Source organism: Phragmites australis, chromosome 4 (genome assembly GCF_958298935.1).
Source record: "Phragmites australis chromosome 4, lpPhrAust1.1, whole genome shotgun sequence".
Lineage (NCBI taxonomy): Eukaryota > Viridiplantae > Streptophyta > Magnoliopsida > Poales > Poaceae > Phragmites > Phragmites australis.
Window position 1 is genome coordinate 34,494,353 of NC_084924.1, and position 60,948 is coordinate 34,555,300.

General features: G+C 42.9%; 5 protein-coding genes across 9 annotated transcripts; 1 reads left to right on the top strand and 4 right to left on the bottom strand.

Annotated features, from left to right (window-relative positions):
• Positions 1-20,582: 20,582 nt before the first annotated feature.
• On the bottom strand, positions 20,583-23,223 carry LOC133916201 (uncharacterized). Of its 3 annotated transcripts, none has more exons than XM_062359767.1 (9): positions 22,970-23,223; positions 22,646-22,803; positions 22,453-22,557; positions 22,287-22,343; positions 22,114-22,194; positions 21,537-21,571; positions 21,330-21,419; positions 21,044-21,200; positions 20,583-20,807 (listed from the first exon to the last, which is right to left on the bottom strand). In XM_062359767.1, exons 1-9 carry the CDS (start codon positions 23,109-23,111, stop codon positions 20,688-20,690), a joined length of 945 nt encoding a protein of 314 aa, XP_062215751.1. In that variant the 5' UTR covers positions 23,112-23,223; the 3' UTR covers positions 20,583-20,687. The 3 variants fall into 3 exon arrangements, with proteins under 3 accessions (XP_062215751.1, XP_062215752.1, XP_062215750.1); XM_062359768.1 differs by having other exon boundaries at positions 21,338-21,419; positions 22,631-22,803; XM_062359766.1 differs by having other exon boundaries at positions 22,631-22,803; positions 22,970-23,222.
• Positions 23,224-23,933: 710 nt separating this feature from the next.
• LOC133916202 (14 kDa zinc-binding protein-like) lies at positions 23,934-26,416 on the bottom strand. Its single transcript, XM_062359770.1, has 5 exons — positions 26,254-26,416; positions 25,594-25,651; positions 24,566-24,655; positions 24,300-24,417; positions 23,934-24,219 (listed from the first exon to the last, which is right to left on the bottom strand). Exons 1-5 carry the CDS (start codon positions 26,307-26,309, stop codon positions 24,152-24,154), a joined length of 390 nt encoding a protein of 129 aa, XP_062215754.1. The 5' UTR covers positions 26,310-26,416; the 3' UTR covers positions 23,934-24,151.
• A 2,421-nt stretch (positions 26,417-28,837) lies between these two features.
• On the bottom strand, positions 28,838-31,560 carry LOC133916203 (tRNA-specific adenosine deaminase TAD2-like). 2 transcript variants are annotated; one of them, XM_062359772.1, is made up of 9 exons: positions 31,420-31,559; positions 30,924-31,296; positions 30,804-30,841; positions 30,641-30,707; positions 30,382-30,541; positions 30,190-30,289; positions 29,841-29,944; positions 29,342-29,468; positions 28,838-29,242 (listed from the first exon to the last, which is right to left on the bottom strand). In XM_062359772.1, exons 2-8 carry the CDS (start codon positions 30,960-30,962, stop codon positions 29,428-29,430), a joined length of 549 nt encoding a protein of 182 aa, XP_062215756.1. In that variant the 5' UTR covers positions 30,963-31,296; positions 31,420-31,559; the 3' UTR covers positions 28,838-29,242; positions 29,342-29,427. The 2 variants fall into 2 exon arrangements, with proteins under 2 accessions (XP_062215756.1, XP_062215755.1); XM_062359771.1 differs by having other exon boundaries at positions 30,641-30,841; positions 31,420-31,560.
• A 2,885-nt stretch (positions 31,561-34,445) lies between these two features.
• LOC133916204 (uncharacterized) lies at positions 34,446-37,908 on the bottom strand. 2 transcript variants are annotated; one of them, XM_062359774.1, is made up of 2 exons: positions 35,988-37,908; positions 34,446-34,817 (listed from the first exon to the last, which is right to left on the bottom strand). In XM_062359774.1, the coding sequence occupies exon 1, from the start codon at positions 36,819-36,821 to the stop codon at positions 36,021-36,023; it is 801 nt and encodes a 266-aa protein (XP_062215758.1). In that variant the 5' UTR covers positions 36,822-37,908; the 3' UTR covers positions 34,446-34,817; positions 35,988-36,020. The 2 variants fall into 2 exon arrangements, with proteins under 2 accessions (XP_062215758.1, XP_062215757.1); XM_062359773.1 differs by having other exon boundaries at positions 34,447-34,834; positions 35,988-37,907.
• A 21,424-nt stretch (positions 37,909-59,332) lies between these two features.
• LOC133914340 (uncharacterized) lies at positions 59,333-60,506 on the top strand. The gene is made up of 2 exons (XM_062357460.1): positions 59,333-59,451; positions 59,922-60,506. Exon 2 carries the CDS (start codon positions 59,939-59,941, stop codon positions 60,224-60,226), a length of 288 nt encoding a protein of 95 aa, XP_062213444.1. The 5' UTR covers positions 59,333-59,451; positions 59,922-59,938; the 3' UTR covers positions 60,227-60,506.
• Positions 60,507-60,948: the final 442 nt, after the last annotated feature.

The window sequence follows — 60,948 nt, forward strand, 5'->3', positions numbered from 1 at the left end:
GGCTGACTGGATTGAACGAGCGAAGCACTATCTGTACGCGAGAGGGATGACTTTGTCGGCAGATGGCAGTCTAATCTTCAAAAGCGACAGAGAATAGGAAGTGATGCAAAGAATTGCAGATGTCCACACCCAGTCTTCCCAAGGCTCTTTCAAGACAGAAAGGGAGAAAGACCAACTAACCTTGGCATTGGAAACCAAGGAGCTCCCAAGTCACACCAGAGGCAAGGGTGTGATGCCTTGGAAAGAGGGATTCCCAGAAGTCGCCAAAAGTTACAGGAGTTGGAAGAGAAGTAGAGAAGAACTGAAAGAGTTGCTGGCTCTTGTACGACAAGAACTTGTACAAGAGCGTCAAATGATAGACACAAAAACCAAAGCATTTCAGCAATGAAATAGGTAGCAGCAAGGCGAAGAAAATGTTGTAAGCCCTGGTGGTCGTCGAAGCAGTTGCACGTCCATAGGGTTTGCAGAAGAACAATCGGCCCGTTACCCCATGGACGACATCACAAAAAGCAAAGTGTGCAAGCTTATCGTGCCCACCTTGAACATTACCACCACGATGGCTATGGGGCAAGTCGACCAATGCATGGAAGGAGCTCTCTTCAACGATCTTCCGATACCACGGGGATACACCAAGGTCCATGTGGACTCCGTGCGAAGGTCGTACCATAAAATTGACATGGATTACCCTGGAGAGACAGGTTCCAAGAGGCTCGGATCAAACGTGGGTGGCTTCATTCTATGGCCCAAGCGCTACATAGTGTTTGAAGATGAGACAGATGAGTCGTCTGATGCGAAGTCGGACCCACCACACAGAATTTCTCTAACTCCTCCACGGCCGCCGCCACTACCACCGTCACAAAGAAGAGAACCAACTCCTCCACGATCACTGCCACCGCCACCGTCACCCTGAAGAGAGCCAACTCCTCCCTTACGCAAGTCGCCACCAAGGGAGCCAACTCCTCCCCCTCAGAAGTCAGCACCAGTGCCACCAAGAGAGCTAACTCCTCCACCTCCAAAGTCAGCACCACCACCACCAAGAGAGGCAACTCCTCCCCCTCTGAAGTTGACAATAGCTGCACAGTCTAAGAATTTGAGTTCATCTCAGAAGTCAGCTTCATCCCAGAAGCAAAGGGCACCTAAGAAGGTGACAACACCTGAGAAGTTGCCTTATGAACAAACACAAACGAAACTAGAGCGATAGTGGACGCCAGTGTCAAGAAATTATTTTAAAAGCCAGAGCCTGAGAAAAAAAATACCAATTCATGTAGAAACACAGAAGTTTTTCTTGAAGATGGCCAAACCTATTGAGCGTAAGAGTAAATCAGACACGTGCGCATCAAAAGCAAGAAATACTTGAAGAGTCTCCTATCGAACAGATACAACAAGAACAGAATTTAGAAAGATTTCTTCAAGATGCTAAAATGACAAAAGAGCAATTTCTAGACGAGTCCCTAGCACTAAAAGTAGTCGAGATATGGCAATTTAAGTTGGGCAAACTCTTGGTCGCGCCAAACGTGTGGAACAAACTGACATATCAACTTCGAAAATTCCATGCGTGGTACATTAAGGAGTCGCGGGATGATAGAGAAATATTCGAGCCTAGATACAAGGATCGAGATTTCCTCCACTATGATGCCTCTATTTATCTATTATTTGAGGAAATATATCGACTGTATCAGCAAGATGCCCTCAACGTGTCTATCTTGAGTTGTTGGACTCTGTAAGTGTCGTATACGTATAATTCATAGTATACATTCATGTACCATTAGATTGAATGTCTTAACTTATTTCTTATGTAGAATGAAGGTACAAAGATGCAGGATAGAGGACATCGACCATGTGGGATTCATTAACCCACATCATATAAACCCAACAATGATGCAATCCGATCCAAAAGGAACCGAGGACTATGCATTGAAGTGTATTCTAGAGCTACAATTTAAGAAATACATACTTTTGCCCTATCACTTTGGGTATGTGTTTCCCTCCATGAATGTTCTACTCTTTTTGAGAAATACATAGTTATAAATTAGGACCAACTAACCTATGGTGACCTATGTGCAGATTCTCCTTGTCATCCAGCTAGACATTAGCAAGATCGTTGTCTTCGACTCACAAAATAATTCAAAAGAAACCTACCAACCTATCATTGACTTGCTACAAAGGTAAAACCCGACTATTTCGTTATTGCTCTTCTAATATTGATTTGATTGAATCTAAGTCTACTTACGGTAATAATCACATAAATGCAGAGTGTACCTATGATACATCAAGAAGAGTGTTAGACACTGGCCATTCGCAAAAGAATGGATTATCTGACATGACTTTCCTAGTAGGAAGTAGGGTCCAGTCAATAATTTATGTGATTTTTATGTAATGAAATTCATGCACGGATTCAACAGAGATGCGTCATACCAGGTGGTCGATGCTAAGGTATACGACATACATCTTGATGCCTAATTTTCAGGTCCAACACGTGTTCGTAAGGATTGATTTCTTCAATTCATAAAATTGCAGCTCCTCGTGCTATCCAGAGATCGACTCATGGCCATTGAAATCAACACACTTCAAGAACAACTTGTTGAGTTTATCAATGACCAAGTCATCAGTCCAACCGATGAGTTCCATAAATTTGGCTCCTCTCTCTCGTTACCTTCATCCAACAAGAAAAAGCAGAGTTCAGAACCTTCGATTAGCAAGAAACCTTAAATTATTTTTCATTTTTGTAATGAAACCTCTCATGTATGCGGTGTATATATACTGTGACGAGACTTGATGTTTTAGAAATGAAATTTATATGTGTTTGTGTATATATGCTGCAATAAACTTGATGTCTCGTAAATTAAATTTATATGTGTGTCTATAAATATACCATATACTATTGCCAGTAATGGCCAAAATTTGAAAATACCACGGCATTGGCGGCAACCGTCATATTTTGAAAAGGGTGGGAAATCATTATCAGTGTCGGTTGGTAAAAATAAATCAGCACTGATAATATTTTTCAGTACTGGTTCTATACCCGGTACTGATAGTCTGTGACTATTAGTGCTGAGTAATCAGTGTCGGTTCAAAATCCGACACTGATGGCGATTTTGAACCAACACTAATGAGGGTATCTGCAGTAGTGGTTGCTGCTAATTTGCTAATCCTTTTAACTTTTAGTTGTGGGCTGCTTCACAAACCACATTTGTAGCATCGTGTAGTTTGTTAATCTGCAACTATTTGATAATCCAATGGAATTATGTTATCTCTGAGCAACTCATTTTGTACTGCAAGAGGGAAAATCTCTACTTTGCATGTGAATGTATTCTCTACCTCTTGCTCCTGGGAATGATCTTGTTTTTATGTAGTGATAGAGGAGTTGAAGCAATAATACACATGCCAAGTGAAAATAAATGTTTGATAGGAGATGATCATGTGAAAATAGATTTTTGACAGGAGCAATAATACACATGCCACGTGAAAATAGATGCTTGATAGGAGCAATAATAAACAATTTTTTTACAAAACTATTCTCCATCCCTCTAATTGCCGTTTTCATTATTTTTCTCTTCCTTTTGTTGACAGGAGCAAGCAGGAATACTTGGTGGTCTTGTTGAATTGGTGAGTTAGCACTTAGCCAAAACATTGATATTGGATAGCTTTTTTTCCTCATTCAAGTGCTTGTGGAGTTGCTCAGTTTAATTGTGCTACCAGTTAACATAAGCATAATACGCATGTTGTTTTATTTGTATATATCTGGAACATGGCATACACATGTTGTAATGATCAAGGATGCGACTGTGTGATTCATCAATCAAGGATGCCCCTCGGACCGGTGGACATCAAGGATTGAAAGGACCACTCTATTCTGTGATCTCAGCATATGTGAAGTCCTCTATGATGAAAAGTTGTTATCTTGGTTGCTTCTTGATGAGTAATAAATATCTATACTTGTTTGTAGAGAACCCCTTATGTTAGTCCTCTCTGACCACTTATGTTAGTAAAGTGTTGAGTATCTAAAGAGTATGTTCCTTGCATTTAGCTGTTCTCATTGCCTCCTACAACCAATTCCAAAAATAAATATCTATACTTTGTTTGTAGAGAACCCGCCGCCGGCTCCCCTGCTCGATCCGACAACCTGGATTGAGGGAATCCCTCACATCGGTATTCATCCCCTCCTTTTTCCCCTTTCCTAGTGAAAAAAAGGGCACGTCTGTGTATGGATGGATCAAGGGAAAGCTGTTGTTGTATCGAAAATTACCTTTTTATTTGATAAATAAATGAGAAGGCTGCATGACTTAATTTTTTTGCTAAGTTAGTATTAGTATTTGATTAATTCCTTGACCAAATGTTGTTCATCTTCCTCGTAGATGGCTTCTTCAAATGAAACTGGTGGATCCACACCATTCAGAGATCTAACCAATACCATCAACACAATCAATATTGGTGGACACACGATATCCAATGCGCAACAACCTCAACTCTCATATCCAAAAGAACGTAAAAGGCAAAGAGACGGGGATCGATATGAACAAATGTCGATCAAACGGAAAGAAGAATTATTAAAAAAAACATTGTGACACCCGTCAACAAAAGAAAGTTGCAACCATCAACAACGTCGAACGCCATCAATCAGGACAATCTGCACTCAGCGAGCTACGATACACTCCAACTTCAGAAGGTATCGCTTCAACACAAATCACCATATTGCCTGCAAGCATAATCTTTACATGTTCTAATTAAGTACACCAAACTATTTGAAGGAGCCACCGCAAGCAACCATGAAAATATGCCTCCTATCTGAAGTATTGACTAGCTACATAGAAATGATACATACCAGAGGCAACAAGTGAATATGTCATTTGAGGTCCAAGAAAGCATCTTGGCTGGTACTCAGACAACAGTTTCCACTATTCACCTACCAGGTATCGTGATTGTCAAGTGTGTCCACTACGCAATTTAAATTGAAGACTATATGATTTAAGTTCCAATATGAAATAATATACAATTGTTTAAAATTTTGTTGCATTGCTAAGCACGATGTAAGTGACTTCACACCACTTGCTGGAAAGATGGTTGGCCATGAAAGCATCTTGAACTGCAGTCAGTCTCCAACTTGCTCTATCCTAGGTACATTGAACAATAATCTGCAGGTATATTTTGACATTTTGATCCAAAATCAAAAACTGGTGTATCATAATGAAAAAAGTGAACGCATGAGTTTGTATCTTATGTAATACTTCCATACATTATAGCTTGAAGTCCATGACTAAGTAAGTGTTGTAATTTTTTAAGATGCCATGATCATTGGCAATGTTGGTGGATCCATGGCATCCGATGCTCGACCATCACTTATAGATCCCAAAGAATGTAAGAGGCAAAGGGATAGGGACCGATTTGCATAGATGTCTGACAAGCAGAAAGAAAAATGTCGTGAAGCCTATACTGAGCAAGTGCTAATAGCCGAGCAAATCAAAGCAAGGCATGCAGGTGCTAGGGCACGTTATGCCAAAAAGACACCCGAGCAAATGCAGTCTAAGAGAGACCATGAAAATGCATGCCGCACATTGTGACGCAACACTCCGAGAAAGATTTCATTGCAATGGAGAACCCTTTGTGTAACCAATTAGATGTGCTCCTTTCACTTAGCGCATCTACCACTAATGGTGTAACCTCTGGCGATTGTTCCACACCTGGTGTTGAAGGTTTCCCTGTAGAAGTGGAGATCCGAGATATGAATGACTGTCAAAGATCACATAGACAACATGTAACACCTGGAGAAAGACAAACCTTGCTTGCCCATCATAATGCAGCCTTCTTAGCTTGATGAGACACGGGAGCTTATGTTGCATCCAAAGAAAACCCTTGCGTAGAAACACATGACACCAACTGTGTGGACCCTCCAACACAGCCAAGCATTGCGAACAATGGTAATTCCCTCAGTTGTTTATATTTCCTCTTGTATTTCCAATGTGAAACCTACCCTCATGTACATGAACTCATTTTCATTTGATAGAAGACCCCTCTTCAACCTCTCAACCTGCCAACATCACAACATCTCCAACACACCCATTTGTTAATGAAGATGGTAAAGTTCTTAGTTGTATTTGTTAACTTTTCAAATACAATACAAAAGGAACCACTGTTTACCTTAATGTTCCACAGGTGATGATGAAGCCATATTCGAAGAGGATACGAATGAGGAGGACTACATGTTCGCTTGTCGAGGTACTTTTTGCACCGATCGCATCCCTTGTTAGTATCATAAATACTAAGCCTCCTCTAACCTCTTGATGCTAAATCTCTTCAGATGGGGACGATGATGAGGATGACGAATTTGATGAAGCCGACGGTTCCACTATCATGGCCTCAAGTGTCCCCGATCCGTACGACCACATATATAGAACCATACCCCCAAAGCATGCACGTGCTTAAGCCCCAACTGAACTATGAATTCTGTGATGTGAAGAAGTTCGAGTGTGAGCCTAAGGGGTTCTATTGTCGTAACAGAAAGATTAGTCTATCCAATCCAGATACACCATTTGAACTTATGAGGCTATGGTCAAGCGTAGATTTGGACACCTAGCATTTTTGGGACAGCATTAGGTTCTTCAATGGCCATTTCTCATTCACTTCTCTTTATTGTCGCCTTAATAGTGAGGCCACCAACATGGCAAGAAGTGGTATCTACATGTTTCGAGCCCACGGCCAAATGTTCCAATACATACATTCATTTAGAACTAATGGCTTGGACCCCCAGCATCTAGATATGTACTTCTATGATGATGACCCAAGTCTAGAACACCGGTATCGGTGTTGCTGCGAGAAGCAATACCTGCAAGACCAAGAAACCATCGCTAGACTGGTTGGCAAACTTCGTGACAACCCATACTCTCAGTAGTTCAGGAGTATGAGACAGGTTGAAGACCTTGAGAATTACTATGTGACACTAAATCTTGATAGGCTCGACCAGAGGACGTATAACGTACCGCTCACTTCAGAGGTGGCAGCCGTTTGGGTCGAGGGTAGCGAGCAACAAAAAAACTTCGACTGTAGCATTATCCTACATGGGAACAGCAACGAGACATATGTCATCCGGTTGTATCGTGAGTGCTATGACCCCCTGTCATACCCTCTCTTCTTCCTGAGAGGCAAAATTGGTTGGCATCCTGATATCCCAAAGGTTGGCGTATCCATGGATGCGGTTAGGGCGGCTCATGTGGATCGTGGTAACAATAATGAGGATCCAGGTTGATATTCTCATACAATTAATGTTTTTAGAACGGTTTTTGCCTTACATTCATTTATATCTCACACTAACATATGTCGTCCTACGCTTCACATAGATTCAAATAGCAGGTTGTACGTCTATGTGAGGGACTACTACTGCTACAAATTCTAGGTGAGGCCAGGGATATTCAAACTAATATTGTTCGGCAAGCATCTTTTCCAGCAGTTCGTGGTCGATACTTACATCAAGATCGAGAGTTTGCGGCTAGACTACATATGGAATCATTAGAAGGAGATAAGGGCGGACCTTTATCAAGGCTTGGTGGACAGCATTTATGCTAGAGAGAGCAGAGCAGACGCGGTCAGTAAACGAACCGTGTTGGCTACATTATTTACCGGAGGTCCTCGAGATAGGAGGCGTCGGCGCATGGATGCTATGGAATTGGTGCCGAAGTACAGGAAGCTGGATGTCTTCCTCACGATGACCTGCAGCCCTAACTAGGAAGAGATCACACATGAGCTCGAGCATGGCCAGATACCCAAGGTCGCTCAGATCTTATCGTGCGTGTTTTCATGGTGAAGCTTAAGGAACTAAAGAAATAGGTGTTTGAGAAGAACATGCTTAGCAAGGTTCCGGCTTATGTCTATGTTGTGGAGTTCCAGAAGAGGGGATTGTCACATGCCCACTTCCTGCTGATCATGTAGGGCAAGTACAAGCTCGTGTATCTAGAGCAGTATGATTGTATCATCTCTGCCGAGCTCCCGGATAAGCACAAGTACCCAGAGCTATACAAGATGGTTGTCAAGCACATGATACATGGCCCTTGTGGTATGTTGAACACCCAGTGCCCGTGCATAAAGGATCGTGGGTCATGCAAGAACCATTACCCACATCCTTTCAATGCGACTACCATGCAAGGACTCCTACCCGGTGTACAAGAGACATGATGACAGTCACCATGCAACGGTTCAAAAATGTCAGCTAAACAACGGGTGGGTCATCCCATACAACCCTTACCTCTTGTTGTTGTTCTACTTCCACATCAATGTTGAGGTCTACTAGAGCACAAAGGCTATCAAGTATCTGTTCAAGTACATATACAAGGGTCACGACCGAGCATCCATATCTGTGAATGAGGCCGACAACAATGACATTGACGAGATCAAGTAGTACAGGGAGGCAAGGTGGGTTACCCCCCACCCCTTGGAAGCCTTGTGGAGGATATACAACTTTGACCTGAGCAGGAACTCTCCACCTGTGATGCAACTACAACTTCATTTCCCGAACATGCACATGGTTTCGTACCAAGAGGGGTGAGATATATAGGAGGTGCTCGATCGTGATGATGCCGAGAAGTCAATGTTGACAAAGTACTTCGAGGCAAATAGAGCACATGAGCAAGCAAGAGGCATCCTCTATCATGACTTCCTCGAGTGGTTTACTTGGCAAATAGGAAAAAATAGAAAGTTTTGAAATCCGAGGAAACGAGGTGGACAAGTCGATAGAATTGTGAAGGCCCATCCAACCAAGGGGGAACGCTACTACCTCTGGGTTCTCCTGAACCACGTGACGGATGCCACATCCTATGAGGACATGAGGACAGTTGATGGTGAGATCCTACCATCCTTCTGTGATGTTGCGGAGAGAAGGGGTTTGATTGAGGCAAAAAATACGCTGGATGAGTACCTCACGGAGGCTGAGTTGTTCCAGATGTCATTGTCGCTCTAAAGAATCTTTGCAACAATATTGGTATTTTGTGAACCTAGTGACATGTGTGGCCTCTGGAACAAACACCTTGAGACAATGTTGGATGACTATCATCACATTGATCAATGTGCACACGTAGTCGAGCATAAGGTTTTGATAGATGTCAGGAACATGCTGTAGTCGATGGGGAAGGATATAAGATTGTTCCATCTTCCTAAGATCAATGAGGCACTTGACATGGCAAACTGTGTGTTGAGGGAGATATTCGAAGAGTCTATGATCAGTGTGGACCATGAGCACACAACCTTATCTGACTCCCTCAACATCGAGCAGAGGGTCACCTATGATGACATTCTAGTCGTGGTTGACAGCGGCAAAGGAGGCTTGTTCTTCGTTGATGACTCGTGAGGCACGGGGAAGACTTTTCTTTACAAGGCACTGCTTGCAATGGTCTGCGGCCAGGGGAAGATCATCATGGCGACAGCTATGTCTAGTGTTGCCGCTTCTATAATGCCTAGAGGAAGAACTGTGCACTAGCGATTCAAGATACCTCTGAGCATTGACGATGGGGGTTCTTGTAGTTTCACAAACTATAGTGGGACGGCTAAGCTTCTACAGGCAACATCATTGATTATGTGGGATGAAGACTCCATGACTAAAAGGCAGGCGGTGGAGACCCTGGACAAAAGCATGTGCGATATAATGGGCCAGTCAGATGTCTCGTTCGGTGGGAAGACTGTTGTATTTGGTGGTGGCTTTAGATAGGTCCTCCCTTTTGTCTGAAAGGGTCAAGGTCCCAAATAGTTGATTCAACATTGTGTATGTCCTGCGTGTGGGAGCGCATGTGACACCTAAGGCCATGCATAACATGAGGGCTCAGAGCAACCCATAGATTGCGAAATACCTGCTGCGCATCGGTGATGGCACCAAGGAGGCTGATGGTGATGGCAACAAATGACTTCTTGATGATATATGCATGCCGTATAGAGGAAAGGATGCGGACCTCAATAAACTTATGGCTAGTGTGTTTCTGATGCTCGATGCTAACCTAGCTGACCAAAACTACATCACGTCAAGAGCCATCATGTCCACACAAAACGAGTGCATGGATATGATTAATCTGAAGATGATTGGTCATTTCTTGGGGAATGAGATGGTGTACCATAGCTTTGATCGCTTTGAAGATGACCCCCACAACTACTACCCCGGGATTCCTTTACTCTCTAACCCCAAACGGGCTGCCTCCGCATATGCTAAAGCTCAAGGTTAACTTTCCTGTCATACTGCTCAGAAACATTGACCCCGCCAATAGACTTTGCAACATGACAAGGCTTGTGGTTCGGGAGTTCCAAAGAAATGCTATTGACAAAGAGATCGTGCTCGAGCAGCATGCTGGGAAGAGGGTTTTTCTGCCTCTAGTCCCCCTATGCCCCTCTGATGATGAAATATTAGGTCAAGCAAAAGTAGTTTCCCATCAGGCTCAGCTTCGCAATGACAGTCAATAAGGCACAGGGACAAACCATCCCGAACATCAGCGTGTACCTCCTCTAGTCAGTGTTCTCTCATGGCCAACTGTACGTCACGATGTCTAGAGCTACTGCCAGAAGAAACATCAAGATCCTCGTAACCCCGGATGACAACAATAAAAAGAACAAGCGCTCAAAGTAGAGTAGGACTTGCACAAAGAATATCGTCTACAGAGAGGTCCTCGCCCCATAGTCGAGGTATTATTGCTTATATATCGATTTCAGTGCAGTTTTAGTTATTGCATCATTATTGATTTTAGAAACTTATACAATAAATTATTTTTAGCTACAAAATAATCCAAAATTATAAACAAATGTTTTCATGGTCTAAAAATAATTTTCATGAGATCCTATGGTTATTTTATGCATTCTTCAAGTTTCTTAGTGCCATGATTTATTTCTTCTGGGTTGCTATTTATCAATCTTCATCTAAGCGATAATATTTTTTTTGCAGAGTTGAGTCTATCGAAGTATTTGAGGTGGCGTCTAATGGTGACATCTTTATGCAATTTGATACACGGTATAATATAACTTGCATTTCAACATGTCCTTTTTTTGAGATATTGATATGGATTGTGATATATAGGTCTACGCGATAAGCTTATAATTGCACTCGAGCGAGTAAGATGATTTGCCCATGCCGTTGTGGTGCGAAGGAGGAATGTGCTCTAAGCATAAGGGTGGACGTAAAATAAAAAAGGACTCACATAGTCCTCTAGTATTTGTTCAACTTTTTTTTTCAATAGAGAGATTATTTCGTAAACAATGCCTACTTCATTTCATTCGGGTGAAAAAACATCAGTGTAATATTATCGTTTATCTTTTAGACAATATATTGTTTCAAAGAGTTGTGTTATGGTGCTCTCTTTCTATAAAATTTGAGAATCTTAATGCAAAACTAGCTGATGTGGCTATGGGCAATACTTTTGGTTCCCGATGCAAGATAGCTTTCTATCGTAGCTCATATAACACTCAATCAAATGTATTATCTCTAGTAAATTTTTAGCTCCCGTTGCAACGCACAAGTATTTAACTAGTTTATTAATAAAAGGAGATGACCCTCTCACGACCCTTCCACTACAATGGCTGGAAAGAAAAGGAGAAATAGCCTAGAAATTTTCACAGTAAAACAAAACATGATGTCCTTAATCCCCTCTCCACGTAATCTTATGATTACATCCGACGCTTAATCTCCCCTCCCCCTGTTGTGATTCTCACTTAATGTTCCTCTTCTCACCGTACCTCCCTCCTCTCATAACCCATACCCATGCCGATCCCATATACTATCACAGAAATAGTCATTAGTGTCGGCTCAAAAATATCATCAGTGACAATTTTTAAACTGGCACTGATTACTTAGCATTGATAATCAATATTAGTACCGGTTTCTAACAGAGAACCGGCACTGATACTGGAACTAACAATGTCGATTCTTTTTATCAATCGGTACTGATATTAGCATTATCAATGCTGTTTCTTTTTACCAACAGACACCGATACATATTATAGGGTCGAAAAAAAAGCTCGCATTTTAGAAATAAAAATAATATTATAGGGCCACATGTACTTCATCAGTGCCAGTCTGTACCTAACCAGCACTGGTAGGGTGATACAGATGATCTATTCTGTTGTAGTGATATTGATCCCTGAGTCTTAGTGACATAATTTTTTATATAAAATTTGCATTAGATTTAGTGGATCATGTGACATAAGTGTATCTAAGACACGATGAGTACATGGATGCAAGAAGTTAAACGGTGGAGGATTACCATTGCAACGGCGTCGACACAGGTTGGAAGATCGATTTGGAGCTGCCATTCTTGCATTTGAAATCTGGGCACACACGACGTGGCATTTGTCATCTGTAAAGCATGTTATCTTCTGCTTATTGTTCTATTGATTCCGGAAACTTATTAATTAATCTTTAGTCTCACATGATTTTATAGGACATAAATAGTTTGTATTTAAGTTTGTAAAAGAAATAAATAATAAAGAAAAAAATATGTGCACACCTATGTTCATGTTGGAAATATTTGCCACAAATATTAAGTCCAACTTTAATTACGAGGAATACTACACAGGATAAACATGATGCAAACACTAGAACTGGCAAGTCTATTATGTACTTTAGATTCAAAAGATATTTCTCATGATTAAAAGTTACGCGCACAACTTATTGGGTTGACGAGTATGAGCTTCCGCGAGGGCAATCTGGTCGGTGTCGTGGAAGCAGCTCCTCGGACATAGTCGATGTCGAGGAAGTAGTCATCGTCGAAGACTTCGAGGAAGCAGTCGAAGACGAGAACGCAGTAGACGTCACAGTCACCAAGCGGTCACGCTGAGTGCTACCCAAAAATATGATTGTCGCCCAGTGCAGGTCTCTATACGGCACCAGTTTTAGAGATCCCGTTCTCCTCCTCCTTGGTGTACGTCGAGAGAAGAGGATAACAAGGCTTGGCAATAGAACAATTCAGTGTGCTTGCGAGAGAGAAGAGGAATGGAAAAACAATGAGAAGAGAAAATCAGGAAGGCCAACCGGGAGCTCCTGGTCCTCAAATAGCCACCACATGTAGCAGTAACAGCCCATCAAAGAAAAGGTAACTGATGCGGTTTATGGCATGATAAAACCGGCAGTTTCAATCTCATTAAAATGCCATTAACTTGAATGATTATTGACATCTATTACTGTATGATTAATTTTCTGATTAATCACATTAAAATAAAATGAAATGGAAAATAATATTGCACTATTGACTGCCACATACATGTAAATATGGCAAGTCACAAGTCACACCATTTTCATGTGAAATACATGTGCGCGTGTATAGCCAAAGTCCCTCTCTTTCTCTCTCTCGTGTATTTTCATTTTAGACAAAGGAGAGAGCCAACTATTTAAGCATGTCCATTTCTCCTTGGACTAGCAATATGAGATTAAAGTGTGCATGATTTAGAATTTCATGAATGAGCCATAAATTCCAACAATCCCCAACCAATTCCAAAGCAGTTAGCAGAAAAGATTAGATGTTATTGAACTGAAATTTTTTTTATATACCAATGTTTTGGTGTAAGTCTTGTACGAGTTGAACTTGTAACTATACTAACAAGATCCATTTTCTCACGACTGTTGAATGTACTATACCTTAAATTCACAGCCTTTTGCAATTAGATTTCTCCTAAAAATTCAACTGGTACTAGGCTGCCAAAGAGCCAAGTCTTAACAGAGCATTAACTAAGTCATGCTCCCCAATCTTCTCATGAGATTTCTAGAGAATGTCCCCATTTTCATGAACTATGACCGTACAGTTAAGCTTGCATAGGTGTATTCATTATAGGTATCCTCTAGGCTGATACATTTTCCCTCACTGGAAAGTAGAACACATTAAGGCTATAATCCAACCTTTCATACAGCAGAGAGCACATTCTTTAGGTACATAGGTACAAATTTTAATTAATTTTGTACTCTCCAGTTACAGTAATAACTTGTTTTTTCTATTATCTAATTCAAATGATCTCCAATCAATAAGAAATGGGTTAGCATTATACTGTAACTTAAGTGGGTCTCATCCCCATGTCTATAGTTGCAGCAGAAATTGCTTTCCGAGCAAGCCCCATAGAAAAGAGATTTTGTTGATTTTTCTCAGTGCGAATATAATTCACAAAAATTACTCAAGAGTTTTTTAATTTTCTAACAAATTTAAGCCTTCGCTTCACATGTCTCAACAACTTCATGTTATCCTTAGTACTAATAACCTTAATCAATACTGTTTGGTTATCGCAGTACATCAGGATCGCTGGTATTGGTTTCTCAACTAATGGTATGTCCATGAGTAGCTATCGAAGGCACTCAGCCTCAACAGTGGCAGTGTCTAGCGCTACAAGTTCAGCTTCTATGGTTGACCGTGTCAAAATAGTCTGTTTACAAGACCTCCACGAAACTACAGCACCAACCAAAGTAAACACATAGCCACTTGTGCATTTGATCTCACCCGCATTAGAGATCTAATTAGAATTATTATATCCTTCAAACACAGAAGGATAACCAGAATAGTAAATTCCATACGAGGTTGTGTCTCTCAAATAGCGCAACACTCTCTCAATTGCATCCTAGTGATCATCTCCTAGGTCACAACAAAACAAATGTCGGGTCATGTGGCACCAGCAAGATACATAAGGGACCCAATTATTTGTGAATATCTCAATTGATATTTCCTCATGCCTTTATTTTTCCTAAGCTTTACACTAGCATCATAAGGCGTATGAGAAATCTTGTTGTTCTCAAAGCAAAACGGCTCAACAGTTTTTCAGCATAATGGAATTGATTTAATGCAATCCCAACCTCATTTTTGATCAATTTAATATTCAAAATAGCATCTGCCTCTCCTAGATCCTTCATGTCAAAGCATCTAGATAAGAAAGCTTTGACCTCGTCCATAATGGCAATGCTAGTCCCAAATATAAGTATATCATCGACAACAAGCACAAGATGACTTCTTGACCCCCACCAAAATGATAGTATACACACTTGTCCTCCTCGTTTACAACAAAACCAGCAGATGTTAAAGTTTTATCAAATTTTTCATGTCATTGCTTAGGTGCTTGCTTCAGGCCATACAAGGATTTTAATAATTTGCACACTTTATTTTTTTTTTTGTCCTTAATCACATACGTATCTTGTTGCTTCATATAGATTTCTTCCTCCAACTCTCCATTGAGGAAAGTTGCATTTACATCCATTTGGTGAATGTGTAGACCATAGAAAGCCCTAATGGTGGTTAGTCTGGCGATAGGTGAAATAAGTGTTAAAATAATATTTCCCCTCCTTTTGAGTAAAACCCTTGGTCACAAGTCTTGTTTATATTTCTCAATTGTTCCATTAGACATCATTTTATTCTTAAAAATCCACTTACATCTAATGGGTTTACACCCGTAAGGACAAACAATGATCTCCCAAGTCTCATTTGCCATGATGAAATCCATCTCACTATGGACTACCTCTTTCCAATACTCAGCATTGGGTAATTCATAAGCCTCGGAAAAGGTTTTTGGCACATCATCCATGAGGTATACAGTAAAGTCATCACAAAGGTTTTCTCAACCCTTTGTCTCTTGCTCCTGCACGGAGCATTTGTGACTAGATTATTGTCCTCCTCATAAACCTCTTGTATATGTATGTTTTCAATTGGCTCAGAGGGAGGAGAGTCAAAATTATTATTGTTCTCAGGTTGGTTGTTCACAATTTCTAAAGTACTACCAACTGATCTCATAGGAAACGTATCCTCAAAGACTTACACTCCATCATTGTATTAACAATGATCTCAGAAGTTTCATATTTTACAATTAAGAATCTATAGGCAAGGCTGTTCCGAGCATAACCTAGGAAAATGCAATCGACTATTTTTAACCTGAGTTTCCTCTTTTTCTGCTCCGATATGTTGACTTTCACCAAGCACCCCTACGTTCGTAGAAAACTGACATTGGCCCCCCATCCCTCATATGGGGTACTCTCACACATTTTGGTGATTACTCTATTGAGGAAGAAGTTTGCAATCAAGATTGCGTCCCCCCGCCACCACATCTTAGGTATACCAGTACTCTCCAACATGGCATTCACCAAATCTGTTAGTGTTCGGTTTTTCCTCTCAGCTACCCTGTTCGACTAAGGTGAGTAAGGTGGTGTAAATTCATGGATAATCCCATGTTCAGAACAGAAATTAGAAAAATCATTAGAGGTATACTCTCCTCCACGATCATCTCTAAGTCTTTAAATTTTATTCTCTAATTGGTTCTCAACATCTGCCTTATATATTTTGAAGTAGCTCAATGCTTCATCCTTAGATTTTAACAAATACACATAACAATATCGTGTTGCATCATCAATGAAAGTAAGAAAATATATTTTTCCTCCTTTAGTTAAAACTTCATTCATCTCACACAAATTAGAATGAATTAGATCTAATGATGCCATTTTTTTCTCTATTTCTATCCCCTTGAAAGGTTTTCAAGGCTGTTTAGCTTGCACACAAGATTAGCACTTAAAATCGTTTACTATTTTGCATTTTGGAATTAACTCTAACCTGGACATTTCCAGCAACAGTATCAAAACTAATATGACAAAAACGTGAATGCCATACATTGGCTGCACTTTTATTCAAAACAGTAGCAACATTAAGATTATAACAAGAATCCATAGTACTTAGATAGAACAAGCCTTCGCTTCCATAGTCTTTTCCTCTAAATGTCTCAAACTTAGACATTACAAATTTATTCGACTCAAACACTAGCTTAAAACCACTCCTGCACAAGAGAGAACCGCTGATCACATTCTTGTTTATTGCAGGTGTGTGCTAGCTATTCTTCAAGTGGATGGTTTTCCTTGAAGTAAGCTTCAAATCTACCATACCAACACCAAGAACAGAAGCATGCGACATGTTCCCCGTTAGGATGGAGGAATCCCTTGCGACCTGGTAAAAAGTAATAAGGAAATATCAAAACATACTTGAACGTTAGCATCAATATCAACCCACAAGTCGATGGATTGAAATGTAGAACAAACAACAGGAGAATTGACGTACCCTCCTAAAATCGAGACCTCGCATATGGTCACATTAGTGAACTTTTTGTTAAGATCGATGTTCCTTTCCTTGCAGTCATGACAGTCCTTGGCCATATGGCCAGGCTTACCGCACACGTAACAGGTGATGTTCTTCAAGTTCTTTTTCTTTGTTTTCTTATTAAAGCTAGTTGTCTTGTTCACTTTGAGACCCTTGTTCTTGTTATATGTCTTCTTTTGAACTGTTTGCACTGTTCTGGTTGTTCTATTTTGGTGCATCTTTGGCTCTTGCTTTTTCCTCCACGTCAAGAGCAGCGATGAGATCTTCAATAGCAATCTCTTCCCTCTTGTGCTTCAGATTTGTTGCAAAATCCCACAATGCCGCAGGAAGTTTGGCAACAATTGATGCAACCACAAACTTAGGAGGCAGTGCACAGCCGCCAAGTGCGAGATCATGCCAACTAGGAGCTGCATATTATGTGCTTGCGCAACAATAGACCTTGCATCATCCACGCGAAAATTGAAGAACTTCTCGCACCTGTACAGCCAGCGACCTGCTCCAGCCTCTACGTACTTCTGCTACAGGGCATCCCACAACTTTGTGGCTGACGTGATGTTCAAATACACATCGTATAGCTGATCTGCTAGTATGTGAGAAGGCAACCTAGTGCGGTGTTATTTGCACTCTCAAACTGCGTGTCCTCTTCAATCGTAAGCGGGAACACAGTGTGGATCATCCACCATAATCCTAAAGATATGAGCCAAAAATTGGCCAGTGTCTGCCATCTACAGAAGTTCTCACCAGAAAACCTCTCATATTTCATGTCATCAGATGCATCCGCCATTGCTAGTTCACAAAAGAAGTCGCAATCAGGTTTTTGGAATGTTGGAAATATTTGCGACAATATTAAGTCCAGATTTTATTTGGACAAATACTACACAGGATAAATATGATGCAAATACTAGAACTAGCAGGTCTATCATGTACTTCAGATCGAAAAAGATATTTCTCATGATTAGAAGTTGCACACAACTTACTTATTGGGTTGATGAACACGATCTTCCAGGAGGGTGATCTGGTCAGTGTCATGGAAGCAGCTCCTCGGACGTAGTCGTCGTCGAAGACGTCGAGGAAGTAGTCGAAGACGAGAACGCAGTAGACGTCGCAGTCACCGAGCGGTCATGCCAAGCGCTACCCAAAAACTTGATTGCCGCCCTGTGCGGGTCTCTACGCGACACCGGTTTCAGAGATCCCGCTCTCCTGCTCGGTGCATGCTGAGAGAAGAGGATGACAATGCTTGGCAACATAATAGTTCAGTGCGCTTGCGAGAGAGAAGAGGAATGGGGAAAAATGAGAAGACGAAAATCAGAAAGGCCAACCAGGATGCCTTGACTTTTTTTTATTTTAGCCTTTTTAAAACTAATATTTTAATAACAACCCGTCAAAACCTAAATTTTCAGAAACTAGCCCCTTTTACCACGCCAAAGTGTCTGACGTGACTCCTCAACGTAGTCACGTCATATTTATTGATGTGACCAAAGTGGCCACGCTGGTGAAAATCCTGACGCTTTTACATGTGAGTTCGACGTGGCAGCATGAGTCTGGTTGGCGTGACTCGGATGAACAGTATTTTCGCGGATGAACAGTGTTTTCTCTTTTCGCTTTCCCTACTTGAGCAGTGGGATTCTGGTACTCTAAAATTTATGAAACTTTTTCTGTATGTCCTATAATTCATGATGAATCCATTTTAAAAGGATTCACCTCAATACCCCGTCTAGGTTTTAAAATAAAAAAACTCCAAAAATGGTTACTTTTAGAAATTCTAGTAATTTTTAAGGCCTCAAATAAATTCTCAAAAATCTGAGAAAATTCACTAATATTCCTCTCGTGTGGCGTAATAATTTCTAAAATTATTTCCAACCCTAGGTTACTTGGTGAAAAAGTGAGTTCATTTGCAATGCTCCATTTATATGCATTTTTATGATTTCATACTATTTAGCCTTGTAACCGCCCTCTAAATAATTAGCAATTATGTTCGATTTTCCTCAAAATTTTGCCAGCACTTAATGCAACATGTACAGGTCCTATTTGCAAACATGCACATCCAATAGAGTCGTAGAATTTGAATTATTCAATTTCGAATGTTGGTATATGTTACAATTTGTTCTATAACAATAATACTTAGATGACTTGTGGAGCCAAAAAGAATTGTCATTTGCGGTCTAAACCATACCAAATTTATTGTATGGATAGTTCAGAATATGTTTTAGCCGAACCACACACATGATTTTTAGGAAGACTAATAAACTTTAAATAAGTAGACTAAAGAGAAAGAATAAATGAAAAAGAGTAAAGATGGGTATATAAATTACAATAAGTTATTTTATGTAGTTATACCTGCCATCCGAAATGTAGAGGTATCGTATTGTCTTCTTAATACCTTTGACATAAGTTGTTGTAGCAGGTTCAATAGAGACCCCTTGTCCTATTGTGTCTGTATAATGTTAGAACCGGCGGTTTCAATCTCATTAAAATGCCATTAACTTGAATGATTACTGCCATATATTACTGCATGATTAATTTCCTCATTAATCTCATTAAAACATAATAAAATAGAAAATAATATTGCGTAAATATGGCAAATCACAAGTCATACGAAAAATACGCGCGTGTGTATAGCCAAAGTCACTCTCTTTCTCTCTTCCAAGTGTTTTCATTTTAGACAAAAGAAAGAACCAACTATTTAAGCATGCTCAACTATATTTGGACTAGTAATATGGGACTAAAATATGTATATTTCGGAATTTCATGAATAGACCAGAAATATGGAATAAATTGTTTCACACACACACAGGTGTACATCTATTTTCAGATATGTATCACGGAAGTAGAATCCAATTATTTGTAAGCTTACAATGTCACCTAAGATAACATGGACTTACGACTCGCAAACTAAAGCAAGTATTTGCGGGGGCATTACATCGCAGGTAACATCGATGTATCAATCGTAGCCTTCAAAGGGAGATCGGACGAATGGCATTTACTGTTTACATGTTTACACCCATTTGCTAGTTTACACCATAGATTTCTACTAGAAAAGTAGCTGAACATTGCCATCTGCACTGCACAGCAATCTGGCCAAAAAAAAAAAACACATGGTACCAATAACAGAGCCTTGAGTTTTTGGGTGATCAGAAACGGGAGAGGTGCAAAATAGGGCGCTTTTCAAATTATAAACGTGTCCCACACTCTCAATGTACGTTTGAATCCATGTAATTTCGAGCAACAATGACCGAAGGATAGCACATAGTAGTATAACTATTATATCAGCTTCTATTCAATTTTTGCTATATGTTATAGAGTGATATATACTTTTTTTAACTCATCTCATCTCATAAGATATATTGTACTTCAAGTATTACTCCAATATTACGTTTTGAGTTGTCGAAAATATTATTGAGTGGATTATTATTTAGTCCGCACGATGATTTATATTAAAAGAGTATGACATTATTTAAACAATCTAGTTCCTCAGAAAAGGTAAAACAAGCAAACAAATTTCAGGATGTTTATGTTTCAATATCGCCTGAAGAGAGAAATTTTATTCAAAACTGAAGCACGAGTGGTCCACCAATCTGTTCTGTATTTATCAACAACTAGGTTAATAGAATCTCTCACTGGTACACTTCAACTGCTGTCAATGTCCTCATCTTCAGGAAGTATCAATCGGAGGTCCTCGTTATCTCTGTAGACTTGTACTAAAGCTGCAGCCTTGTATGCAAGGAAACCCATCATGCCTGGAACAAGCTGCATAAAGAGAGCCCAGTCATTCAGGATTTGTTCACGGAAGAGCATATTCCTGACAGGGAATATGAGTCATTTATACAATGGATTCATGATAATATCCCTTGCTACATGATTTTTCACAGTTAGTAGGGGAAACGAGTACCCAAATACGTGTGTACTCATAAGGTCACGATAAATCTGATATGGTTTGCCAACTAGATGAGATCTAGCATAATAGAGAAGTGTGGTGCTCTTACCTGAAAACTGAAAATGCTGTTCTGGAAGTGATCTGATATAGCTGACAATCCAAAAATCATAGCAGGAATCGCAAGCCTTGGGGATGATAGGGCTACTGAAGTGCCACCCAGGGTCTTCTCTATTGTATTCTTCAAATCTTCGCTTGTGATGCCAATTCTAGCATTTGCATAAATAGGAACAAATGAATAATTATTGAAACTTTTAGTTCAAAAAAGTATTGAAACTATCAAAATGTGAGTAATAGAATAATGGAGTACAGACTGAAGCCAGCATCTCAAAACCTACTTCTTCACCTTCTTCTTCAGAAAAATTTCTGGAATATCTTCCTTTGACAGGTTGTCTGTGTGCCGATACAGAAGTTGAAGATACAAACAACTGTCCAACATAAGAGTGTCTAGCTTCAGCATACTTTAAATACATGTTCAAACCACAAGGGAGCATCAGCATTATATTAAACATTAATAAGTTGTACAGGACAATTACTTAGCTTACCTGAAAGCAACTCCAAAAGCATAACTGATAGCAGCCTGTTCAATAAGAGTATTGCAGATTCAGTCACATCAATCATCCATATTTAGCCATTTGGTGAAAGTTAAATTGTGCCGTTCATTGAGTTATGGAATCATATGATATCTATGTAAAGGCATAGTCAATGATCTTAGCTAGGTGACTGGATGGCCATTAAATGCTGAAACCATTCATAAAGTCATAAAACATAATCGCCTTTGATTCTAGACATGACATCGGCATATCAAGTTCTATGTTTGATGCATCCCCTTACATTTGTTCAAATCTGTTACCCAAAAAAACATGAGTCCGATGCAAGGCCCAGGATACATAAATGATGAACTGTAAGATGCCTAATTGCCCATACTACCCAGTTGGACTAGTTATGGAAGCAAAAACCGGTTAATCTTACCAGTTGGTTTCTAGAGTTCAAAGTTATACAAGGAAGCATTTAATTATGGCATATAATTAGTATTTTGCACTACTGAAGTGTTTTATGGTTAGCGCAAAGGTACTTGCTTCTTTTTTTATGTCGATTGTACAGTTTAAAGCCTACATGTACCTCAAGAGAAAAGACCAGGAGACAGTATAAACTACATGCTGCTCCAATTCCAGTGGTCAGGAGCAACAATTCATCCTTGAGCTGCAAGAAAATCATGAGCATCAGTAGATGGTAAGTAGTTTTCTTTTTCTGAAGAAATTCAAAGATGATGAAAAACTGGAGAGGTGTCACACTGCTTCATATTTCAGAAGGTTGAGTTCCTTCCTTTTGTCGCTGTCATTCTGTCTATCCTGTCATCATTTGAAAAAACATTCCCATTTCTCTATCAGCTATTTCTGCAATAACATTCTGACAATCCAAAATAATGAACAGCAATCCCCAAATAACACGATGACAGACCTTAGCAGAAAGCCTCTTTCTGACAGGCAGGTCGCTCTCACCGGATACCCAATCTCTGGTCGCCGCTAGCCTCAAGACTCCCTCGCCGGTAACTTCTTCCCTGACCTGCATTCCAATGGTCTATCAGTTATTCCTTGCAAAAGTAGTGACACTGGCAGCACGATTTTGCAGAACTTGCATCAGGTTGCGCAACATTTGCAGCATTTTCTAGACCCGAGGTCGCCTCTAACACATCAACATTTGCGCCATTTCTCCTCCAAACCATGTCAGAGATTTTCGTGACGAAATCGCCGTGTAGCTGCCTCTCTTCAAGGAACATGCGCAGGACTTCATCCCCAATACTGTCCCCAGCTGTCGGCAGCAACACAAATCACTGGATCAACATCAACAACAAACCTCAAACTATCTCGGTTCTATTAACTCGAGAACGAGAAATCTTCTCCGTTCGATTATCTAGTGCATGCAACATCAAGAGCCCAGGAGGAAATTAAGGAGCAGAGCAGTGGTGAATGAATACCTGGGGCTTGGAGAGAGGAGTAGCGGAGAGGGGAGGCGCGCGGAGGAGGCCTGCGCGGGAGGGCGGGGCCCAGGGGAGGAAGAGGGAGCGGGCCACGCGCGGCGAGGTCGCAGCAGCGGAGGCCGGGGAGCCCCATGGCCATGGCTTTTTGAGGTTTGTTTCTCGCTCACTGGTGCTTGATCCGTGAGCTGGAGGAAGAGAGAGCTGAGGCCGTCCTCTCTCCCATCCAACCTTCGCAAGCCGTGACAAAACCGGGGAAATATCTTCCATTTAGACCTCTTGCCATCAATCTTCTTCCATGCTTTTCTCCTATCTCATAAAATTATAAAATTTAAAAATTTACTCAGGTTTGTTATTCACTCTATCGTTCCCTCTCCCTATACTCATTACCACTACGAATGTATGAATTATTTTATTAATAAAAATAAATAAATAATTAGACGAAAAAATAGCGAATAATCTTTTTCTTTTTTAAATCATATCTAAAATCAAACTACGACATCGGCATCATTCCTGTCGTATTCGTTCAACGGCACTCTTATAACGTATCCACATTTATACTTGATGTTACCATGACACTTAGCCAGTTGTATTAATCCACAGGATTTGCTGATATTTTTTTCTAAGCTGGGATTTGCTGATATTGACAGACTGAAACAAAAAAACGGCCCAAGAAAGACCACATAAATCATGGCACTGGATATCTTGACTCTTCACTGTAGAAATGCAACTTGGTACTGATTTTATGAGGCTTATGAGCATTGAACTATTTGAGAACCAACCAACTTATTGAGCATGCGCTCGTTGTAAAGTAACAGAGGAGACCATGCAGTCAGTAAATTCGGTGCAACAACGGACAGAGAGATGCATCATGCATGCAGAAGCCTGCATCATAAATTGTCGTTTGCACCCCACAGTAAGGTATTGCAGGTAACCACATCTAGTCAACAAGGGAGAACAGAACTCTTGTGAAAGCATTGATCAGATTGATAAGAAACCAGTCAATCCAAGATTCCAAGTACAAGTTTCTTGTCCATAAATCACAGCAGGATGGTTCCAGTAATTCCACAAATATAGCACAAGTCCAGCGAGCTAACTTTTAAGGAAATTGCATGGATGATTATTCGATAGAATTGCAACGCAAATCCTTGCCGTGAAGACTGATCAACAGACGAGTGGTTCTTAGCCTGGGGGCCAGTTCATCTGTCTGCCTCCAAGAAGATGTACATGGATGTGGTAAACAGATTGACCTGCAAAGAAAGATATCAGGTGGTTGATAGGGGAAGTGGTCAGACAAAAATGTGCTCTAAGGGATTTCAGTCAAACATACATCCGCTAGGGCCATCATTGATGACAACACGGTAGCCATCTTCAAGTCCTTCCTGCTTTGCAACCACTTTTGCAACATATAGGAGATAACCAAGTATCTCTACATGCCTCTCTTCTGCCTGGGAAGATGGCACGGATGAAATGTTTTTACTTTTGAATTTTGATGATAGTAAATTCGAGGAAACATATTGATGACCATGATGAGAAAAGTTGGCCTAAATTTATGGAAAGCATAAACTTGGTAATTGATGAACAGTTAAGTTCCACCTTTGAAAGGCCAGTTAATCCATCCTTGACTTTGGGAATGATTAGGATGTGTGTTGGAGCTTGGGGGTTTACGTCTCTGAAAGCCAAGACCTGGATCCAAAACATCAGATCAATGCACTTCAGAGATTACAAACGAATAACTTACACCACAAATCAGGATGTAGATTTAGGCCATTCACAAAGCAATAAACAGCAGAAATCAACTGAGCATCCAGTTTAATCAGAACCTTGCAATTTAATGATCTGTCACACAGTAGCCATTGACAAGATGGTACTTTGATTCCTATACTACTGTAAGGGACCATAAAGAATGAACAGGGAAATTTCATTACATGAACTGGCCATCATGAAAATTGACATTGTGATCCACCATACATAACACCAAGTCATCCATATGCAGCACAACATGCATGGTTGCTGTGTACAGAACCTCATTGCCTGTTCTCATTTGAACAAACAAATTATGTAAAAGTGACACAACCTACAATACTAAAGAACATGTGGATATAATGATTAGAGCTTTTCCTTGTAACATGCATTCTGCTTAGAAGTAGTTAAAACTCAACAATGTCAGAAGCAGCTGAAAGATTAAAACAAACAATGCGACATTGAAGGTTAATTATGTCCCAAAGTAGCACGGATCGCTCAACTAATTAGTGTTCAAGTTCATTAACAAAATATAATCGTCACAATCTACAAAGCATGTGAACATAGTCCCCCTTATAATAGAATATTCTTCTAGTGTCATATCCCAAGTCTTAAGGGATTGATTGGCGCAAACACACAGATACTAATGAACTTTTTCCATTATATAAATACCACTTTATGGGCATTACCACATTTAACACTAGTTGAGAACAACACTCTCACTATTGCAAACATAATAGGCTTATCAGGAGCAATCTCATACTCCCGTCTCCTAAACATAAAGACCATAAGAATGGTGGGCAAAGCAGTTCTCAATTAATTTTCCACAAGAATATTTTGAATCAAATCGAAATATCAAGAAAAGCAATACTGTACAATACCTTCTCATCCTCATAAACCACAGTAGACGGTATTTCCTTTTGGATGATCTTGTCAAATCTGCAGATGCAACAGACATCAGAAACTGATACACTTTGACGGTCTTTGCTGTGCAATGTGCACAATGCAGATACTCGACCTATTTTTGCATCTTCTTAGTTCTTATTTCTTAAACAAGACCTCACCAGTTGAACAACTCAATCTTGCTCCTGCTAGACAACTGACCTCAAATAATTCAGAGCGCCATATCTCATTATTAATTTAACTTGACCCTTTCTTATGCATCTTTGTAGTTCTTAAGAAAGAGCTGACCAATTCAGCAGCTCAGGCTTCCTATACAGAAACAATTGGCCTCAAATGATTCAAAACACCATCTATCTTTATTTTTTTTCGAGAAGAGCATCTATCATTAATTCATTATTAACTAAATCAGGCTTTGAACCTAAGCAATCCCCAATTGCACGTACTAATCCTACGGCTCCCCAAACTTGCAAACTTACACGAGGGACAGATGAATCAGTACCCTCATTTGAAATCAAAACTGCTCAAATCAACAATCTCCCAAATGATGGATCAAGCAGTTGACACCGAGCGTACCGGTATCTACAAATCAGAGGGGGTCTGGCAACAGTAAGAGCGTAGAAGAGGGCGAGGGGGCTCACATGGTGGGATTGTCGTTGGGCACGGCGGCGAGCGCAGCATCCTTCTCCGACGCCATGGCGAGGAACCGTTCGCCTTTCCGAGCACCAAGTGGTCGCCGCCACGAGGGTTCAGTGGATAAAGGCCCCGAAGGAGCCCTCGTTTTCTTCGTTAAATTTACTGTTTTACCCCTCCAGCCCTGTCTCGGACCGCGTCACTCTCGTGTGAGTCATACCCTGCTGCGCATTTTGGTCTTTTTTGGACACCTCTTAACAAGAATTACGTTAAGCAGTCCAGAAAAAGGATTTGGGAACTTGTGGCTGAATTACGTTAAGCAGTCCAGAAAGCGGATTTGGGAACTTGTGGCTGCACTTGGTTAACGTAAACGGCAACCGTGGCTTGCGATATGCAATGCGAAATTTCAAATATGGCAGAACTAGAAATACGTGATCAATACACCAGATTACCACTGCGCTTCACATCAGTTACTTTTGAGAGCTCATTTCCCATTTTTTTAAGCGAGTTTTATGCAGGATCCAGTGAATTAAACATTATTTCACTACTAAAAAACATCAATCCGCGACTCTATCATTATCGGTTGCTTAAAAACTAACATTTATATAATATTGAATAATATTAAGAAATGTCAGTGATAATCTATTTGAAAAGAACCAACAATTATGAGTGTCAATTCAGGTTATGAATCGATAATGATAATAGTTTGCAGCTCGTATTTGGAAAATCATAATTTTTTCATACAGATTCAAATAGAGACAATTTTATATACAAATTGTAATTCTCGATAAGATCTACAACTTTGTAATTGACAACCTTTTTATTTTAAGCCATCTAGATACCTAAATATGGTCCACGATAATTTTGACATTTGTAACTTATCGAGCTCGACTCTTTTCACCATGGTTAACTCAAGGGAATACATAACATTTCTAAACTAGATGAAAAATGATAAAGTTAGTAATAACATAGTGAAATGATGATATATGCAATGCTTAACCACTAAAGAATGATTAACATTTCATATGGATCAACTCAATTCCAAATTAGATGAAATATGAAACGATACAAAAATATAACTTAGGTAAATGGTCAGCTCTAACGGTAGTAATTACATAGTAAAATGATAATATATGCAATGTTTAAGTTGGTTCATATTGAAGTAAGGGAAAACTAGTGTTGATTTGCATGTTTTTAGTGGGATATTTAAAAATCCATAAAACATTCATACGAAGTCAGATGAAAATATAGCTCTCGATGAGATCTACAACTTTCATTTGAAGTTATTTTGATGCTCAAATAATTGTTAAAAGTTTTGGACAACAAAAATCAAAAAAAAATATATCATATTGCTTTCAGCAGTCAGTTATGTGAGATGGTAAGAGGCTCCATGCCATGTGAGATGGTAAGAGGCTCCATGCCAGGTGAAAGGTGGCGGTTCGACTCCCGCAAACCGCATGTGCGCACTATATGGCATTTTGGCTGGGACTTGAACTTGTCTCATCTAAGAAATTAGTAAGCTTTGCTGTTTATATCTTCTTGCATTACTTTCTTAAGGTGAACGATCAAATGTTGCTAGCGATATATTTCAACGTTGGTTCTGCTGATATCGTACACCTATTCATGCATCCTGTTTCATATTTGGTGTCAACTTTGCACATTGCAGGTTTCGAAGAAAGACTAGATAGTTAACCAGATCCAACAGGATTATCAAGAATCCGCTAAGGAGATGACTGTTCTTCGATGCACACTTAAAACAGTAAGCGATGGAAGGGATGTCTTGTGTTAGGAATGGAAGCAGCTGAGAAGAACTGTCAGTGCCTTGCAAAATGAAGTTGTTTCGTTGAAGCAGAAGATCAAATTGCTTGATGAAGATATACAGCCTAAGGAGAGCGAGATACTGCTCCGGGAGGGTGAAATTTCAATATTGCCTGATCGTATTGGCAAGCCATTCGACATCAACTGCAGCCCTCGGTCCTTGAAGCAGTTTAACTTGGAGTAAATTTGAATACAACAAATTCAATAACTTAGCTTCTGAAATACTCATCAGTCTTTATACAGAGTTCATGTGCTTGTGAATAATAGACGGGCAGTTTACATGCTTCTAGCTTTTTTGATCATCCAATGTGATCTTTTATGCACAGCTTGTACACACATTTGGATACAGCGTATTGCGATATTGCTGATCTTACAATATTTCTATTCTTGTAAAAGAGGGTTCAAATGGTTTTCCTGTGCAGCTAAGGAGCATTAGCCGCTTGACTAAGACAAACTCAGTATATGTTACTGGTTTCTGCCTCGCTTGGCTTTATTTAACCATTTCCCCCCTGCAAATTGGACAGAATTCTTGCAAACCGACCGCTAAGCTCATTACAATTTTATTTTACAACGATTACCCAGAGGATACATTGTGTTTCGATGCTTCTCCCTCTCAATAGATGTTGCACAAATCTTGAAGCATTTGAACGTAGCTGCAACAGACCCTTGTGCCTTCAATATGTACAAAATCCTCAAAGGGTAAAGTATAAAAGTACCTATCAAAACCATTCTGTAGAAAGAAAAACATGTCATATAAGGAGTTCAATCGACACAGTTCCAATGTATCTTGTGCATAGACCACAGCCAAATGTTGCTTTTAAGATTAGAAGCGATGAGAAACTTTGCTGCAATTGAACGAGGCTGAATTTCAGGGAGACCAACAAGCTCTTCCGCCACGACAAAACTTGTTGAATTGCCAAACTCGTCAGGCATCTGCAGGGGCGGATCCAGCCCAATGCCAAAAGGGGTGTTGGGCCTCTTGCTATTGGACCAAATTCATGGTTTATGGGCTAAAATGATGCATTTTTTATGAATTTTCTCTTTCTTTCTCCTGGACTTGTGGGCTAAAATGATGCATTTTTTTTCTGAATTTTCCTCTATCTTCCTCTGGGCTTCTTGGGCTGAGCCCGTGCTGCAGCCCCCCCCCCCAGCATGGGCCCTGGATCCACCCCTGGGCATCTGCAAAGAATAATAGCGACCCAATGAAAAAATGTGGGTAGCGGCCTAGGACTATATAAGACACTATTCAATAACAGCAACGTTAATCACGTGACAGACCTTAAACTAAGGAATTCCGTCCAGTTTCAATATCTCCATTCCTGATATCTTACTCGCCATGCTTGTGGTTCAACTAAACACAACAGTCACTGTTGAGCTATTCGGACTGGTCTGTGGGGCTTTGGAGCTGAAATGTTTAAGAGAGCATTTCAATCATAATACTGAAGCTTAAAAGACTGATCAAGTATAAAATGGCCGCTAACTATGCTTGCCACAAGGTTTGGAAAAAGTTTATTTATCCACTTCTGTTTATTAATGCAATAACATGAATAGATGGTTCTCAATTTGCAGTACTATGTGGTCATGTGCTTAAGAAAATAAACATCATACTGAGCGTGCAATAGTGCCAGCAAAAATCATGATCCTGACTAACTACTAAGCAAAATCGATATAGCACAGTGTGAGTAACACATTTTAACATAGAACCTGCACGGGAATTCTATACAGAAGCAATAATTCTAGAAATCATGGAATAATATCTGCATGCAAGAGCCCAAACCGTTTGGATTTCCTTGCTCATAGGAACACCTAAAAAGAGCTACTGCCTCTTCTGGCATGATCCCTCCAGTGCATTTGAATCCTTTCGGTTTAGGCGTTTGGTTCCTAGCAAAACAAACACACAAAAAGATTTTCGCCACACAATTTGTGAGTGCCATAAAACTATGTATGACAAGCATTAATAGAAAGGTTAAACAACTTCAAGTGTGATAAAATCATGACACTGCATGCCGCATATTGGAATACTGGCACGAATGAGCAAGCACTGTAAGTATAATATTAATTTGTTGTCATGTTCTAATGAGTATATAAGTTTACCAACATGTTGCTGCCTGTTTCCTTTCACTTACCCTGACAAATCATCTGATGAAGAACCCTTGGGCAATGACATGATCAATCCGCATCCTCCGAATTTATCAATGGCACAACCATAGTACACTTCTCTTATTCCTACTCAGAGAAAGTGAAACATATAAAATCAGAAATTCATATACCGTAAAACATTTTAACAGCAGAAGATAGACAATCAAAACATTTCGAACCAAGTATTGACAACGCCATTGCACACATTATACAGGGCTCACAGGTAACATAAAGGTCACATCTTGCGAATTTTTCTGCAACCTGTGCCTGATCAAGATCCATGCATTGCCACTCCCGAAGCAGGACATCGATTGCTTCCATCTCAGCATGCCTGGTAGCCTTAAATTTGAAAATCACAAGATAATGGCATAATCAACATAACACAGAAGCATCTTATAGCAGACATCAAATCTCCAGCAAAGATGGTAAAGAGCGCACATTCCTGGTGGCATTCGTCTTATTGCTACCAGAAGAAATATCCTTTCCATCTTCCACAATCACACATCTATCAACAGGGGAATAATAGGGACAAAACCATGCAATTTGCACACTAGGAATTAAGAATTGACTTTTATCAGGCTGAAGTGAAATTGGACCGTACCCTACAGGGACCTCAAGGTTGTCCAGCGCGAACTTCACCTATACAAACGAGCCGAAATTAAACACCAGAGGTAGAACAATACGTGTTGCGCTTGTAAGGCGAGCAGGATAGCGGCCATACCTGCTCGAGCGCAAGTTCCATAAACGCCGTCGCCTCCATCCTCAGTGCCGGGAGGGAGTACACGAAGTGCCCGGAGAGGTCCACGATATCGCAAATGATGCGGTCGTTCCGATCAGCCGTGTCATAGCCGGCGACGACGAGCGGGAGCGGCCCAGGATGCGGGCCGCGTGGGCGGCGATGAAGTGCGGGTCGGAGAGGAGGCAGCGCCACGGCCGGCAAACGGTGCGGAGGCGGCAGAGGTCCTCGGCCGGGCGGCGCAGCAGGATCTCGTACAGCGCGTTGGGGGGCAGGAGCAGGACGCCGCCCTTTGAGCCCGGCCTGGAGCGCGGGCTTGAGGGCGCCAGAGCCGAGCCTGCCCTGCGGTGACCGATCTCTGCGATAACAGAGGATAGTAGTTGGCATTCGTTGATCACCTTCCATCCAGGTGAGGTGAGCGGAACGAACGAGCAGGAACGGCGGGGTTTGAGCGGCCGGGGATGGGTGAAGGAGAGCTTACCAGGAAAGGGCGGTGCAGGTCGAGCTGGAATAGATCGCCAGCTTGCTGCCGCCGCCGCATCGGCCGGGCAATTTCGTCTTCCTCCGCTCGTTAGGTTAGCGTCTGCCACCGTGCTGATGCACTCGACTGACTGCGGCTTGCTAAGAGCACAAATGAGTGTGTTTTCTCTGATTTTTTTTATTTTTATATTTTATAACTTAAAAAATTAAATAAATAGATACCAGATAAAAAATTTATAACAATAGACGTCTATTGTTTAAAAAAACTACTTTTAAAGGACGGCAAGAATACATAGTAGCAAGCATGAGTCTTACCGTCTTATCAAAGAGGACGGTTATTGCTGTTCCCATGATAAACAATACTTAGCTGCTTAATTTTCTCTTCTCATCTACTCTGTTTAAAATAGTAGTCTTATATTAAAATATTAGAATTTTTAGTACTTAAAAATCCTATATAGAGTTTAAACTAAAATTCTATAAAAAAAACTATTTTTATAACTTCTAGCAATTATTAAAATCTTAAATAAATTTATAAAAATCTATAAAATTCACTAATATTATTCTTATGTGATCTAATAATTTCTAAAATTATTTTCAACCTTCAATTATATGGTGAAAAAATGAGTTCATTTATAATGATCTATTTATATATATATTTATAATTACATGTGATATTCTTCTTTTAACTCAATTTGAATTCAAATATATACAAACCTACGGCTAAAAATAATTTTAAAAATTATCCCATCATATAAGAAGGATATTAGTGATTTTTTCTATATTTTTAAGAATTTATTTGATGCAATAACAATTGCTAGAATTTATTAAAAATACCCATTCAGAGAATTTTAGTTTAATTTGTACACATACTTTTTAGTGAATCCTATTAAAATAGAATGCACATGGATTATGGAACATATATAAAGACTTTTAGGATTTTTAAGTAACAGAAAATCACTATTTTAAACAGAAAAATAGAAAGAGAAATTTAAACAACTGAACAATACTAACCGCACCATGCTCTCAGAGGACGGTAAGATCTGCGCTTGCCACGGTAGCATCTTACCGCCCTTTAAAAGAGTTATTGTCCTTTAAGAGGATGTTAGACATCTATTGTTATAAATTTTTTCATCTGAGTTCTATTTATTTATTTATTTATGTTTAAAATGTAAAAAAAACTATGTTTTCTCTTGCTCACGAACCGGTTCGCAAATTCGATCTATGGGCCTTAGCCCGTGCCCAAACGGCCCATCCAATTATTTTGACGGCGCGACGAGTGCTCGTTTAAGGGTTGAAGAGTATACTAAATACTGGCCGTGCATGCTATCAACGGATAGCATGCACATCCTTAATTAGAAAAACATTTAATTAATTGTTTTCCTAATCAAGACAAATTGGCATCCGCACGCAGAACGTGCCTGCGACAACACCTGGGAAAAAACGAATTTCTGTGTCCATAGGCAAAAATCCTATGCATTGAAAAAAGCATTTTATATACTATAAAAAAGCATTTCATATGCTGTAAAAAAGCATTTCATCTGATCATATTTTCTATTTTTAGTAATCCTAACAAAGACTAGCAGGACAATGCAGCAAAGAACAGAGACGCACCCAAGCAGTCCAGAAAATCCAAAAAGCAGATTGTTTCAATTTGTAAAACTCAAATCCATGTAAACTCATAAAAAACATATTAGTTCCAAATTACCAGCAATTCATATGAACCTAGAAAAGCATATTATGTGAATTTGAAAAGCAAAATTAGCATAATTAGGTACAGATTTGAGAAACACATTTCGAGGAATAAGCAATTTTTTAAAGTCATGAGCAAGTTTTCAAAAAATTGTAAGCAAATTATAATACACACAGAAGCATTTTTTTATATGAAGTTGATGTTAAAAAAATATCATCAAAATATACTGAACTAGGGTCTAGTTTTGAAGCTCTTATCGCACGAAACACAATGATGCAATCAGATTTTAATTTAGATGCTCGGTTTGAAAAATATGGTTTTTAAAAGTTTTGAAATGAAGTTGCATGTGAATGACGTAACCAATTTTATTATCTTTCTCTTCTCCATACATGCAACAGCACACGAGCCAATAAAATCTGATGCTCAATGAACGGCTGATGCGAGCATGCATGCCGCACGATAAGAGCATGCACGCTCGAAATTTAGTCTTTAGGTACGTAAAATTAAATAAATTTTGACTGTAAAAACATTCTGTTCAAGAATAGAAATCGTAAAAAAATTATCAAAAATAAATTTTGACCGTCAATTTTTTAAAATGTTATCAGTTATAGTAAAATTAACATCATATTAAAAGTGCTTTGACATACAAATCTATTGAGATAAAAATTATATACTAAACCTACATATAATTTAACTGATTATCGATTAAATTTTATGAGGTTTTAATTTTTTTCAAAACAAAATCCTTCAGCGCGTTCCTATCAGTTCCCTAAATTTATGTCCCTATAATCCACTCACATCTATTTTATTAATATCTTGTAACTAACAAATAACTGTTTTATATATAAAAGGTGTTATTTTCGACAACTATATTTTTAGCTGCTCTTACAATGTACGTGCTTATATAATAATTGTTTTTACAACATGTGTACTTATATAGTAACTGTTGTTACAATACGTGTACTTATGTGACAACTGATCTTATAAATTTTTATAACATATGTATTTATATAGTAACTATTGTTACAATACGTATGCTTATATGATAATTTCTCTTATAACATATATACTTGTGTAACAACTGCTCTTATAAATTTTTAAAACGTGTGTTTATAAGATACCACTTATATAGTAACTACTTTTATAACACATGTTCACCTATCAGCCCTCGACTCTCTTCCCCTCTCATCTCCTCACCTATACAAGAACAGTAATAGATGGGTAAAGAACCTCTTCTATTTGCTAAATGTAAAAAGTAAGAGAGGATAAATAGGAAACCTAATAGTAGGAAACCGATTGGGAAGGCGTGCCCCCAGCGGTTCAGCCTCATAGAAGCCAAAAAAAAAATGAAAGCAAGGTCTAGGCGGAAATTAGAACATGACAATGCTATGAGTTATTTGTGAGGTGTCAGATTCTTCAAGCTCAATGCTTGACGCCTTTATTAAAGAAGTGGCTGTCAACAGCAAGCATCCTAAATCCGCAAGGGAAATTGACAGTCTAGCTACAACTACGCATTAGCGTCGCATCCAAAAATCTGACAAAGGAAACAGATCAGCGAGTCCGATGCAAGGCTGCTCTTCAATTCGGGATTCCTGAAGGCAATTGTGGCCTATGCAAAGATACAGTCTGTGAAGGCTGCTGTTCTATATTACCTTACAATTGTGGCCTATGCAAAGATACAGTCTGTGAAGGCTGCTCTTCTATATTACCTTACATATTCTTTCACCTACAAAGTATAATGAGAATAATAGAACTGAGTTAGAAAACGAGGAGAGTAGCATAATGCAAATTAGCTGGTGTAGAATACAAGCAATTTTTTTCTCTCGATCATGAGAGACTTCCCTTGGGCATTTTTTTAATTTTAAGGTAAGAGAGTACCGAACCCTGGCTGACCAGGAAACTCGCTAAAACCAGTTTCTCATGAGGTACCACAAATTGGTACACCCTGGGTTCGAACCCGGATGGCTGTCCTCCCTACAGGAGGCACTAACCAACTGAGCAGCTTAGTTCGCAATACAAGCAAAATGAATTACCAGATATTGGACTGCTATTGAAAGTCATAAAAGATGGCAACTAAACAAGGCCATTCACATTTTACATAAAAAAAAGTGGAGGATAGCAGATCTGAAGATAGTGAGGCTTGACATTCAAGTGCAGGAGATTTACTGAATGCTTAGATTGAAACATATAGTTTTGCTTAGATTAAATTATGACTCAGATATACAGTTCAGGCTTCAGCTCGGTGACTAGCTCAGACAATTTTTCTTTCCTTTAACACTATCATGTGGTTAAGATTCCCCAGCTCATCTGTCTCACAAAAATAGGAGCACCACCTCATATTCTTATTCACAAAGGCGCTATAAAAAAGAGAGAGTATAAACTAGCATTTACAACTAAGCTCTATGTGCACTCACCTGGAACTGGAACAAAACTTTATACTTGTTTTATCTTCCAAGACACATCACTAGAAGTAAACACTAAGTCCAGGATTTGGATCCAAACAGCTAAGGCGTTAACTAAATTCCATTCTTTGTTTCTTTCAAAAGCTAAGAAAGCAACAGCAAGCATGACCTAGGATAAAAAGGCCTGGACAGGCATTTTCCAGCCTATCATGCTATAATACTATCAGTGTTGAGGATCAAAGGAAAGCAACAAATCTTCCTGCTCTTAATAACACAAAATGAGTTGATATAAAGATGCACCATTATATCGCAAAGTTCAGTAAGAAATTTGGATGTCATGAAAGGATTTGACACAGGAAAATGTGATGATTTATTAAGAAATTATGATTGTCACGGGTTTCTTTGTATGAATGAAAACAACATTTAACCGAAATACACTGGCAATGAATGAAAACAAATTGCCTAAATTCTCCTCACCTCATGTGGAGACACTTTTGTCCCTTGAATTTCTCAGCGAAGTTTCTCCTTCACAGAGTACTTCTTGGCAGCATCCCGCACCTTTTCAATATATCCTTCAATTGGTGGTGTGAGTGTTGCCATGTACCGATTTGCAGGGAAAGGTGTCATGTCAGGTACCATAGCAGCAGCTTGCAGCTTCTCAGGGAGTGCAGCAATGGCCTCCTTTTTGAGCCTCAGAAGCGTTGACTCCGCTGTTTGCCGTGCACGGTGCCGCCTCATTAACACGCGACTGCACTCTTTGGCAAGTCGCCGACCATCCTCGACTGTGAGCTCATATTTGGGGATTGCCTCCTCATCAACTAGCCCAAGACTGATATAGTCTAGGCCTGGTGGACCCATCAACACGCGGCCCCCATCATCTCCACCAGTACCTTTGGATTTGGCTTTAGCTTTAGCTTTGGCCATATCAAGCTCACGTTGCCTCTCCTTCGAGATGAGTCCAAGCTCCTCACGTTTGGCCTCACGAAGATGCTCCTTGGGGGACAAGTGCCGCAGGGGAGTAGGGGCATTGAGACAAGACTCTGAAATCTGAGTGATGCGCTCAATGGCCTCACGACGACCACGGCCACTGCCACCACCCCCGCCAGTTGAAGGTGTACCTTTCTTTGCTATGGAGGAACGCTTCAAAGGCTGGCCTGATTTGAGCTTAGCTTTGCCCTTGGCTGTGCCACTCACTGGTGCATGCTGTTGAAGCTGGTGATGCTGGCTGGCCACACCAGATGCCAATGCAGGGCTTACAGTTAGTGTCTTGAAGAGACGCCAAAACACGATATTTGGTGCACTGGAAGCCATTCGACCGCCTCTTCTGCAAGAATCAGAAATATGTAACTAGGTTGACTTTTGCGCATATCTTAGTGAAATATAGAATTTTCATGCAGGCAGTTAATCAAAAAGACCAGGTAGGATCCAATAAAACAATTAAGCTGCAATGGATGAATGTAGAATATAAAATAAGATGTTCTTGAACCACGTCAAAAGAATATGCAATAGAAACACTAAATGCTGATTATATACAATAGAAAACAGCATGTGAATAAATCCACACAGGAAATATCAAGCAGAATCTCTGGCTATAAATTCAAAACTCTAGCTAACAATAAGAAAACGTAATCTACAGAGATGAATATACGATGAGGCAGCATATCAAGAACGATAGATCCAAATATCCCATTTACATTGTTCATAGTTACATTACAAGTTCAATAGCAGCCGGATGAGGCATCAGTGTGCGGCTGCAGCTAGACAGGTCGGAGGAGACGTCTGCGTCAGCGTGCGGCTGCAGCTGGGGGCAATGTGCTGCTGCTGCACTGCTGGAGAAGGGCGGCGGAGGAAGCGTAGTGCGAGTAGAGGGCAGTGGCAGGGGGGTAGGCCAGATCACCAGAGTAGGTTTGCAGTGGAGGCTCAGGAGGTGCAGAATGTTGTGGGGCGATGTGCAGGTGTACGACTCTACATCCGGAGGCATCCTGTGCTGCGCAGGACGGCAAGAGTCTGTTGGAAACGGCTATGTAGTGGTAGGACAGCATGGGCGGTTGCAGTGTGGGAATCAAGATTCCGCCCAGCCCCAGGCAAAGTTCTAATTGTCTAAAACTTATGCCAAATGCTACCCAAGTCAAGACATAGCAAAAATACAGCGCAAATGCATAATCGATATGGAACTTAAGCCACATGCTTGCCATACAACAATATAGGACGAACCCAGGGGAAAGATATCACAAAAGAGAAATACAAAGTACGTATAGAATTAACAAATAGCTAGTTCATCCTCCCTATCATGCGCTCAACAGCAGTAGGACAAAAGCTTTTGTACCAGTTATGCATTTCCATTGTAAACCTAAGGCAAGAGATAAATCATAGGTTCAAATAAGCATTTCCATTGTAAACCTAAGGCAAGAGATAAATCATAGGTTCAAATAAGCACCTCTCGGAAGCTCAACCATTAATTGCACAAATAAACCAACAATTCCTCAGCAACAGGCAAAATGAAACTACTCTAAAGCGTTTAAGGAAAAGATCCTAATGCTCGGTGTTGGTAGCTGCTCGGCCGGCCGAGGAGTGGGGATTAATCTGTTAATCGGGGATTAACTGAATTAATTGGTCGACCATTAATCGGTTGGTACAAAGTACTTACGTAAACATGTATGAGATGCTAAGAGCTAACTAGGACAGCAAGGAGGCTTGATATTGTAGTTTTTGATGACGAATACTTGATTAGAAGGCGATAAATCTGCAAAATAAATAACAATCCATGAGTATGTGCTTCAGATATAAACTATAAATTCCAAAAAAGTGGCAGCAGTCATTCTCATCCAACCAAACACATTAACTTGTGATAAACATACATCAAAACATCTTATTGTAACATTATAGGTATAAAGGATGTATAAATAAACTAAATAAAAGCTGCTGAAAATAGAAAAGAAAAAGAAAAAAACAGAAAAGGGGAAGGCATCTGGTTGGCCCAGCTTAACAGATCCCTTCCCTACTGCAGCCCAAAAGCCCATTAGGGTTCAATTACTTGCACACCGCTCCCCTCCCAACTGCCAAGTCCCGAATCCGCTCCTCTACCATCGCCTGCCCGTGCCTGCTCCCCCCCTGCCACCGCTCACCCGTGCCTGCTCCCCCTGCCACCGCTCGCCCGCACCTTCTCTCCCCTGCCGCCACCTCTTTCTCACCTCCCCCGCTGCCTCCTTGCCTCCCCTTGCCGCCACCCGCTGCCTGCACCTACTCTACCCCGCCGTCGCCTCCTCAGTCCCCCCTGTGGCTGCCACCGCCTTTCCCCCGAATCCTCTTCCTCCTCTCCTTCGACGCAGCTAGACGTGTTGGACGCGCGAATACACGTCGACAAGGCGAATTTTTTTTGGACACGCATATCCCGGTAACACAGTTCAGTGGAATTAATCAGAGGTCAACCCAATTAATCGGTGTGAAGTAATCAGGTTGTTAGACCGATTAATCAGGTTGTCACCTTAATCTACTCGTTGCCCTGTATTTTTTCATCACATACTGCAATGTACAGTCTCAAAACCTAGCGCCGAGGATGAAGATCTTATCCAACGCTGAACCGCCGCCGCCACACAAACATCCTAAAACTAGCACCTTTATCCAAAAACTAAATGTACGACATCACTTCACCGGACCCAGCAACAAGAACCATCCTATAGTCACCCACGGGCACTAACACGATGAAATGAAACCGCGAGATAGAGAGAAGATCGAAGGGGTGATCAGCGCGCCGTTACCTGGAACGGAGCGGAAGACGGCCACCGGCGCGGACAGAGCGAGCCTCGGATGGGCGGGCGGTGGCGGCGCGCGTGAGGGCAGGGCGGGTGGCGAGTTCGTGAGCCTTAGCGGCGCGGCGGCCGTGGGTGGAGTGCCTTCGTGAGCGACTCAGTGGTCGGGGAGGGAAGCAGACGGGCAATGCGTTGGACGAGCGACTCAGTGGTCGGGGTGGAGGCGAGCCACGATGAAGGTCCCCAACGTACGGCTCGGCGCGTCCTCGGCCCTCGAATCCGGTCTTCCTTGGTGCACGGGCGAAAGGATGGCCGACTCCTCAGAGCCGGGCGGACGGATGATAGGGGCGGAGGAGGTGCTGGCGCGGCGGCGGGGACTTGGGCGGAGGCGGCAGGCGAGGTTTGATCTAGGGATGAGAGAGCGAGAGAGGTGAGGTGGGCGGGTGGCGGCGCGGAACGGGGAGCGCCCGAGGTGGGGCCTGGAAACGGCGACATAGTGACTTCGTCCGTGCCATCCGTTGGATTGGAAACGGTTACCGCAACAATTCCGGTGATACAGTAAAATCAGTACAATATTTTCGTACCGTACTCGTGCTACAATATTTCGCTATAAATTACTGTTTTTCTCTCACAAATTACTGTCCACTGTACTATCTGCCTCTAAAAGTTAGAGGAACCTGTTCCCAAATACCAGGCAAACATTGGCATCTTAAAATTCAATTCATACCGAGGACCAACGGACAACATGGTGGTGTATCGCGATCACAACTTCGTGGACATGCGATGTAGGAACGTGGACGAGACGGTCTACTGTCGTAACCATGGATGAAGAAATGGGAAAAATAATAATAGCATTTTAATGGAAAATTGCAAAAATTAAATTTAGAAATGGAAATCGAAATGCCGACGTCCAATATGGCACACATGTGACCGCGAGGAAATGGATGTGTCGGTACTTGATGTGCCGACAGTTCAGAACTTGTTGACACTCGATATGCCAACAGATCCCGCTCTACAAGCCAATATGATGCTGACAGGTCCTGCTCTACAGGCCAACAGAGATACCGACGGGTCATATGTGATCACTTTTCAACACTTGGAGTATCAACAAAGGTCTAATGGGCTCTTCATTTTTAGCTTTATTTTTGTAATTTTTCATTAAAATACTATTATTCAAAAAAATTCAAGAAATGGAGATCCCTCCTCAACCCCGCCATGTTTTTGCAGTGTCTCCAGAACGTGCAAGTATCTCTCTCTTAACAACATCGAATAGCTTGGTAGACACCTATCTGCCCTCGTTGTTTTATCGTCATAGTCTCGTCGTGTATGGATCTTTATACAGAGGCGGCAGCAAATGGAAGCGCAAGCCGACGAAGCTGGCCACTGCTGCAGGCGCAGGTACGCAGAAACAGCCTACTGATCCCCGTGCTCTACAGATGCTGGGGAACAATTTATGCATCCAAAAGAAAAAAACTATTTTTCGGGCGTATGGTGGGGACAATTTATAACAGCTCCTGCAATCTTGGGATATATTGCCAGCTGATGAACACTGTTAAGAGCTTCACATGTTTAGACTACCCAACCATATTCCCTTCATTTCGTTCCCTTCCCGATTCCCTTTCCCGTTCTCATTCTCTTTATTTCCTCTCATCTCCAACAGCTTCCCTTCGAAGGGAATCGCGAAGGGAAAGGAGAGAGAATCCCGTCCTGAAGGGAATGACTCTGAGAATCCCGTCGTGAAAGGAACCGTGAAGAGAAACCGTTGGGAGCGTTGAAGGGAACAAAAATCCCTTCACGACGAGAATCTGAACCTGAAGGGAATCCATTGGCTTTAGTCTAACCCGGTCCCTAGAATCCATCCTTTTAACTAAAGTCTGTCGAAATCAATTGTCCCTTCCTTTTTACTGGAACTTACAACAGAACTTGTTTCAGAGAACAGGTGTGGCCCGAAGAAAGTGTGGACCAAGTGGGGTTTTTTTTTTTTTTGCAGTGCATAGTTATGATAGAAGAACTGATTAGGAAATATGCATTGCATTTATCTGATGATCACTGACATTATAATGCTTATGTTTTAAGACGTGTGTTGAATTGAGGTGGGTCAAATGCTTGCCTTGTTGTAATGCTTTTTTAGTGTATTTACTTTTTTAAAGGTCAATCTAATGATATATATTAGTCAATTAGGTTTCTACCATAGGTTTTGTAATTACCCAAGAGCTTTGAGGATTTAGACCATCTGCTAAGTGTCATTCCAGTTTGATGTACCCAAGCCACCACTTTCCATGGAAGCAACGAGCCACAACTTGGCTTGCTACAATGAACTATAATCCTTTCATTTGGAACAAATCAGATGGCGTAAGCTCCATTGAACTGTGCGTGTAATAATTTTAAGGGAATTATTAGTCTGAGTTCGAGCACTTCTTTTGATTGATTTAATTAAGACTAAGGGCAAATACATGACAGCTTTGATATGCGTCCATGATGCATGCGCGTATTTGCGTTTTGTGTGATGTCTTATAAATGCTATATAATTTTCAGCACCTACAATTAGATTATCCAGAAGTTGTATGACAGCAGGATCTCAGAATCGCCCTCAGTAATTTCTTTTGTTTTAAATTTCGATAGCCTGAAAAGGGGCAGAAGCCGAGGCTTCTAATTGGATAGCCTGGATAATGAACTATTAGATTCAAGAATAGTTTATGTGTCGTCCAGTTATCTTATTGAAAGGCTTCTGTTGGTGTAAGAGATCATATTGTTTCAGTAGATACGGTGAGAGTTTCTTCGAAGGAAGAGACTCAAGCTTAGAAATGAAGTTTAAGAGGAAGAAACACCACAAATGTATTGATAGTAAAATATGGACCGGGCTAAGGGGAGTATCATAGGAAGACTTTGTGATTGTGCTCCTCTGTGCTGTGTTGAGCGTGCTCCTTCCGACCTCTCTTTTCCAATGACCACGACCCCTTATTTATAAGGTAGTATGTAGATTAGTGTGCAAGTTATCACGATGTACAAATAGCTAGGACCTAACCGAATTACTAGACCTTATCCTGGATAATTACCTTTTACTCTACATAGAAGATAACTATCTACCGTGGTAATTATTATGGTGCCTACCCCCTGAGAGGTGACTCGGTCGCCAATTGTGGCCCGGTGCCGCTCTGCCAGGGGTCAGGCGACTTCCATCGCGCTGGGATGTCAGAATAAGCACTACATGCACTGGCATTAATCGTCTGTCACCTCGCATCAGGTTGGCTGCAGGGGTGTCCTTTCTTCCTGATATTATCTCTGGAGGCCGGCTGCGTCTTTAGGCTTCGAAAGGCCGTATGGGCACCAGGGAGGTGACCCGAAGGGGTCCGCAGCTTCCGGGGATAAGGCCTCCTACTGAGTTCGGAGGCCGAAGGCTCTGGAGGGGCTTGCTATAGCTTCGAGTCCTCGGAAGGCCACGTACGTGCCGGAGAGGTGGCCCGAAGGGGTTCGCAACCTCTGGGGATAAGGTCTCCTACTGAGTCCGGAGGTCGAATGCTCTGAAGGGACATTTGATAGCGATCGTCAACCATTATCCTCAGGTTGGTCTATTTTCCCCCAACAGTACCCTCTCATTTTCTGGCCTTAACGTTTGGAGGGGTGAGAGGATGTAGAGGAAAACCAACTCCAGCCTGGGTTTGTAACAAGAATGTCCGAAGTCCATTCCCCGTCCCTGAGGAGTTTTTCGGCGGGAACTGCGGGCATTGATGGTGAAGCTCAAGGCTGCCGGAGCATTGGTGATGGCGGCATACCCTGGGGTTATGCTGAGGTCGGAGGTGCAGCCGGCGTCGAAGTCCGAGTCGAAGACCGAAGATGTATTAGCAGAGAAGGTACGCTCCAAAGCCTGTTGGAGTTGGAGTATGCGGTATTGGGACCCGAGGCCGGAGGGGTGTCGGCGGAGGTTATGTGCTCCGGGGTCTGTGCCGGATTCTTCGGACTTTTTTGGTGATGGGTCTTCTTGCCATTTGAGTTTGTCAGAGTGGGGAATTACATGTGGGATCGGGGAATCCCCACATTCACCAGTTTGAGGACGGTAGGATGGGATGTGTCACTGGTGTGTTTCTGACTGGATAATTCGTGGGTTCATTTAGGGTCTTGTGCCCACGCCCCTGGCATACACCGAAAGGAGTCTAGGTCATTAACGTGATGGGACGTTCGTGCAAGACAACGAGACGTTGCTGTGGGATGTTGCCATGTGTCGGTGGAACAACCGGGATATGGCCACGGGCCCCTAGACATTAATGAGGGACACCATGGAGCGATGCCGCGTTGGTTCCGCTTCTCTTCCTCGGCGTATGTGGTTGCTCGGCCCGGATATAAAGCTGGGGTCATCCGGCTGGATTTACCACCACCTCACGAGCAAGCACTCAACTTGACTTTGAATATGGCATCGTCTTCCTCCCCATCCTCTTCAAAAATGTCAATGATCTCGACTGCTTCTACTGGGGCTGGGCCGTCTCGGCCACCGGTGGTGGCGCCGGTGGCCATCCAGCTTCCGTCCATGTGGGGTGGACAGCTGTCTGTCGCCCTTGCCCAACCCCAGTTCGGGAGACCACGCCTGTCGAGATCATCGATATTTCTGACGATGATGAGGAGATCGACTGGGATCTCCACAGAGTGACGAGGAGGAGTAGGCTTCGGCGGCAAGGGCCAGGAAGTAGCGGGAGGAGACCCCAAAAGTGGCTCCTTCGGTTTCTTCCTCGTCTTTTGACAGCTCGGGGGCCGGCTACTGCATCAGCTTCTGTGACGGCAGGCACGATTTGTTTAATAAATATAATTTGGACCTCTGGTGGCGATTGCATCTCTTTTTGGGCCGAAGTGTAAGGGGATCCTTCGAGCAGGGGACCGCATGTCTGTGTGCCTTCGTGCCTTCGAGCTGCACTTCTTCGTCTCCATCGTAGGCGATAGCTAGTTTTTTGGATTACCGATGTACCGAGCCTTCGCATAGATTATAGTTGGTTTCGTTCCTTCCAGGGAAGAGGCGGCCTTGGGAATCTGGTGGTGGTAGACACGTAGGGTAACTGAGGAGGGCCGGGTGAAGCAGTGGCGACCTCGTCATTCCCAGTTATCGCGTACTCCTCGGGCTCAGTGCTGGTAGGGCCTTCTTCCAAATTTGTTCCAGATTTTTGACCCAGCGAAGTCCATCTGGAACCTTTGGAGACAAGCTCTGGAGGTGGACCTCGACCCTTTGGGTTCTTAGCCACTGCCCGGCTCTAGAGGTAATCCGTCCAAAGCCTAGCGACAACGTGTCGAAGGCGAAGCTGAAGGCTAGGCGGGAGAGGTGGTCCTTGACCCCCCTCGGCCCTTAGCCGCTGCCTGGCTCCGGAGGTAATCTGACCAAATCCTAGCGATAGCGTGTTGGAGGAGAAGCTGAAGGCTAGGCGGGAGAGGTGGTCCTCCACCCTCTCGACCCTTAGCCGCTGCCCAGCTCCAGAGGTAATCCGTCCAAATCTTGGCGACAACGTGTTGGAGGCGAAGCCGAAGGCTAGGCGAGAGAGGTGGTCCTCGACCCCCTCGGCCCTTAGTCATTGCTTAGCTCCAGAGATAATCTGCCCAGAGCCTAGCAACAGCGTGTCGGAGACGAAGACAAAGGCTAGGCGGGAGAGGTGGTCCTCGACCCCCTTGGCCCTTAGTCGTTGCCCGGCTCCAGAGTTAATCCGTCCGAAGCCTGGCGATGACGTGTCGGAGGCGAAGCCAAAGGCTAGGTGGGAGAGATGGTCCTCGACCCCCTCGGCCCTTAGCCACTGCCCAGCTCTGGAGGTAATCCGTTCGGAGCCTGGAAACAGAGTGTTGGAGGCGAAGTAGAAGGCTAGGCGGGAGAGGTGGTCCTTGACCCCCTCGGCCCTTAGCCCCTGCCTGGCTCCTGCAATAAACAGTTGGGGATTCCGTACTATTTCCCGTGCCATGTAGAGTGGGCTTTTACTTAATGTTAGCATGATCTTCATAAACGACGTATGAATCGTGTCTTAGATGAGACTATAGGGTAATGACTTTACCTATTACCATACGTGTTTGAGTCATGTGGGCCATACCTCTTCCTACGGGAAGGGGGATTTTGTCCGATAAGTTTTTTAGAACCTCTCCATCTGGTTGAGATTTTTGGAAGACATTCTTGCTTGCAGGGGTTTTTGAAAGTCTCTCCATCTTGCCGAGGTTTTTGCAAGGCTCTCTGTCCCGCAAAGGTTTTGTAAGGCTCTCCGTCTTGTGGAGGTTTTGGGAGTCTCTCCATTTTGGCAGAGGTTTTGCAAGACTCTCCGTTGTTGGAGAAGGTTTTTTTGTAAGACGCTTCGTCTCGCGGAGGTTTTCGGAAGTCTATCCATTTTTTCCAGAGGCTTTGTAAGTTTCTCCGTTGTTGTTGGAGTTTTCGCATGGCTCTCCACTTTTGCCGGAGGTTTTGTAAGTTCCTCCGTTTTTGCCAGAGGTTTTGCAAGACTCTCTGTTTTTGTCAGAGATTTTGGAGGACTCTCTGTATTTGTCGGAGGTTTTGTAGGACTCTCAGTTTTGCAATCTACTATTGGCAATAAGCAGCTAATTGCAGTATAAGATATAGCTAGGTCAGACGACTATTCATAACTCATGTCAAATAAAGATGTAACTTAAGTTCTACTACTTACTACTAAACAGGGACGTAATCTAGTTTTACCATTTCTATCTAATGGCTATCTATTGTAAAAACTTCTAGCAGTAAGGTTGGAGGCCTCCAACATATTTTGATCGTACTGTACGAAAGATAGACTAGCTAGGTAAACTATCAATAGGTAATAGTGAGCGTACCTTTGCCAGAATAAGGCCTCTATTATGAGGTTTGAAGGCCTCGAAGGCTAGGAGAGGTGGTCCTCGACCCCCTCGGCCCTTAGCCGTTGCCCGGCTCCGGGGGCAACCCGTCTGGAGCCTGGCGACGGCGTGTGTCGGAGGTGGAGCCGAAGGCTAGTCGAGAGAGATGGTCCTTGACCCCCTCGACCCTTAGCCGTTGCCCAGCTTCGGAGGTAATCCGCCCGGAGCCTAGCGACGGCATTCTCCGACTCAGTCCTCGTCGCTGGGATATTGCACCGTCGGTAGCGGAATTGGTTGCGACGCAGCAGGATCGGAGGGCCAGGGATTTGCCCGGGAGTTTGCCCCAGGCTTTCGACCCCTGTGCCGTCCTTCGCCGGTTCCCTCTGTGGCCTGGTATCCTGCTTGTCTTCCAAGGTACTCTTCCCAGAAGATCGTGAGGGTTTGGCAGTTGTTGGTGTTGTGGTCGAGCCTTGGTTCATGTAGGATACACCTATATGCCTCCGGTGGTACCGGAGCTTGTGGTTGACGTTGAGGTCACTGTTGGGAGCCGCATACCCCGGAGCCCGTGGTTTCCCCAGGGCCTCCTTTCCTTTAGGGAGACTGTCGAGGTCGTCTGGTGAACAGGTTTTCGGAGCTGGAGTGGCTGTGACTACGCCTCCCTGGACAAGGTGGACTTGGGGTTCCCTATGCACGGTTGGCGTCACGAGGGCTGCGTCGGAGGCGTTGGCGGGGTCTGCGCACTCCGGAGCCTTGCACCTCTTCGTAGCCTTCTTTCGCCGGAGGGGCCCAAGGAGGACGTTGGGTGGACAGATTCTCCGAAGGTGTTAGCTCGTCCGGGGCGTCCCAGGTGCTGTCGAAGGAGATACCTTGGGACGAAGTCCAAGCAGGAATATTTCGGGGTTCGACTGCCCAGAACCACTAGAAGGCGGCCTGGTTGGTTGCGACCTCTTCTGGTGCAGCGAGGTCTTTGCCATGTTGAGGCTTGGAGGGCTCCATGCCATCTGGATTTTTCGTACTGACTCAAGGTTCTGGGTCGGTCAAGGCCGGAGGAACGTCGTCCCATACGGGAGCGGGGCTGGAGGGTATACGTGATGTGCACGGCTGAGACAGCCACACATATGGTTTCATGGTTGCAATGATGGATATGGAGGCTAGCGTGTTGGTGGTTTTTCTGGTAGATTCCTACCTCTCTTTGGCACTTATGTGTTCAAAAGTCACCACGAACGGCGCACTGTTGGTGCAAAAGATTGTCTTGTCCCAGCAGGTACGGCGAGAGTTTCTTCTAAGGAGGAGACTCAAGCTTAGAAACGAAGTTTAAGAGGAAGGAACACAACAAATGTATTGATAGTAAAATATGGATTGGGCTAGGGGGAATATCACATGAAGACTTTGTGATTGTGTTGAGCGTGCTCCTTCCGACCTCTCTTTTCGAGGTGACCATGACCCCCTATTTATAAGGTAGTACATAGCTTAGTACACAGGTTATCACGATGTACAAATATCTAGGACCTGACTGAAGGGGTGACCCGAAGGGGTCCGCAGCCTCCGGGGATAAGGCCTCCTGCTGAGTATGGAGGTCGAAGGCTCTAGAGGGACTTGTTGTAGCTTCGAGTCCTCGGAAGGCCACGTACGTGCTGGAGAGGTGGCCCAAAGGGATTCGTAGTCTCTGAGGATAAGGCCTCCTGCTGAGTCCAGAGGCCGAAGGTTTTGGAGGGACTTTTGATAGCGATCGTCAACTATTATCCTCAGGCTGGTCTATTTTCCCCCAACAGCTTTTAATTCAGAAAAGTGTTTAGCAGGTTGCATGCGATATATTCAGCTATATAAGGAAATGGACAACATAGCTCACTCGACATGTGTATCTATGGAGTATTTAAATTTTCATAGATAAATCGGTTGTAGTGGTTACGAGGCTGGCCTTTCTTTGGTTGTAGTGGTTACGAGGCTGGCCTTTCTGTTCAGGAGAAGGAAGAAAAGCTAAATACCTATTGAGGAGAAGGAAGAAAAGCTAAGTACATGTTGTGCTTATTTTAGGGATGCCATCGTAATGTCCATCTTTATTTTTCAAAAGGTGATAATGCTCATTTTTATAAATGCTACAATTTTCATATCATATCAGTCCTGGTGGCATTGTTTCCGTTTTTCGGCTATGAGCTATTTGATTCTCCTATATTATGTAATACATTATATTGTTGATAAATATTTCCTTGTGTAAACATGGTGCAGTAAATAAGTATGCTTAGGGTGCCTTGTAGAATGAGAGATGGTGAAAGTAATTTTCACACTGTGGCTATTGCTCCAGCTAATCACGTTGAAAACAGGCTAGGAAATAGGCATTGCCTTTATGAGTTGTTCATTGACATCATAGTTTTTCCTTTTTCTAATTATGAGGTGTGTTACACGTTCATGCTTACTAAGTACAACCTAACACCCGAGATTAAAAAGAATTACACTAAGCTGAGCGTGGCTTAGAGTAGGCAATTGAAAATTTTAAATCATGTTAGGAGTACAAATATGTGGTCGATATGCGGATGCTCTTGTCGTTTTCCACCGGAAAATTTAAGTGGATACCATTGCAAAGATGCTTATATTGAAAAATACTATTAGATGTGAGAATAAAATGTGAGTCATGTGACCAAATGTCCTAGAGACACCGATGGTATTTTCTAACTTAGGTGATCTTTTGCAATGGTATTTTCCAAATTCACCTTTTTCCACCAGATTACCACTGTGCTTCACATCGATTTATTTTCTTTCCTGAAAGAGGAGAGTTTATTTCCAATTTTTAAGCAAGGTTTATACAGGATCAGGTGAATAAACCAGATTCGAATTTCAGAAACACAAATAATGAACAGAGAAAGCCGGAAGGAAACTCTACATGTACATCGTCATGAAAACAGTGAATATAATTTGACCAATAATGATAACGACATGAGAGCAATAAACCAGCAACTAGCAAGCTACTGATGTATCACCGGTTATCATATAGTACCTTCTTTTTGTCCAAAATTTGTGTTATGAACACTGTAGTACCAGAACCATGATTCAGGGAAGGAGCTGCAGACGTCATAGTTGAATTGCTGGTGTGTTGTCTAGTTTCTGCACCAGTCAAGGATCAATGGCTGCTTGACTGCTTGTAAGTTGTAAATTGTAATAGTACCTTCTCTTCTAGAATGGCCAAGCAACTTGTAGAGAATCTTGGAGTGTCTGATTGTTATGCCTTTTCCCATGGATTTTCAAAGGTGAATGAAAACGGAATCCGCCATGAAGTTGGCCAACCAGTCATGCCTGCGGTGGTTGCCCTACACTTTTGTGTTGCCCAGCCGGCTGGCTTCTATTCTCGTATTAATCACAGAAGTTATAAACTTATAATCACAGAAGTTAATACTACCAGTTTGCTAGTCACGTATCTCTACTACTTAAAAAATATATAGTGCTTCCTGAAGCCTTCACGCATCCACATATGTTCTGCCTCTACATACTGCCCTCCCCACGTTCTGCCCCACGCCTGCAGCACAGCTCACAATGGTGGCAGCCTTCGGGTTTAATATTTATACCATGTACAAGGTACAAAGGATTGAAATCTCGATATACAAGGCAGGTGATAATACCTGGGATGGAAACTAATAACTCTCCATATACAAGGAAGGTGATAATCCCGGGATGGAAAGTAATTATGTGGGATTATCTCTCCATAGCAAGAATATGCACGTTAACCCCCCCCCCCCCCCCAGTCAAAATGTGAGGTTCCCAAACGCACAGACTGGAACGAAACTCCTCAAACAGCTGAATCGGAAGCCCTTTAGTCATAATGTCCGCGAACTGATGACTTGAGGGGACGTGCAGCAAGCGAACTTGTCCAAGAGACACATTTTGTCGCACAAAGTGGATGCCGATCTCAATGTGCTTGGTGCGGCGATGGTGGACGGGGTTCGAAGCCATGTAGACAGCGCTTACATTGTCGCAATAGACAACAGTGACGCGGTGGAGGGGTTGATGCAGGTCCTTCATCAACTGACGAAACCAACAACACTCAGCAACAACATGTGCAACTACATGGTACTCTGCTTCGGCATTGGAGCGGGAAACAGTTGCTTGTCTTTTTGAAGACCAGGAGACTAGATTGTCACCAAGATAAACACAGTAGCCGAAGGTAGAGCGATGAGAGTCGGGGCAGCCAGCACAGTCTGCATCAGAATATGCAGTGAGAGATGTCAGTGTTGATGTCACGGAGAGGTGAAGACCATGATCCAATGATCCTTTTATATATCGGAGGATGCGCTTGATCATGTGGAGGTGAGGCTCGCACGGATCATGCATGTATAGGCAGACTTGCTGAACAGCGTAAGCAAGATCAGGGCGAGTCAAAGTGAGGTACTGCAGGGCACTAGCCAAACTACGGTACTTAGTAGGATCGGCAACAGGCGTGCCGTCTGAAGCAGAGAGCTTGGCTTTCGTGTCAACAGGTGTTGCTGTCGAGTGACACTCAGCCATGTCTGCGCGCTGAAGAAGGTCGATGACGTGCTGTTGTTGGGAGAGAAACAGGCCATCTGCCGAGTGGCAAACTTCGATGCCGAGGAAGAAGTGGAGGTCACCAAGATCAGTCATGGCAAACTCCTCGTGAAGGTGCCTGGTGATTTGGTGAGAAGCTCCGCGGAGGATGTTGTAAGAATAATGTCATCAACGTACAGCAGAATGTACGCAAGGGAGGAACCGTCGCAAAGTACAAAGAGTGAAGAATCAGAAGGTGAAGCCGAGAAGCCCAATGTGCGGATGTGGGAGGAAAATCGCTGGTACCACGCACGAGGGGCCTACTTGAGATCGTAGAGAGACTTCAGCAGACAACAAACGTGAGTAGGACGAGAGGTATCCTCGAATTTGCTGGGTTGCTGATAGTAGATGGTCTCAGTAAGGGTGCCATGGAGAAAAGCATTCTTCACATCGAGCTGATGGATGGGCCAGGCGTTGGAGACGGCAATGCTCAGTACTGAGCGGATTGTTGTAGGTTTCACAACGGGGCTAAAGGTCTTGTCAAAGTCGATGCCCAGACATTGTGAGTAAGCACGCACGACCCATCGCGCTTTGTACCGAGCTAATGATCCGTCGGAGTGGAACTTGTGCTTGAAAATCCACTTCCCAGACACGATGCTGACCTCGGGAGGACGTGGCACTAGGGTCCAAGTACCGTTGTCGATGAGTGCCTGATATTCCTTGGCCATTGCTTGATGCCACTGTGGTGCCACCAGTGCAACACGATATGACAAAGGAACGGGCACAACATAGGTGTGTACCATGGAGAGGTTCAAGCGATCCATAGGCTTGTAGTTCCTGATTTGGCGCGAGTGGTCATGTGATGACCAAGTGGTGGGGGTGGAATCAGCGAGGGCGCTGTTTGCGGCATTGCGAGGGGCGCTGGATTCGTGGAAGTGATCACGCTTGACAAAGGCGCGTGAGCTGGATTCGCGGAGGAGGCCGCATGTGGCATGAGCGACGGGTCTACCGAAGCTGCGCGTGGAACATCCTCGGATGGGAAGGGGGCCGTGCATGGCAGGGGCGCAATGGGTGTGGAAGGAGTTGCACGGGTCGTGCGTGGCACAGTGGAAGCACCTGGGGCCATGCGTGGCTCGAGAGTCATCGCGCGTGGCATTGTGGGAGCACCTGGGGCCATGCGTGGCGTGGGAGTCGTATCCACAGGGATGGTCGTGGAAGCCTCAGAGGTCGGTGAGGAGGCACGTTGTGCTGCGTGTGGTAGAGAGGACACGGTCTGGTGCACGTCCAGTGGTGTCAAGATTGTTGTCTCGGTCGATCTTGGTGGAGGAACGGGATGATCCAGCACACTAGAGGTCGACATAATATGACCAGTGGATGAACCTATAGGAGAAAAAGTGTTTGTGGCCACTAGAGGCAGGTTAGTAAAAATGCTGGAGTCAGCGAGAGCCTTGGTGGAGTTTGAAGTAGGTGGTGGTGCAGAAGATGCAAAAGGAAAAACCGACTCGTCAAAGTTGATGTGTCGAGATATGATGATGCGACGTGTGGAGGGATCAAAGCATTGATAACCTTTTGTGAGCAAGAGGGTAGCCGAGGAAGACGCAAGGTGTAGACCAGGGGGAGAGCTTGTTTGGGGAAGTGGAGGCTGTGTTTGGGAAACAGAGACACCCAAAGACTCGGAGGTGTCGTAGGTCACGTGGTGAGCCGAACAAGCGCTCAAAAGGGGAGATGAACCTGTGAGGAGCCGAGGGACGCCGATTGAGGATGTAGGTGGTGGTGCCCATGGCTTCTTCCCAGAAGGACGGTGGCATATGTGCTTGAAGCAGGAGGGTGTGAATGATGTCGTTTGTGGTACGGATGGCACGTTCATCCTTGCTGTTTTGTTGAGATGTGTAGGGGCAAGAAAGCTGGAGAAATGTGCTGTGTTGACAGAAGAACTCAAGATTCACATGATTGAGAAATTCACAATTGTTGTCTGCCTGAATGCAACAAATAGGAAGGTTAAATTGGGTGCGCACATAAGCTATAAAGGAGCAAAGGTTATCATGAACATCAGACTTTCGTTTCAAGGGAAAAGTCCAAAAATAGTGAGAAAATTCATCAACAATAATAAGATAGTATTGATAACCAGAGTTGCTAATGACATGTTATGTACAGAGATCACAGTGGATTAGCTGAAAAGGAGCAACTGTAAAGGAGGTGGACCAATCAAATGGTAGACGGGCTTGTTTGCCTAACTGACATGCATGGCACATGGAATGACCATGTTTATTACATGAAATAATGCTGGAACACTGAAGAGCGGAAATGACATCGCGACCTAGGTGACTGAGACAATGATGCCAGATCTTGAAGGGAGCCGAGGTGGTCAACAGGGTGGTGGGAGATGTAGGAGTGGTGGTGGCGCCAAAGGTGTAGAGGTCACCAGCACTATTTCAACGTAGAATCACGGTCCGCATTCGAAGATCCTTGATAGAAAAACCAAGAGGGTCAAATTCAATCGAACAAAGATTATCACGAGTGAATCGACGAACAGAGATAAGGTTTTTAACTATTGAAGGAACAACAAGCACATTATTAAGGTGAAAGGAGTATAGAGGATAGGTGAGGTAAGCATGGCCCGAAAGAGTGATCGGGAAGGAGGAACCGTTACCGACGGTTACATAAGATGGAGAACTGTAGGGGATAGAAGTGTGAAGGGTACTGTCATCGGCGGCCATATGAGTGGTGGCATCAGAGTCGAGGACCTAGCCATGCTGTGATGGAGTTTGCATGGCGTTGAGGGCAAAGATCAAGCATGCTTGACCCCACTGCTGCGCCTGGGGGTAGGACGTGGAGGTTGGCACGGGAGCGAGAGATGTCATGTAGGCCTGTGCAGGTGCGGGCGCTGGGCGAGCACCAAGGAGGCCGGCGCCCGGGAACGACAAGCCATGACCCTGTCCAAGCTAGGTGGGGCCAGCCATATACGGCGTAGATCCACGGGCATGGAGTTGGTGTAGGGTCCGTGGGATTTGCCACCTGGGAAGTGGCCGAACCGTGGTGTGGTGTAGACTGGACTCTATCACTGCCACGATTTCTGTCACCGTTGCCGCGGCCACGGTGTTTGCCACGGCTGCGACCGGAGGAGGACCCATGGGTCTGCTGGTCAGCACTTGAGCCGCAGGAGCTGGGGTTCCCGATGCAGCCCATCGAGGCAATAAGAGCCGACACGGATCCCGCCGGAGGCGTGGCATCAGTGTTGTTGGTCATCTCATGCATGAGGAGCAGCGAGCGGACTTTGCTCAAGGACGGGAGAGGAGCGGTGAATGAGATGATGTCCACCGCGTGCTTGAGGCGAGGGTTGACGCCGCGGAGCGCGTTGAGGATGAGTTCGCTGTCTTGAACGAGACAGCCAACGTCACGGAGAGCGTCAGCCTAGAGCTTGAGGCACTGAAAATATTTGGCGACGGAGAGGTCACCTTGCACCATGGAATGGAATTGGTGGCTAAGGTAGATTGCCCGGGTGTCCTGGTTCTCAGTGAAGAGGTCACGGACGCGAACCCATAGAGCTTAGGCGGTTTGATCCGGCTCGAGGGTGACGTAGAGGACCTCCTAGGAGATATAACTGTAGAGCAACGTGCGGATGATGGAGTCCGCCTGCGCCCATCTCGGATCGGTGGGGTTCAGTGGTGTTTCGCCGCCAATATGCGTGAGCAACCCGAACTTGCAAACAGTGGCCGTGAAGTATGTGGACCACATGGTGTAGTTTGCAGCTGTGGTGGAAAGGGTAATGGGAACGTGTCATTTGATAGATGCTATAGAGAGGGCCGACAGGAACGGGATGGAGTTGGGAACGGTCACCGCCGGGCTGGACTGGGCGCTAGTGGTGCCTGCCGGTTCAGTGGAACCCATGGGGAGGACGTGGTGATCACGGTAGGAATACTGGAGCTTGGTGCTGGGAAAGAGAAGAGCAGTGGAAGGAAAAAGGTTCAGGATCGGAACCTTACTGATACCATGTAGAAGGCTAGAATTGTGGAAGCACAGCTCACAATGGTGGCGGCCTTCGGGTTTAATATATATAGCCATATAAAAGGTACAAAGGATGGAAATCCCGATATACAAGGCAGGTGATAATGCCCGGGATGGAAACTAATAACTCTCCATATACAAGGAAGGTGACAATCCCGGGATGGAAAGTAATTATGTGGGAATATCTCTCCATAGCAAGAATATGCTCCTTAACAACCTCGATCCCTTCGACCACCGTGCTCCAAGCCTCTAACAAACTCTATCCCTCCACCTGCCCTCGCACCCGTGATGGTGCCACCCACACCACAATGTCGTCCTCCGCCTTGCCTCCTCATCGGTGCCCTTCGCCTCAGCATCGACCTCCTTCGAGCCTCCCTCTTCACCGCCCTCCGTAGCAATAGTTTCGCCCCTTGGGGCTCTGCCGTCGAGATCTACTTCGGGATGCTGCCGATGCTCATGTTCAAGCTGAGTCATTACTTTCAGAGAGAGTCTCACGCGCTGCCTCACCGCTTCTTCACTCTTGTGTTATTGTCGCTGATTCGCCACCCCCACCTGTTGTGCCACTCCAGCTTGTCCTTTCGTTGGGGCAAAAACAAAACATCCCCTAGGAGGCAATTTTCCCATTCCACAGGCTCACGCGTGCCTCTCCTCCTCAGGCGGCACCAGCATCACCCCTACTCGCGTCCGGCTCTGACCCTGACGGCGGTTGCTGCTTCGCCATGCAGGTGATGGACTCTCCTCCTCCTCCTAGGTCTTTGCATCCCCTTCGATCTAAGATTTATCTCGTGACTTCACCACTCTGAGGAAGTAGAGTTCTTAAGGGCCACCGGGTTAGTCTGCATTGTCACTATTGGGCTACGCACGCACGTTCCCGCACGCCGCCGTCAGTGGCTTGCAGTGCCAAATTTGGGGAATCGCTATATAGGATCCCACTGGCCATTATCGAGTCTAGGATTTTGTTCGGTTCGAATTTCATTTTGGTTGGGTTGCTCCATTATCGTGGTGCGCGTAGGAAGGCATGACCGAGGAGCGTAGGGAGATTGGCATGTACCACCATTTCAGTGATTTGCTTGCTGGTGACATTGTTGATGGCATTGCGGCTGGTGCTGGTGGTCGGAAAGCAGAAGAGGGGAAGAACATCTTTCTTGCTGCGTGGGAGGAGAAGATTTTTTGTGCAACCGCTCGCTTGCTATTGAACTTAAAACCGTTCGGAGCTAACCTTCCTCTACACGTACTAATACTATTATTCCATCAAAAGGTTACAGTGTCATCTACCCACAACGATCCACTTTTGAAAAGATAAAAGTACTCTTTGTAATATTTTAACAGGTGGATAACTGGATAGGGAAATGAACTTCATTAGTTAATTATTACCCTTAGAACATTGCGGTGATCAATCGATTTTGCAGTCATGTACTCCGCTGCCACCTGAATATAGCTGCAAAAATTAGTTTTATGCCATCTGAAATGAGAAAATGCATGTTGTTGCAGTCATGTACTCTATTGTATTATGCAAACCTGTACTCCATTGCCTTCTGCAGACCTGTAATGAGCTTACTCTCCCCCTCACCCAAACTTAGTGCATAGTTTGTTGTTATCAAGAATGTATGCAATCAGTGTTTCATGTGGTAAGAATAGTTAACTGAATGAGTTGTCCTTTGTGAAACTTTATCCATTCATCATAGCCCTGAATCCGTGCGTCGTAGTCCTGAATTCGTGCTCGTGCGTTGCAACGGTTTCAAAATATTTGTCCAACTATCATGCGATGGTATGTTTGTTCCAACGTGTTTGATATTGTTGCAACAATATTAGTGACAATGGACAGATCTAGATTCTACTACGTTTATAATGGCTAAATAATCTGTTCTGAATATATGTTGGAAGATTTACCGCTTCTTCCGTTTCAGACAACATCGGCAAAGGAATGTCATAAGACATCTTGTTTCTTTTTTTATTCGCACACGGTTGGACAAGTTGATAATGCACTGCTGCACACCCTCATTACTCACAATTTTGGTTGTTGCTTTTATAGGCTTAAGTATGAACCTTTATTTTTTCCCCCATGATGATTATTGAACTGTAGTTCACATATATCATTACATGTGTATATTTCCATTCATGATTTAGTGGTTTCTTATTTGATATTTTCCTCCTCTGTTGTGTTTTCTTATTAGATGTCACAATCCAACGAATTGAGGTTAGTATATTATCCACTCTTAAATGCTTTCCTAAACATAGTGGATTTAATGTGTTCTGGTTTGTAATTTTCTTTAGATACACTGCACGGTCTATTACACCTTCGGCAAATAGAAATGGCACTTCAAAGTCACCCACACCAACAAGGCTCAGCCCTTCCAGGTCACCTCCTCCAAAGAGGAGTGCCTCAAGGTCTCCACGTACAAGGAGTCCAAAGAGGCACAATGCTTCAAGGTCACCTCCTGCTAGGAGACGTGGTAGATCAAGGTCGAGAGATAGGAGTCGATCTAGGCAAGTATATCACATGTTCATGATAGATTATTAAATATTATGTCATTGGTTGTAGTAGCTTGTTCTTAATTGCAATATGTAGTTCTATCCAAATCTTTGAGCAGTCTTGCAGTACTGATGTTTCATTTTTTAATTTTGCATAGGAGCAAAGATGATCGAAATCCAGGGAATAACCTTTATGTCACTAGATTGTCTACTCGTGTAACTGAAGATGAACTTGAGAAGTTCTTTAGTAAAGAAGGAAAGGTATGGTCTCAATATTATTGGTCAATGCGCTCTTCTTATTATGATTCCCATTTTATCTGAATCTAATTATCTATGACTAATTGTGGAATGAGCTACTTTGCAATTTCCTGAGTTCTTTGTGACTTCCCACTTGGTTAGATGTGCTTTATTTTGCTCATGAGCAATAGCGAGTCAATCATGCAATGGGTGTCTATAACTACATCACTGTATTGTTCTGTTGTTTGTTAACTAATTATATTTCTACCTATAGTTTTGCTTGGCTTGAACTGGTGAGCCAGAGATAATTCATGCTAAAGTGATGTGCAATTCGCAAAATGACGGTTATTTTTTCAGAGATTGCTTGTTGATGTGTTCAAATTCATGGAACCATATGTAAGAAAAGTTGTGCATCCTTGTGTTCTTCCATGAGAATATATAAGATGTTACCACCGCTCAGCGACAAGTTGTCTATTTATGATTGGTGCACTTTCATATGATGGGAGCATAGGATACATGCTAGCATTGAGTAATCGAGCCTACGAATGACTCACTTCAAATTTTTTAATAGCATAGTGTAGAGAAATGTCTCTTCCTTTCCTAAGTCATTTTGTTCATACCTGTCTACTAAAAAGAAAATACTTTTTATTTATCGTCTTTCTCGCAGATGGCATCTTTGAAACGAATCAGGAATCGAACTCCATTCAATGACCTAACCAATACCACCAACAGTAATACTTATATCAACTAATGTCTAGAAGTCCCTTATGAAACTGAACAACTAAATAAATATTGTATTTCTTTTAGATGCCCTCAACATTACCACAATTGGTGGATCCATACAATCTAGCGTGCAGCCACCAATCGTTGATCCTAGAGAACGTAAGAGGCTAAAGGAAATAGAGCGATATGCCCATAACAAAGATAAAATACTAAAAAGGCTTTGTGAAGCTCGATGAAATACACAAAAGGTTTCATATGGATGATGGCAAAAAAACCTATTTCCAATGAGGTCCGGTGCGCGCTGCTTATTAGGAACCATGTTTTCTCTTTTTCGCCGATGGGCACGAGCTTGATTCTTGCATATTGTCGAAGCTCAAAGTATAAACATGGTCCAACATTGCATCCTGTTGGTAGCTTAGTTGATCCATACATTTCTTATGTTTGAATTGGTTCAATGGAGGAAGGTGCAACAACTATTTCCCAAATTGTTTGTATTTTTATTTTTGTTTATGTTCTATGACAAATTTCTGAGTATATATTTTGTTATGTTCAACGCCAACATTTAGTCTAAATCTCCTTTCCTTATGTTTTTTATGAGTGTTGAGTGGATGCTCAAATAAGGATGTAAACTTGATTGTACGACAATGTATTGTCTGGTGTTCAGAAATAGTGTCTGTAGTGCTTGAACAATATTAACAATGTTATTGCTTGAAAGATATTTCGATGATGATAACTAGTTTTAGAGGAGTTAACAATGTTATCATGAGCAAATTTGTGTCTCCCGTTGCAACATACAGACATTCAACTATACAGTATAATTTGCACACACATGCATGGCAAAGCCATTGTTGAGGCTCTGAAGGTACTAGAAATAGAAATAGTTACAAATATGCGGCAAATATGCCATGTGACAGTACAGTGAACCACTCCTTAGATTTATTGATGTAAGCAATATCTATGCATATATTTGATACCATCTTATGTAAATTTTATTTTTCTTGCAACACAAGAAAACTGAACTATATTAATTAATATGCGATGGAGCTGGGTAGAAGTTTCTTAGAAAGTGATGATGCTACCTCAATTGGTAAGAGACTGCGTTTATGTTGAAGTCGTCTTTGTTAAGTTTGTCATCCCTGACAAAATATACGCAGCTGGTAGGCTAACTAGCTGATTCGGTGCCGAGCATATTGACCAATGTTAACTGCAACTGAAAACAATATTAGCTTCGTCCAAAGAAACGGCAGAGTTGACTTGAATTGGCGCTTCTTTATGTTTGATTAATGAGCCAGCACCCACCGCAAACGTGCCATATGCCCCTATCTCTGCGCCTATTAATGCAGGCCTGGCTTGCATCTTCTCCCAGTATTGAAGAGTTCAGCTGAGAGCCAAAGTCTCCCCTTCTTCTTCCTCCTCCATACATTACCTTCATCTATTCTCAGCACCCCAGCAGCTCCACACGACTTAAGGTACGAACAGATCAACATCTTTGCTGATCCCCCTAAAAAAACATCTTTGCTATTTTCTCCTTTCTTCATTTTTTCTGTCATCTAAAAGTTACTATGTTGTTTCTCTGGGGGTAAGGGAATCACGTCATTAGCAATTGGTATTATCGTTAGTAGGGATTTCAATTTTGTTTTACAATTTTTTTCACTGACGAAAAGACCGAAATTCAAAAAAATTTGTCGAAATTTTGGTGTCCCACGTACCAGTGAAAAAAAATCCAAAATTAGATATTTCATTCCCCTTCAAAATTCATAAAATTTCACTAAAATTTTGACAAAGTTTTAATCCCGGATCGTTAGTGGCTTTGCAGTAGCTTTTTTGCTTTTGGTTCATGAATCGTGAACTTGCCTGGCACGTGTGCGTGTACGTGATTGCCTACACATGGCTATACTTGGCTAAATTTTGCTCGTGCCTCGTGATTTTTGGCCACCAGGGAGACAGAGACCGGCGATGAACGGCGGCGACAGCAGCCCGGTGATGACCGACAGCGAGCGGCGGGCGTACCGGTACAAGGAGCAGGCGGCGCCGAGGCTGCTGGGCATGAGGAAATCGTGGTCCAACGACTCGCTCGCCGGCTACGCATACGGGGGCGGCAGGGCGTCCTGCGTGTGCGCACCCACCACGCACCCGGGCTCCTTCCGCTGCAAGCACCACCGCCACGCCTCCAACCTCGGCGCCGACGTGAAGCATCACGAGGCCCAGAGGACGGCGTCCGCCGATCAGGACAAGTCGTCCTGAGGTGAAGGCGACTCCCGCGCTGCAGCTACGTCCCGCGTTGGCGCCGTGCTCGTCGACGTGGATCCTGTGCGCGGGCATCTTCCTCTCTCGTTTCCAGGCTTGGTGTGAGGGTGTTTTCTTGCTTGCAAGATTGAAATAATAAAGTGCTGCTTAGCACGGCAAATGGCGTGTAAATAGAAGCTTTCTTCAATCTTTTTTTTAGAAAGATATGTAAAAAGGGAGTGCATTTCTCCCTTGTGATCTTTGTTCACTCTACAGTAATTGTTGAACCATCTTTTAACTCATCCTTCTTTACTCTCAAAATTACTTCTAATTTTTATACTTCAAAACATTTTCTCCGGAATATACTGAAAATGCAAAAGCTATGGGGTTCTGGGCCTAATTTTGTCAGCCCAATATAGAGTCTAAATGAGGCCCGGCACAGCCCGGCACCAAAACTCAAAGCATCTTCTTGGGCAGCGACCACCCGCACCCGGCGCCCTCCCCCTCGTAGGCCGTAGCACGCTACCCACCTTGAAGGAACTCTTCCCTATCCGCCGTCATTGTCATCCTACTTATCATTACCCCCCACCTGCCCTCTACAGCTCTATTGATATTTGCATTAAAACGAAGGGGAGTTCCAGCTAGCAATGGCGGACACAATATTTTGATAATTGATGTATATAGCTAAAAAAAATTGTATTGTCGTACTTGCGCAGCCATGGCAGTGTTCTGCCACGCTG

Coding starts and splice junctions, on each gene's coding strand:
- LOC133916201 (XM_062359766.1), bottom strand. CDS start 23,111: ATGGCCATGGGGCTCCCCGGCCTCCGCTGCTGCGACCTCGCCGCGCGT. Junction 21,572..22,113: donor TCCTGGTCTTTTCTCTTGAG/GTACATGTAGGC, acceptor CTTATTGAACAG/GCTGCTATCAGTTATGCTTT. Junction 21,201..21,329: donor CTGAAGAAGAAGGTGAAGAA/GTAGGTTTTGAG, acceptor TGCAAATGCTAG/AATTGGCATCACAAGCGAAG.
- LOC133916202 (XM_062359770.1), bottom strand. CDS start 26,309: ATGGCGTCGGAGAAGGATGCTGCGCTCGCCGCCGTGCCCAACGACAAT. Junction 24,418..24,565: donor GATTAACTGGCCTTTCAAAG/GTGGAACTTAAC, acceptor CCATCTTCCCAG/GCAGAAGAGAGGCATGTAGA. Junction 24,220..24,299: donor CAATGATGGCCCTAGCGGAT/GTATGTTTGACT, acceptor CTTTCTTTGCAG/GTCAATCTGTTTACCACATC.
- LOC133916203 (XM_062359771.1), bottom strand. CDS start 30,962: ATGGAGGCGACGGCGTTTATGGAACTTGCGCTCGAGCAG. Junction 30,290..30,381: donor AATGGCGTTGTCAATACTTG/GTTCGAAATGTT, acceptor TTCTCTGAGTAG/GAATAAGAGAAGTGTACTAT. Junction 29,945..30,189: donor TCATCAGATGATTTGTCAGG/GTAAGTGAAAGG, acceptor TTGTTTTGCTAG/GAACCAAACGCCTAAACCGA.
- LOC133916204 (XM_062359774.1), bottom strand. CDS start 36,821: ATGGCTTCCAGTGCACCAAATATCGTGTTTTGGCGTCTCTTCAAGACA.
- LOC133914340 (XM_062357460.1), top strand. CDS start 59,939: ATGAACGGCGGCGACAGCAGCCCGGTGATGACCGACAGCGAGCGGCGG.